Below are 71,492 nucleotides of genomic sequence, written 5' to 3' on the forward strand. Positions count from 1 at the left end.
GAGCCGGCTGAAATTAAATCCTTTGAAGACAGAGGTCCTAGAGCTGGGTCGGGATGGTATAGGTTTGGGGGACCAACCCCCTTCTCTTGCAGGGGCTCAATTAGTGCCAGTGCCTTCCGTTAAGAGTTTGGGTGTAATCCTTGACACCTTCCTTTCCATGGAGATGCAGGTTGCAGCAACAGCCAAGGTGACATTTTTCCATCTTCGCCATATCAAGCAGTTGGGTCCCTTACCTTTCCCACCCTGACCTGGCCACAGTGATCCATGTGACAGTCACCTCCAGGCTTGACTACTGTAACTCACTCTATGTGGGGCTGCCCTTGAAACTGTTCCAGAAAATCCAGGGGGTGCAGAATGCTGCAGCGAGGCTCATCACGGGGTCCCTGTCATGGGAGCATATTCACCCAATGCTTTACCAGCTGTACTGGCTCCCAGTGGAGTACCAGGTCAGGTTTAAGGCGCTGGTTTTTACCTTTAAAGCCCTATGCAGCCTAGGACCCTCATGCTTACGGGACCGCCTCTCCTGGTATGTCCCACAGAGGACCATAAGGTTTGCAAATAATAACAGTCTAAGGGTCCCGGGCCCTAAAGACGCCAGATTATCCTCCACCAGGGTCAGGGCCTTTTCAGTGATGGCACCGACCTGGTGGAATACTCTGTCCCATGAGACTAGGGCCCTGCAGGACTTGATTTTCTTCCGCAGGGCCTGTAAGACAGAACTATTCCTCCTGGCCTTCAATTTAGCCTGATCCTCCATTCCTTTTTCCTTTCCCTTTCCCTTTTTCTATGAAGAAACCTTTCTGGGTCCCCACACTTAAATACTTGCCTGGTCTCCTTGCTGGCCTTAGAAGGACTAACTGGCTAGTTAGCCCTGGTGATGTGATATTTATATTGTATTTAATGTTGTTTTAAAGCTGTTTTTAAGTCATCTTAATCAGTGTTTTATATTTGTTATTAGGCGCCCTGAGCCCTGTCTCTGGAGCGGGGAGGGTAGGGTATTATTATTATTATTATTATTATTATTATTATTATTATTATTGAAATATACTCGGGTTACGGAAACGGCAGGTCCTCCTCTCGTGGTTCTCCCCGCAGCTTGCACAGTTCCCTCCTTCTCGTTGAGGCTGCTGTGGTGTGTGTGCTGCTTGAGTGCGCCACTCCTACTCGGTGTACTTCCTCCCTGTCAGATTCTGAATCGTCGGTGAAGTCTTCGTGGTGGACCCTCGGTTGGGATGGCGGGGCCAGTCGTGCCTCTTGCGTCGACCTCTCGGTGGCTTTGGTTGCCAGGGCTTCCTCCAGAGCAACCTGGAACATGAGGTATTTTTTGGCGTAGAGGCATCGTTGCAACATCTCGCCCCTCAGGCCACCGGCGAGGCGGTCACAAAGCATGTTCTCCAACTCTGAGAAGTTGCACAACCGGGCGGCTTGGCAGAGGGAGGTCACAAACCCTCGGGGCTTGCCACTTTGTGTAGTAGGCATTTCGGCAAGCTACCACCGAGGGCTGTGGTGAGAAGTGCCCCTTCAGCCGTTCCATTATTGTTTTGTAAGAGACGGTAGCGACATCTCTAGGTGCAAGGAGATTTCAAAAGTCTCCTCTCCACAGACGCCGAAGAATGTCCCCCTCTTCATGGCATCGTTGGTGACTTATTTTGCTTGCAGGAGGAAGTTGAAACCGGTGGCGTACCCTTCCCAGTCTCCCGATGCTGGTTTGAATGGTGAGAAGCTGCTGTTGGTTGCCATTCTGGGTTCCTTGGGTCCTAGAGCTGAAGCCTGGATGCACAGTGCAATGCAGCGATGCGGCAGGTGGCGGTGCTGCGGTGCAGTGTGTGGTGGCAGTTAGCTCAGCAGGATCCCACCTTCGTCGCCAGTGAAATATACTCGGAGTCGAGAGTGAATTTCATTCTCTTTATTCAGCTCGCAGTAATCAAGGAGAAGAAGAGAAGAATGGCTCTTTTCCCACAACCATCTGCTGATATACATTATTTACACAATGGGCCTTGCGTGATTGTCTACTTCAGGGCTACACCTGTGGGCCAATCAGGTTGTGGATTGACTTCTGCCAGCAGCCTGATTGGCTGCTCCTGCAGGCCAATCAGGTTGCGGATTCACTTCCACCTGGAGTTGGATTCGGTGGCTCCTGCGGACCAATCAGACTGCTGATTCTGGATCCTATTCTAGGATCTAGGATTCAGCTCAGTACATACAAATTATTATTAGCCACAACCCTTCTGTGCTTACAACATCTTGTCAGTCAAACCTTCCCAAAGCAAAATGGAGAGGGTTGGGTGGAATTGGCTCAACCTTGTCTCTCTCCTTTGTCTATGAAGGCAAATTGCCACCTTTCAAATGTAGAGGAGTATTCTAAATATTTATGCAAATGAAAAATTCCAATATCTCCCTCCTGTGGAGGAAGCATTTTTAAAAATATTTTTTTAAAGACTCTTGATGTGATTTCATGAAGGGAGATAATATATAATAGTCTTGCATTTGGGAGTGTGATGGGCATTCCAGGGGTGGAGGAAGGGAGCACTGGGCTGTGAATATAAAGATGGAACCGATATCTTACATTTTCTTTCATTTACTTAAAATTCCTCTTCTCCCGGTTGCCACAGCAGAGCTCAATTTTTTCACAAGCTGCACCTGAAATTATAATTGCATCACACCAAAAGTATCTCTATAGGTGCATGGGGAAGGGAGGCTGAAATAATAATAATAATAATAATAATAATAATAATAATAATAATAATAAGCCAGTCTCTTGACCGATCCACCACAACCAGCAATTTCAAAGTATAAGAGAAAGAAAAATCCATCCCCAGTACATTAATCTCTTCAAAACCTTCCTCCAATAGAAACATCTTTGATTGAATTTTACATTCCATTTATGCCCCTCCATTAGAAATCCACTCTGTGTGCATTTGTTTTTGTGTGTTTGTGTGTGTGCAGGGGACAAAGAAGAAGTGAGCAACAAACCCTGGTCCCCCAAACTGCTTTTATCTGCCTCAGGTGCCTCACGGGGGAGGTCTCATGTAAATGCCACCAGGAAGTTGGGAGTAGTTTCCAATGAAAAACCCTGAATATAAAATCTTCACTAGTTTCCCAGCCCAGAGTCTCCTCTTTCCTGCATCTTTAGGACATTAATTCCTCAAAATTATGGCGCTCTTGATGCTCTTGTTTTCCTTGGTGGCTTTTTCTAAAGGTAAGGGAAGTTCTACAATATTAATTTACTTCATTTGATGATTGGATGACGTCCAATAATTCATTGCCATCTTTTCTCTTTCCAAGGCGTCTTCTCAGATATTCAGCTTGTATCATCTGGGCCAGGAATAGTGAGACCAGGAGAGAATCTCAACCTGCTTTGTAAAGTCACAGGTTTCTCCATCTCTACTCAGCACTATTGGTGGCATTGGATCCGTCAATCTTCTGGGAAAGGTCTGGAATGGATTGCACATATATATCTCTATAATGGAGAGAGAATATATGCCCCTTCCCTGAAGAACCGAGCAACCATTTCTTCAGATGCCTCCAAGAACGAGTTCTCCCTCCAGCTGAACTCCCTGACAGCTGCAGACTCCACTGTGTATTTCTGTGCCCGAGAAGACACAGTGACACAAAGCCTATTGGCGCCATGTTCAAAAAGTAGAAGTTCTGCTTCTATAAACATATTTGCTGTGAAAGTTTTGACAGAGCAATTCTACACAGATGATGCAGAACAACATACAAACAGCATGCCTCTTCAATCTATAACTTAATGCAGAAATTATTATAATTATACTGATGAAAACCTACAGAAGTGAAACACAATGTAAATAGACCAATGTGGATCAGTACAACACTGTACAAAATGACTTTGCTGCAGCTTTTTTTTCCTACCACCTGAAATCAATATCCAGATTTGCAAATATATGATTATTTGTTTTTTTTATTTTTATAAAATTCTGAATTGGCCACTGTGTCTTTCTTGATCATCCCACCATCCCATGGCATGGGCTGAAACCACCTCTGCAGCACATAGGACCTGGGAAACCCGGGTTCAAATCCCTACTCGTCCATGAAGCTCACTAGATGACCTTGGGTCAGTCACAGCCTTTCAGCCTAACCTACCTTACTGGGGTGTTGTAGGGAAAATATGAGGAGGGGGATATTATGTATAGCAGCTTGAATTCAATGGAAAAACTGGGATAAAATGCTGGAAATAAATATAATGAATTCCATGGGAATGGTGTTTATGTGCATGCATAACACTTATTCCCTATCACCTACCTCTCCATTGTGATGAGCAAAAGAATCAGATATGGAAAACATATGGTTAGGCAGCTCTGTTCAGCAATGGTGTGTTCTGTGGTATGTTAAAAGCAGTAATTAACTGAAAGAATAATAATTTCAAAAATCAAGATCTAATACTTGAAATGTGTTTTAGGTGCAACTACATGTTCGATGCTGTTTTGCTCTTCCCCATGTCACTAGATGGTATACCCACAAATCTATGCCAAATGTCATTTTGCAAATTAAACATCTTGCCAGAAACCAAGACTCCTGGAATTATATTCCACTTCTTCCTGTTCCCCACAAGGGGGCAGTGATGTTGTCAAGAACAGAAAATGCCAATGGAGGGAGGGGTGGTCCAGGCAGACAATATTCAACTCTCCTCTATTGATACCTTTATTTAGCTTGTTTATTGCCAAGAATAAAAAAAGGACTGCTTGCCAATGCTTGATTACGCTTAACTGATGCAAGTGAAGTTCCTTATTCATGTAGGCATTTGTATTTGCCAAGTCACACATTAGATTCATATTAATTTGCCAAGTCCCACAAGAATTGCCCTGCACTGAGAAAAGCAGATGTTTTCACCTGCCCACTATTCTGTCCCTTAAAAGGATATATAATGTGAAGGTCCCTGTGTTTCTCTTTTATAGTGAGAAGTAAATATAAATTCCCCAGGGTAACAACAGGTCAAATTGTGCATTAATAAATAAGCATACTATTCATTACAAAGACATGTAGCCATAAGCCACCAAAGTGCTGTGCTGGGTTTTTTTTAGGTTAGGGGGCATGCAAATTTTCAGAAACTGCTTCCTCCGTAAGTCTGTTAGGCGCTAACCCTGCCCCAGTTACAAAACCCTGAATTCCTGGGATCACTTTTTGCTAAACCATCTCAAATAATTCAAGAGGGGAAATGATAGTTTTGCTTCAACTTATCTTCCTTTCAACAGCATTTGGAGGTAAATCCATCTTTTCAGTTAAAGAAAACTGTTTCATTTTGAGGCCTTATCCATGGTCTCACTGATAAACGCCCCCACTCCCGGCAAACTGCTCTTTAGTGCTCCATTGGAGCAAACAGCCATCTGTGGTTCCTCCAAATTGAAATTTCTTCTTATCTATCATTAAAGAGGGGGTTTTCCCTTGGAAAGGAGTGAAACCGCTCAGACTTGTGTTGTCTAGACACAACACTAGTAGAAGTGTGGACAAGCATCTTAAAATGCCTTATTTCCAGGTGCCCAATCGGAAGTTCAGATGGTTGAGTCTGGAGGGGACATCAAAAGACCTGGGGATTCCCTCCGCCTCTCCTTTCAAACGTCTGGGTTCAGCTTCAGGAGCTACAACATGTAATGGGTGAGACAGGCTACTGGAAAGGGCCTGGAATGGGTAGCATGGATAGCTACAGATTCAGTGACAAGTTACTTGGATGCGGTGAAAGGGCACTTCACCATCTCCAGCGACAATTCAAACAAATGCAAATGAACTTGAAGCTGAGGACATGGCAGTGTATTACGGTGTTAGCGACACAGTGGTGGGAAGTGAATCTGAAGTCAAGCAAGAACCCTTTCTTGCTTACAGATGAACTCTGAGTAGGTTCAGTTGCAAGAAAGAAAATGAAATTATTTAGATAATTATGGCAATAGTTGGATCCCTCTATTTCCATTCTCACAAAGAAAGCTCCGTACATGTGAATGAAATATACCTTTAAGACACATACTTCAAACCCATCCCCCCCATTACTTATCTATCTGATGGTTTCCATCTTTGAAATCATGGAGCCTGTGTGTATGAGGGGATTCATAAGCCCATCAAGGTTAAGAGCTGTGCAAATTGTGAAATGGCAAAGAAGCAGATTTTTGCCAGGTCACCATATGCTTCCAGTCGGACATTGCAAAATGTCTCCGTTGGTGCTTTTATCCTCCTGGTTATGTAAATTTCAGAGAGAGCTTCCTCTTTAAAGCAGTCAAACACTCTCCTTACTGCTGCATATTAGGGACCACATTTTAGTCAACTCTCTCAAAGCACCAGGAAGGAAAAATGATAGCTTTGCTTCAGCTTGTTTTCTTTTCAGCAACTTTTGGAGGTAAATTTCTCATACCAGTTATCAAAGGTTGGTACATTCTGGGTGTTGTTAACATACAGCAACTTCTTAAAATGCCTTTCTTTCTAGGTGTCCAATCAGAAGTCCAGCTGGTGGAGTCTGGAGGAGATGTGAAAAGGCCTGGAGAGTCCCTTCACCTCTCCTGCCAAGTCTCTGGGTTCAACTTTGGGGATTATGGCATGGACTGGGTGAGACAGGGTCCTGGGAAGGGCTTGGAATGGGTGGCCTACATAAACTACAATTCAGGTACAATTCACTACTTGGATAAAGTGAAGGGAAGATTCACCATCTCCAGGGACAATTCCAACAGCCTCCTCTATCTGCAAATGAACAGCCTTAAACCCGAGGACACGGCTGTGTATTACTGTGCAAGAGACACAGTGAGAGGAAGTGAATCTGAAACCAGACAAAAACCCTCCTTTAATCAAAACAGAAGAGTTGCCTTCCCTCCAACATTCCACATGAAAGCAGGGACATTCTATTAGCTGCCAGAGAACAAAGAAACCTGTTAAGACAGTTTAGACCAATAGTCTGTCACCTCCGTTTCCCAGGTCCCCATTCACACAGAGACAGCCTGGTAGTCATGCAGCTGCACACCTGGGGCTCTCCTTAGGCAAACTATAATCAATTATTAGTGTAATTATTATGAATTTGTCAGTTCCTTTATCTCGCACACAGCAATCCAATGAGACTTACAACCAAAGAGACAAAGTACCCCTCATAGATACTTTAAAACCAAGAGGAAAGAGAAATACATTTAAAACACCTCGTCCCCTTCTAGGAGACCACAAATAGTTAAAGGGCAAAGGACTGGTTATAGAGGAAAGTTTTTGCCTGTTTCCTACAGATGTATAATGATGGTTCTAGGCGAGTCTCACTGAGGAGAGCATTCCACAAACAGGGAGCCATTGCAGAAAAGGCTCCTTCTCATTTTGCCATCCTCCAGACATCGTGTGGAGGAATAACATGAAAAAACGGCCTCAAATGATGATCTCATGGTCCTGATCAGATCTACAAATATTTATTTTTTTAATGTAAGTCAGTTCTCTTCTTCATTTACACCAAGGGCCATCAAACATTCTGCAATGGGCACTACACACAAGCACCACAACAAGCTACACACCATAGCTCTTCTATTGACTACTGTGAATAACTTCTTTGAAATTTCCATTGGGGAGAGAGGATACTGTGAGAAGTGTGCTCTCCCTTTCTGGTGGACACCATTGAGGGCTGGCATTCCCCTGAGTGCCACAATCTGACTTGGGATTCCCAGGCAGCACAGGAAGGCTCTCGGCCAAACTTGCTGCCTGAGTAATTTTCCTGTCCACTTGCCTAATCAGCGAATCAGGAGCAAGCGTGGGCGGCCAAGTTAAAGCTTGTTCCTCTGATAGATAATACAGGCCCGTGGCTCGTTCTGCGGCCACTTTTTGTTGTATCCCCACCCACCTACTTTCCATATTGCTATTGCATGTGGTTCTGTTCCACCTTGCTGTGTCATAGCCGATCACCGTATTGGGGGCCAGGTTGAAATTTCCCAACTCAGCCCAGTGGTTTTCCCCATCCTCATTGCAAATGTCACAACTTTGACAGTTTAGGGATTGCATAGGCGAAATCTTGTTCTGAGGGCAGGTTGTAGCCTCTGCCTTTGAAATGGAGTATCCCATTAAAGGGATCTAGGGGAGATGCTTCTGTCCAGACGCCCAGGCATGGGTGAGGGGCCACAGCACTCCCCTAGGTGCAATCCAGTGGGGAGTTACCCCTTGAGGTAGGTCAGGGACCCCCTCCTTCCTTGCTGTCCCCAAAACACAAGTTCTTTTTGCAGGAAGGGATGGGGTATATAAAATACCTATGCCAAACTTTTGTTGTCAATAAAGTTGTGGCCTGATTTCACCCAAGTATTGGTTGTTGTGTTTCTTATTCTTGGTATTGGGGAGGACCAAAAAGGATGCCTTGACATGCAAATAGGCAATGTTTATGAACATGCATATATAAGAATTCATGAGCTCCATGTTAGTGACACCTCCCCACCCCATGTAAACACAGCTTTGATATTTCTCATTTGCATAATGCGAATACAGGATTCCCCATGCTTTGCGAAGAGCAAGGACAAGGAACTATGAGAAGGTTTTGTCATGTGCTCTACTGTTCTAAATTAAGACAGGATTCTTATACATATGCTTCTCTTGTATCTTTTTAGTTAAAGCGTTTAGGAGAGAGCGTTCCACAGCCATTTCATTTCTTTGCTGAGCTGTAATCTACAGTGTTATATCATATTTAGCCTAATTTTTCTTCCACTTCATTTGACCATACCATTGCAGCCCAATTCCTCTCTACGGTTATGCAAAGAAATTGTTCCCCACCTTCGAGAGTGCAAACGCTGGGCATGCTGAAAGTGATGGAGTTTCTGAAAACCCGTGTTGCTTTTTTATCCTGAGAGTTCTACATAAAACCATCCCTGTAAAGACCTGTACAAACTGTGCAGCAGCAAAGAATGAGATTTCTGATAAAGTGCAGACATGACTCTAGTCCAGGCATCCCCAAACTTCAGCCCTCCAGATGTTTGGGACTACAATTCCCATCATCCCTGACCACTGGTCCTCTTAGCTAGGGATCATGGGAGTTGTAGGCCAAAAAATCTGGAGGGCCGCAGTTTGGGGATGCCTGCTCTAGTCCTTCACTGCCCAAAGTCTCTCTTGGTGCTTTTATACTGATGTGTATGTAAATCTTCAGAGAGAGCTTCCTCTTTAAAGCAGCCAGACAGCCTCCCTCCCTCAGCATATCTGGGACCACTTCTTGCTTAACTCTCACAAAGAATCAGACAAGGAAAATGCTAGTTTTCCTTCAACTGGTTTTCTTTTCAGCAGCTTTGGGAGGTAAATTCATTCTTCCAGTTGAAGAAAGCTGGTACATTCTGGGTGTTAATAACATGGATCCGGTCTCTCAATATGCCTTTCTTTCCAGGTGTCCAATCTGAGGTCCAGCTGGTGGAGTCTGGGGGAGATGTGAAAAGGCCTGGGGAGTCCCTCCGCCTCTCCTGCCAAGCCTCTGGCTTCAACTTTGGGAGTGCTTACATGATCTGGGTGAGACAGGCTCCTGGGAAAGGCCTGGAATGGGTGGCCTACATATATCCTCAATCTAATCACATTTACTACTTGGATAAAGTGAAGGGAAGATTCACTGTCTCCAGGGACAATTCCAACAGCCTCCTCTATCTGCAAATGAACAGCCTTAAACCTGAGGACACGGCTGTGTATTACTGTGCAAGAGACACAGTGAGAGGAAGTGAATCTGAAGCCAAGCAAAAACCCACCTTTGCCCACAGATGCTCTCTGAGTTGATTCAGCTGGAAGAGACTCATCTATTGCTGAGTGTGGAAACGCTGTGTCTGGAGGCGTTTGTAAGGACAGGGAAGCTATAATTTATGGCCTCCTTCAATGAAGTTTTGGAAGCAAGAAGGGAGAGAAGCACAGTTCATTGGACTTGATATATGTATAATAGTTGTGATCCTGCACGTAAAGAGTCGTTTTCAAAGTCTTGTGTGTGGAGTCTACTTCATTACTAGGGAACCACTAGGGTTAAACCGCTGCATCGCTCTGCATGGGTCCGAAGAAAAAAAAGCTAAAGGGGAGCAGTCACAGTGTGAAGAACAGAAACGCCATCGGCAATGACTCGAAAGGCAATGAGTTTCCTCACGGCTGTCTAATGGCAAATGCTGTTGAGGAGAAAAAGCTAATGGGGAGCACAAAATTAATTGAATGAATCACCAAATGAAGGTCAAATCTTGTTTGGGGAATAGCTACAATACAAATAATTTGGAGTCCTTGGAGAGTTGAGAAAATCAAATGAAAAGATTCCAAGAGCTCTGGCCAGGTAAAGGAATAATTTTTAGAAAGTTTTAAGTTGAGAATAATAAGACAAATGCCAGTAGCAATCCAGTTTTTAGAAATGCAGGACAAGGCCCAGTTTCGGTTTATTCTTCATCAGCTCTAGTTTCATAGTTTCAAGGTCAAAGCGTACCATTCATGTTTTTCTAAGAGTTGATACTTTCTAAAAATTATTCCTTTACCTGGCCAGAGCTCTTGGAATCTTTTCATTTGATTTTGGGAATAGCTACAGGCTTGACACTACTGCTCTCTGCCCTACTTCACTGGAAGGAAAACCCATTAATCTCTACCAAATGTAGAGATGCACATTAAGCTTCTTGTCACAAAAGCAGACCTCCCCCCTCTCTTGTTTCTCACAAGGGGGCAGTCATGGTGCAAAGATGAGAAAATGCCCCATCTGTCATGACTGAAATAAATGCTGCTCGAAGTGCAGTTGGTGATTTCATCTGTGAAGGCAATAACTTTCTCAGATGTTTCCTGGCCAAACAACTTTCTATGAGGCCCCTGAGACTTTGACTCCCTGAGGAACTTTCAAGCAATTATTTTTCTGCTCTCAGCCCAGGGGCAACAGTTTATGGGGAAGGAATCCATGGCACAATCTTATTCTCTACAAATATGGATGCCCTGTAGATTGAGGGCATGTGTAAACAAAATATTTGTAGTACAGCAGACCTTCCAACTGTCCCACTTTGAGCAGAAAATCCCAGATCTAAAGAAACCGTCCTGGCTTCTGTTTAAATGTCCCACTTCCTCAGCCACTGCCACAGTGAGGCCAAAGTCTCCTCCACAGCCGCTGTGACAAGTCATGACTGCTGACGAACTTAACATTTTAACTATTTATTTGTGCTTTTACATGGTATTTTAATTTTGTGAAATGTCCCGAGATTTTATACTGAAGAGTGATATATAACTGTAATAAAATAATATTAATATTAATAATCATCATCATTATCTCTCCCCCAACTTCACAATGGCTACCCCTAGGATGAAAGGTGTGGGTCTCCCAAAACATTTGGATGAGTTTCCCCACCCCTGTCCAATGGCAAATGCTGGTGAGGAGGACTCCTTCTTAATTCACCCAGACGACCTCAGCGCTCCTGCGACATCCTTAGCAACAGCCCTTATGTGCTTACGACGTCTTATCAGTCAAACCTTCCCAAAGCAAAAGGGAGAGGGGTGGGTGGAATTGGCTCAACTTTCTTTCCTTTGCCTATGAAGGTAAATTGCCACCTTTCTAATGGAGAGAACTATTCTAACTATTTATGCAAAGGAAACTCTCCAATATCTCCCTCCTTGCAGAGGAAGATTTTTTTTTAAAAAAAAGACTCCTGTTGTGATTTCATGAGGGGAGAAAAATTTATAATGGTGTTCCATTTGGGAGTGTGGTGGGAATTCAAGGGGTGGGAGGAAGGGTGGACTGGGCTGTGAATATAAAGACGGAACCGATATCTTACATTTTCTTTTATTTAATTAAAATTCCTCTTCTCAAGGTTGCCACCGCAGAGCTCCATCCCAGTCCAATTTTTTCTCAAGCTGCACCTGAAATTATAATTGTATCATACCAGCAGCATCTCTCTAGGTGCATGGGGAAGTGAGGCTGAAATAATAATAATAATAATAATAATAATAATAATAATAAGCCAGCAGTTTTAAAGTATAAGAGAAAGAAAAATCCATCCCCAGTACATTAATCTCTTCCAAACCTTCCTCCAATATAAATGCCTTTGATTGAATTTTACATTCCATTTATGCCCCTCCATTAGAACTCCACTCTGTGTGCATTTTTCTTTTTGTGTTTGTGTGTGTGCAGGGGACAAAGAGGAAGCGAGCAACAAACCCTGGTCCCCCAAATGGCTTTTATCTACCTCAGGTGCCTCACTGGGGAGGTCTCATGTAAATGCCACCAGGAAGTTGGGAGTGGTTTCCAATGAAAAGCCCTGAATATAAAATCTTCACTCGTTTCCCAGCCCAGAGTCTCCTCTTTCCTGCATCTTTAGGACATTAATTCCTCAATATTATGGCGCTCTTGCTGCTCTTGTTTTCCTTTTTGGCTTTATCTAAAGGTAAGGGAAGTTCTACAATAATAATTTACTTCATGGGCCATTAGATGACGTCCAATCATTCATTGCCATATTTTCTATTTCCAAGGGGTCTTCTCAGACATTCAGCTTGTATCATCTGGACCAGGAATAGCGAGACCAGGAGAGAATCTCAACCTGCTTTGTAAAGTCACAGGTTTCTCCATCTCTACTCAGTACTATGTGTGGCACTGGATCCGTCAAGCTCCTGGGAAAGGTCTGGAATGGATTGCATGGATACATCCCTATGATGGAGTCACAATATATGCCCCTTCTCTGAAGAACCGAGCAAGCATTTCTTCAGATGCCTCAAAGAATGAGTTCTCCCTCCAGCTGAACTCCCTGACAGCTGCAGACTCCGCTGTGTATTTCTGTGCCCGAGAAGACACAGTGAGACAAAGCCTATTGGGCCCTGTTCAAAAAGTAGAAGTCCTGCTTCTATAAACACATACACTGTGAAAGTTTTGACAGAGCAATTCTACATTCCACAGATGATGCAGAACAACATCCAAACTGCCTGCCTCTTCAATCTGTAACTTAATGCAGAAATGATTATACTGGTGGAAAAACCTACAGAAGTGACACTAAATGGACCTAAACCAATGTGGATCAGTACAACACTGTACAAAATGACTTTGCTGCATCATAGTTGGAAAACATATGATTGGGAAGGCCTGTTCAACAATGGTGTGTTCTGTGGTATGTTAACTGGTGAATTAACTGAAATACTGTAATTAAAACTTTAAAACATCAAGATCTGATACTTGAAATGTGTTTTTGGTGCAAGTACATGTTCAGTGCTATTTTCTCTTCCCAATGTCATTAAAGCACAGCCACAAACCTTTGTCAAATGTCATTTTGCTAATTAATCATCTAGTCCAGGCATTCCCAAACTGCAGCCCTCCAGATGTTTGGCCTACAACTCCCACGATCCCTAGCTAACAGGACGAAGATGGGAATTGTAGCCCAAAACATCTGGAGGGCCGAAGTTTGGGGGTGCCTGATCTAGTCAGAAACCAAGATCCACATTCCACCTCTTCCTGTTCCCCACAAGGGGGCAGTCATGGTGTGAAGAACAGAAAATGCCATCAGCAGTGACTGTAATGCCAATGAGTTTCCCCATCCCTGTGCAAAGTCAAATGCTGGCGTGGACTCCTTCTTAATTCACCCAGGCAACCTCCGTGGTCCTGCTACTTCCTTAGCCACACCCCTTCTGTGCTTACAACTTCTGGTCAGTCAAACCTCACCAAGCCAAAGGGGGAGGGGTGGGTGGAATTGGCTCAACTTTGTCTCTTTTTTATTTTTGCTTAATGGTTAATCTAAACTTTCCCTTCTCCTGCTTCACTTGAACGTACCATTCCGGCACAATTCCTCCCCGCAAGAATGTCAAGAAATTGTTCACTAGGAGTAGATGGCATGCTCAATTGGTCCCTGTTTTCAAATGTTTGTGTATTCATTTTATCCTTAGAAAGATATATATTTTCACCCTTATTCAGAAGCACTGAAGTTGTACGTTAATGAGGAAGCAGACTTTTATATAGACTAGATATGCCTACAGTCAGAGACCGCCTGAAGTCTCTGTTGCTGCTTTTCTCCTGCTGGGTATGCAAATTTTCAGAGAGAGACACCTATTTAAGACAGTCAGACGCCCTCCTGGCACTATGGACATTGAATACCTGAGCCCACTTTTCGCTCAGCTCTCTAGCATTAGATAAGGAAGATGATAGTTTTGCTACAACTTGTTTTATTTTCTGCAGCTTTTGGAGGTAAGTTCATCCGTTCTCAAATCAAGACTCTTGGGACACTCTGAGTGTTAATAACATGCAGCAGTTATGCTAAAATGCCTTTCTTTTTAGGTGCCCAATCTGGAGTTCTGCTGGTTGAGTCTGGAGGGGATGTCAAGAGGCCTGGGGAGTCCCTCCACCTTTCCTGTCAAGCCTCTGGGTTCACCTTCAGCAGCTACTACATGTCATGGGTGAAGCAGGCTCCTGGAAAGGGTCTGGAATGGGTGGGAGACATAAATACAGATGCATCTGCCAAACGCTACTCAGATCAAGTCAAGGGAAGGTTCACCATCTCCAGGGACAATTCCAATAGCCTCACCTATCTGCAAATGAACAACCTGAAGCCTGGCGACACGGCTGTGTATTACTGTGCTAGAGACACAGTGAGAGGAAGTGAATCTGAAGCCAGGCAAAAACCTCCCTTTGCTCACAGATGTTCTCTGCAAGCTGCAAGAGACTGGAGAAAAGTGTTCAGATAACTGGAACAAAAAGTCTGACCACTACATTTCCAGCTTTCCCATTCACACAGCGAAAGCTACACTACCATAGACCGACATATTTGAGGTATTTTTTTCTGTGCGAGCTAAAACGATCACACCAAGGTCAGGAGCAATTTCGCTTTCCATGGTGCTGCTCTTCCTCCACCATGGACCCGAGAAGGGAAGGGTGTTCCATATAGGAAACACTAAACTTTCATCTCTCTCTGCCTGTTGGCAAGCTTCCAAATCCCCGTTTTTCACATACATTTCTATAGAACACTCATTACAGCACCCAACTCTGCAGACAAATTGCATGTACGGGAAATAATCCTCAGCCATGTAAGGAATAGTACTGCACTTTTCTTCCCACCATTCCCTTGTTTCAGGTAGGCGAAACCAAAGGTAAGCTCTGAGTCAGCTCATGTCTCACAAGAGGACAGGCATGGTCTGAAGAACACAAGATGACACCACCCTTGACTGATACAAAATGGTTCTCCAAATACCATTGGTTGAGATCAAGCCGGCTCCTGCGCTGTACTACTTTCCCTGCATTTTATGAACGGTCCAAATATACCTATATACTAGACAAGATTATATGGAATTGTAGTTCCCTGCAAATTTATTGATATATCTTCTCTCTCCAACATCCTGTTCCACTGTCCTGCAATCATACTGAGACATAGAAAAAGAGGAAACTGATTCTGAACAAATGTTTTATGGTTCAGATGTTGCTGAGGAAATGCACTCAAAAGTGTGGGATAATAATCAGTTAATGGTGAGATGCACTGTGTAACTAAGGGACGCGGGTGGCACTGTGGGTTAAACCACAGAGCTTAGGGCTTGCCGATCAGAAGGTCAAATCCCCGCAACGGGGTGAGCTACCGTTGCTTGGTCCCTGCTCCTGCCAACCTAGCAGTTGGAAAGCATGTCAAAGTGCAAGTAGATAAATAGGTACCGCTATACCGGGAAGGTAAACGGCATTTCCGTGTGCTGCCCTGGTTCGCCAAAAGTGGCTTTGTCATGCTGGCCACATGACCTGGAAGCTGTACGCCGGCTCCCTCACCCAATAACGCGAGATGAGTGCCGCAACCCCAGAGTCTGTCACGACTGGACCTAATGGTCAGGGGTCCCTTTACCTTTATTGTATAACTTGATGTATAAGCTTCCTCTCATATGTCATACCCTTTCAATTCCCCAGAGTTGCCATGTGTTATTAATACCTCCCCCTTCATAAGCTGATTTATTCATGCAAATTATTAAGCACTCCCACTTCCTACTTACATCCTTAAAACATTTCACCTCACAGAGACTTCCTGGCACGACACACAAAGTCCCTCAGAGATCCATCCCATATTGCCACTATGCCATCCTTCTGGCAAATAATCATAGCATTGGTTCTCTCCTCCCCATGTGTGTGGAGTTTTATATTTTGATTCTTGCTCATTTTAGCTTCAGGTTCGATTTGATAATTGCCTTACCAATTTCTGCTTTTTCTCCCCTCAACCAGGTGTGCTCTCACAGGTGGTTCTGACCCAGTTGTTGGATCCTGTTTTGAAAAAACCTGGGGAATCCCATAGACTGAGCTGTGCCACCACTGGTTTTGATATTAACAGCTACTATATGGCCTGGATCAGACAGAAACCTGGCAAAGGATTGGAATGGCTCCTTAGGTATTATGATAGTCGTTCTGGGAGCAGTGATTATTCCCCTGTAATCCAAGGGCGATTTACAGCCTCTAAGGGTGGCTACAATTTCTATCTGCAAATGAACAGCCTGAAAACAGAAGACACAGCCGTTTATTACTGTGCAAGAGACACAGTGAGAGACATCCCAGGAGACCCAAGACAAAAACCCTTCACTGCATTAACTTTAGCACAGATTTCCTGGAGGGGACAGAAGAGAACCACAAACCAGAAACCAGGGCTAGTTAGTGAAGCCAAGGGAGCCACATAGTTGCCTAAGGTAGAGGCAAATTATAGCAGTAGGGATCCAAGGGAGGGAGGCCCCACTGGTGGCAATAGGTTTCGAACGCAGAACCCTGAGGTACCCTGGAGACAAGTCCAATTTGGACACTGGGGGTTTACTCCCGTTTGTATAGAAGCACAGGGAGAGCCTCTGTTGTTAAAGCAGTGAGGGGTGGGAAACGGGGACTCTCTCACAGCGATCATCTCACGTTATTGGCTGTGTACAGCTTCCAGGTCATGTGGCCAGAATGACAAAGCCATTTCTGGCGAACCAGAGCAGCACACAGCAACGCTGTTTACCTTCCCGCTGTAGCGGTACCTATGTATCTACTTGCAATTTGACGTGCTTTCGAACTGCTAGGTTGGCAGGAGTTGGGACCGAGCAACGAGAGCTCACCCCGTTGCAGGGATTTGAACCACCAACCTTCTGATCAGCAAGTCCTAGGCTCTGTGGTTTAACCCACAGCACCACCCGTGTCCCATTCTTGATTTAAAGGTAAAGGTAAAGGGACCCCTGACCATTAGGTCCAGTCGTGACCGACTCTGGGGTTGCGCGCTCATCCCGCATTATTGGCCGAGGGAGCCAGCGTATAGCTTCCAGGTCATGTGGCCAGCATGACAAAGCCGCTTCTCGCAAACCAGAGCAGCACATGGAAACGTCGTTTACCTTCCCGCTGTAGCAGTTCCTATTTATCTACTTGCATTTTGACGTGCTTTCGAACTGCTAGGTTGGCAGGAGCTGGGACCAAGCAACGGGAGCTCACCCCATCACAGGGATTCGAACCGCCGACCTTCTGATCAGCAAGTCCTAGGCTCAATGGTTTAACCACAGTGCCACCTGGGTCCCTGACTGTTAATCCTGGACCTGCTACTGTTCAAACAACAATAAGGGCACTAAGTTGATACAGGATGATTGAGGTCTTCTGCGCACGCACACGCGGCGAAAATACTTCTGGGTTTGCGCAGTTTGTAACCTGAATTGTTCACAACCCGAGGTGGTCGTAACCCGAGGTACGACTGTATATAGTGAGAGGGTGGGGAGGGGTATTACTCAGAAGGGTGGTGGGAATGGGTGATTGGCTGATAGGTGTGGTAAACCTGTTGAATTGCAACTTATTACCAAACTTAAAAACCATGGAGAGACCTGGTCTGAATAGAGACATTGGGTTCATATCTCATTCCAGTCTATTTTCAGTTGCTTTCCAGTCTATTTCTGAAATTCTTTTGTAATAAGACAGCTACTTTGAGATCTTGTATAGAATGTCCTGGGAGTTTGAAGTGTTCTCCTACTGGTTTCTCTGTCTTGTGATTCCTGGTGTCAGATTTATGTCCATTTATCCTTTGGCGTAGGGTTTGGCCTGTTTCTTTCAGGGTGTATTTTTTATATTTGCCAAAATGTATCTTGATATACCTACTGGATGAGACATAGGCATAACTGGTGGTTGAAGACTTTCTTTCCTCTTCTCTTCTCCTGCCCGCCTCAGCGATATATTACAGCTCCTATAGCCTACATATAGAAGGGGTGTTTAAAATTAGAGTTGTCATAGTGTCCTCTTCAAAATACACCATACCTACGTATGGCCAAAATCATTTACACATGTTTGTAGAAGACATACTAATCAACAAATCATGCTTGCTAATACATGTATTGAAAATATCATGAATAAAATAGACAGTAAATAAGAACCAGGAACCAGAATCGAGGATAAACAGGAACTATAGCAATTTAATAATAATAATAATAATAATAATAATAATAATAATAATCAGAGTGTAGCGATGAACAACTGAGAGCTATCTGTGAAACCTATTTGACAGGAATCCAGGCCGCAGCCAATGCAAATTAAGAAATTACTGCTGCTACTATTATTTTAATTATTCAATGTATACACTACCCTTTATCCAAAGATCCCATCCATTGCGCAAAAGTCAGCTGCTGAAAATACATAATGTTTATTTTCTTGGGTGCTTTATGAGGCAAGCCCTTCACCTATTCATAAAAAATATAAAAAAATAATAAAAATCAATACTTTAGGAATCCTTGTACCTTACCAACACAGTCATAGATTAGACAAAAACAACAAGGCAGATTCTTTAGAACTTTCTCCTAATTAGTTGTTCTCTCTTGTTCTGTTGGGGCCTAAACACAATGATGTAGCATTTAGGGGCGAAGATGCAGCCCAGTAACCCAGCACTGGAGGCTAAGATGGAGAAGATCTCCACAGCCACCATGTGTTTCCCTCTTGTGCTCAGGTAGGTTGGAACAAAGGACAACCACACACTGCAAAAGACCAACATGCTGAATGTAATGAACTTGGCTTCATTAAAACTATCTGGTAACTTGCGGGCTAGGAATGCCACAGTGAAGCTGGAAATGGCCAAGAAGCCCGTGTAACCCAAGACACAGTAAAACATGGCGACTGACCCTTCATTACATTGCACAATGATTTCTCCTGTTACTGAATGCATGTCTAAATCAGGGAACGGGGGAGAGGTTGCCAACCACAAGGTACAAATACTTGCTTGAATAAGTGAGGAGGAAAGGACAACAGAATGTCCCTGTCTTTTCCCCATCCACTTCCTCATGCTGGATCCTGGCTTTGTGGCCATGAAAGCTATCACTACAGTGATGGTTTTGGCCAATACACAAGAAACAGCCACTGAGAAGATGATGCCAAACACTGTTTGTCTGAGAAGGCAGGTCACTTTTCCAGGTTTGCCGAGGAAAAACAATGAAGAGACGAAGCAGAGCAGGAGGGAGATGAGGAGGGTATAGGTGAGGCCTCAGTTGTTGGCTTTGACAATGGGTGTATCCCTGTGCTTAATGAAAATTGCTAGCACCAAGACTGCAATAATGGAAAGAGAAACAGCAGCAAAGGCTAAAGTGATTCCTAAAGGTTCTTCATAAGAAAGAAAGCTTATAACTTTAGGCATACATTCATCTTTGTCCTTAGTTGGAAATTTCTCTTCTGGGCATGTGAAACAGTCAGTCATATCTAAAAGAAAGTAAATTTATCATTCAGTATTAATTATCTGTTACATATGGACAGTTCTCCACTCTACCTCTCATACATCAGTTATAACTCATATAACTTTTGGTTGAAGGTTCCAGCCATATCTAAAAATTGGAAATTTCTCATTTCAGTATCTTTTACCTATGTAGGGCAAGAATTAATAAGAATAATAAAATGTTCCAACGCTACTCTCTGGACTCAATCCTGAAGATAAGAACGGCGCCACTGTAATAAAGTGCCCATAATTCCCACTCCCCAGAGAGCTGATGCAGGAGGATACCGTGGTTGATGGTCTCAAAAGCAGATGAAAGATCAAGAAACAAGAGTAAGGTCACATTCCCCTTCCCTGCTCTCAGCAGAGGTGATCCATCAGGGCAAACTGTTAGGATTCATTCCCCGTCTGCAGTCATAGGGTTATTGTGTATCATATGACTGTATGTGTTTTCATTCCCACAGAGTGGAAGTGACGTAGACAGGATGTTTACGTGGGACTGTTGTTCCTTTGTTCTTTCTCTTTACTGGCTGTGATGCCAGAGAGAGGGAGCCATGATGTAGAGCTCCCAGTTTGTGTATATGTAAATAAAGCAGTTTAGCCTTATTTACTGACTTCTGTGTTGTTCATCACGTTTGTGAGAGCAATCGCATATCTGGCCTGTGGGACCAGTCTGACAACTGGCCCCCAGACGGCCGAATTACTGACACAAACAAGGCTCAGTTCCATTACCAAGCCTGAACCCAGAATGGAATGGCTATAGATAAGCTGTGTCCACCAACAATGCATGCAACTGCAGCAGCATAGCCCTCCACTACATTCCCTAGAAAGGGGGTATTTGAAAATGGTCAATAGTTGTTCTAATCCAAAATGCCCAAAGCTGGCTTCTTTTGGAGTGATTTGAATGCTGCAGGGAGAAGCCCCTCATGCTGTGAAGCATTAACCACAATCTGCACCCATCCCATCAGCTAGATTTAGTAAGGCAGGAGGGACCTGGGTCTAGAGGGCTCATAAAGATGGGTGCATTGCCACCAGAACCTTGTCCACATCAGCTGATTGCATAACATGAAACTGGTCTCACAAAAACATTCCCAGTTGTGTCACTGAGTATATCAACCAGGGCAGCAACAAGTGCACAATGAAGATCACTTTGAAGTCAAGTGACTTTATCCTCAAAATGCATAGCTAGTTGGTCACAATGGGTCTTCAAATGCCCCAGAGGTCCCTCTCCTTTACTGGGAGTCAGTAATCTCTAGATCCTCCAATATAACTTCACTGTTTGGCCATAGTGTGTTTCCCTCCTGGTCTGTTAGACCAAAGACCATTTTTGACAGACCCATGGTTGTCATAGAGGACATGAAGTCTCAAGACGGCTTGACAGCAGTCTCCACATGGATGTTGAAGTCAACCAATATTATCATTTTAGGGTCCTCCAACAATACCACTGGACAGCAGAGGAGGGGTGCGGTAAACAAATGAGCACACCTCTGGATGAGCCTCTCAAGTTAAACATGTTCTGTCATGGATTGATTCATGTTCTGTTATGTAACATGGAACCAAGGGTTTGTTGGCTTTGGAAAGAATAGGGAGATACATTCCCTTCTACCTTCTGCATAAACTGATGTTGATGTAGCTAATCGATTGATATATAAATTTCCTCTTGTGAATAAAAATCTGATTTAACTTTTTCAGTTTGCCTTCTGTAGTGGAAACATTGGGGTACTACATGACCTACCCATCTTATTGGAAATCTTCCCTTCTGGACATGGAATACAATCATAGCAGCAAAATTTATTTTCCCCCCCCTTCATTTTCTTCTGGTTGCCAGGATAGCAGTAGTCGTTACACAAAGAAATGGGCATCACCTATCCATAACCATGAAAGGCATTAGAAAGGGGAATTCAGTTAGATAGACAGAGATATACACCTGTTGTTTATCTTGGCTGATACCTCAGATCTTTTAAGCACCTAGCAGTACTTAACTGGGCAGGCAAGTGAACACCAATAGTTGAGCCAGCAGAGAACTCACAAAGACTGAGCCACAAAGGTATTTGAATATGATGAGTTAGTCACTATTGTTTCAATTTCCTTATGTGCGTACAGAAGAGATGGCAAAGACGATGAGCTAATATGAAACCCATACTATTATATATATGTTTGTGTAGTTCATATATATCTAGTTCTCTCTCTCTCTCTCTCTCTCTCTCTCTCTCTCTCTCTCTCTCTCTCTCTCTCTCTCCCTCCCTCCCTCCCTCCCTCCCTCCCTCCCTCTCTCTCTCTCTTCCTCTTCCTCTCTCTCTCTCTCTCTCTCTCTCTCTCTCTCTCTCTCTCTCTCTCTCACACACACACACACACACACACACACAGAGAGAGAGAGAGAGAGAGAGAGAGTGGTACTTTGCTTTACGAACTTAATCCATTCCGGAAGTCTGTTCTTAAACCAAAATTAGTGTTAAACCAAGGCGTGCTTTCCCTAATGAGGCCTCCTGCTACCGGTGCTCTTCCACTGTTGGGAGTCCATTCTTAGACCAAGGTAAAGTTCTCAAACCAAGATACAATTTCTGGTTTTGCGGAGTTTGTAAACCAAATCATTCTTAAACCAGATTGTTCTTAAACGAAGGTACCACTATATCTGTGTGTGACACAAACACACACACACACGAATGAACTATAAAGGGTATAAACCCTTATGATAGTTGCTACATTGTATTTGGATGTGAATATACTATTACCAATCACAGCTATACTAAAATCTAAGCTTTCCCCACCTAAGTAGACTAATCACCAGAGAAAAACAAATCAAAAGAAAAGAAAGAAAGAAAGTGAAAATGAACCAAGAAATCCCTTCTCCAAGTAATGTTTGTGCTGGTGTAAAGTTATCTCTGTGACTAGAGCTATTTCAAAAATTTCAGACATAGTTGTCACATCAATCTTTGTCCAAAAACATAAAGTGTTCTATCAGCATTATTATTCTCATGACATGATTGGCCAGAATACTGCCTGGAAAAGCAGCAAGGCAATCCTAGGCTATAAGGGGACATTGACTGCAACTCCTTCCAGCTCATCCGCACCACATCCCATACCTGGTTGAAACCATTGTGCCAAACAATTATATCTTCATGAATTATGAGTTCTTCTCCTTCCAGAACATCTGGGTCAATCCAACCAATTTTCACTCTCTGGGAAGAGTTGTTTGGAAATATGACCATATTTATGATGTCAAAGCCGCCTCCCATTTCCCATTTGTCATTAAAGGAAATGGTTTCCCCAGCTGAGTTGTTAAATGAAATCTTGTGAAGAAAGTGATGGAGCTAAGAGAGAAGGAATAAATAAAAGAATTCGGCATGTAAATAAATTGGAGAGTTCGTCTTATGTCAGATAGTGACTTCTAAAGTTGTTGGACTACAATTCTCATCAAGCATTCATCATGACTAAATGTCAGGGATTATGGGAATTCATCCTGCTTTGCATATTCAAACTCCAGTGACTTAAACAACAACAACAGCCTATCAAATACATTCAACCAATACCGTGTCCAACTCCATATCATCAGTAGTTAATGCAGGAGAAAGCTGAATATAGCTTCACCTTGTACGAATTTGGTTACTGAAATAAAAATACTTCTTTGTAGGGACATTACCTGCCAAGGCTGAACATCTTGAAGTTCAATACTGAAACCTTTCCCACTGGCTCTCTGTTTGGACCAGGAAGAGCCCATAACATACAAAGCATATGCTACAGCATAAACACCATTATAGATACTATAGCTGTGTCCTGCCATGAGCAGTTCAAAGTGTGGCCCAGAAAGACTCTCCAGCCTCTCCTCCCCAGTACATATTTCATCAACATCCATTGTGGCATTGGGGTTAGGAAGTACACAGTCAAAGGCTTGCTCCCAAAAGTCCTTCAGAAAACCGTCTGTTTGGGGCCCATAAGGTTTTATGGTCTGAATAAATTCCCTAAAGCCTGCAATCTCTTTGGAGTGGATTGTAAAGGAAATGGCACCTTGGAACATCTGAAGCCCCCAGCCTTTTTGAATGCCAGTTAGTATGAAATCTATCTGGGTTGTCGTAATCCACACCTTTCTGAGTGATGTGTTCTCCTTGTTTCCAGTGTCTCGTATAAATATGATAGTCCTCAGCCATGATATAGTCAATGATTCTCCATATATGATAAAGGTAGTCACTTTGTTATTTGTGTATTGTACATAAACTTTTGTGGCTATATTACCAAGTTCCTCCAAGCTATCCCAGTGGCTTATTTGTGGTATTCTTTCTGTGAATGCTGAACAGATCGCATACTGGGAAAATAATGGCTCCAGCGTCTGCAAGAAATGTTCGCCACTGCTATTATCAACTGAAAGAAGCCCAACCCATGTCCATTTGAAATGTTTGAGTAACCGGATAATCCCCATATACTGCTGGGTTTCATTTGGGACGAGGCGAAAAAAGGATGGCCCTTGAGTGATATGATTCTCTTGTGGGGCAAATGAGCCATATGTGAGCTGAAAGAAAATGGACAGATACTGCACGGAAAAGTTAGGATTGACTATGTTCCTGATTATACAGCTTTTATATCTTGAAACAGTCTGGAAACCTAGAGTTACAGATAACACTTGAAGTAGAATTTCTCAAGGATATAGAATCTGTTGTTTACAGATTTATTTATTTATTTGATTTATAGGTTGCTTTGTTACGAAGGTAACTCAAAATGTGTTCCATTATATAAACAAACACGTTCATTAAAACCACCATAATAGAAAAAACAAAGATAAATATAAATATAAAAGGCAACATTGGTGGTGGTGGTAGTGGGGGGGGGGTTCAAAAAAGAAGAAGAAAGGAGGATTAAAACATCCCACCCACTCACAAAAGCCAAACATAATTAAGAGCCAAAGGCCTTGCATGAATAAATGTTAGATAATAATTGAAGAATGAATGCAATGCAATGGGTTTGTTTGGAAGGATCCCCCCCCCTTTTGGGTCAACCCCTACTTTTGTCAACTCTCTCCTTTTGAACTACAAAATAAAGCTTAGCATAAGAAGGAAGAGCCTAAATCACTCTCTCACACAACCTCAAATATACAGAGAAAATTCCTACCTGCGGAACCTTATAAGGTAAAGGGTAAAGGGACCCCTAACCATTAGGTCCAGTCGTGTCCGACTCTGGGGTTGCGCGCTCATCTCGCATTATTGGCCGAGGGAGCCGGCGTATAGCTTCCAGGTCATGTGGCCAGCATGACAAAGCCGCTTCTGGCAAACCAGAGCAGCACATGGAAACGCCGTTTACCTTCCCGCTGTAGCGGTTCCTATTTATCTACTTGCATTTTGACGTGCTTTCGAACTGCTAGGTTGGCAGGAGCTGGGACCAAGCAACGGTAGCTCACCCCGTCACAGGGATTCGAACCGCCGACCTTCTGATCAGCAAGCCCTAGGCTCAGTGGTTTAACCACAGCGCCACCTGGGTCCTGCGGAACCTTATAGGAACCTATAATATCTGCCATAAGGTTAGAGGTATCAGAGCCAAGTCCGCCAATGATAGCCATGAGGTTTTTCTGTCTGTCACACTGGTAGTTGAGGACAAATCTATGTGATTTGAAGAGCACATCCAAAGTGGTACGATAAGTCATCCTTGCATCATAGTAGCTATCATAGATATGGAATCCAAGTGTGACATTGGGTAGGAACTTAGGGTTCTTGTTGATTTCGTTCACAGCAAATGCCAAGATAAGGATGTGCTGGTAGAATTTTGTCACCATTCTGCATATAGAGGTAGATTATGTTAATCCTTTTGTATATTGAGGATGATTACTGCTGTCAAATCACAATATTATTAATCTCTAACTATTGTAAAATATTGAATTTTGTGTTTGTTTTGCCAAATGCAAGATGGTTCTTTTAAAATTAGATTCAGAATAAATACAAACACAAGTGGGTGAGAAGATTACAGAATGTATTCCCCACAGCAAGCAATATATACATTACCATGCAAGCACTTCAATCTGCCACTGAGAAGCCCTGAAGTGAGCCCCAGGTAGCCTTCGATGTACAGCTCTGCGGTCAACAGCCTGTGCACAAACTTCTGACTGGAATGCCCCAAAACTAGATGTTTTATAGATAATGTGCCCTGTTATAGCAAGTACAGGCTACATCAAAGACAAGAAGGCAAGCCATAAATCAAAGACTTTTACCGACTAGTGTCATTTGCCAACAGACCTCACGTCAAAAGACTTTCTACAAGGGATTGAGAAAGTAATAAAACATAGCCAGATCCTTGAAGAGATAACCAGAGACAGGAAGAGCTGACTATGTCAGATCACTAATCTCAAAATCACAATAATCTTCCACATTATCCATACACTGTGAGAGTGACATGGATTGTAACAAAAACTTTTTGGTTCCATCAGGAAGGCAGCTGCAAGAACTGCGGGGAGGGGACATTGTCCAACTTTCTGTAGCTTCGTCTTTGATTATATTTGGTTATATTTTGTATTAGACTGACTTATATGGGTTGGCAACACCTTCACTTTTTGGGGAGGGGTTGGGCATTCGGTCACTCTTAGAGATTTGTACGTGTGTGACCAGCTTCAGAACATGCAGAACAGAAGAAGCAATTCCTTACTCTGGGACATCAAACAGGTTCTGAGAAGGATGCTCCTCGAAGGACAATTCATGAGGATGGTAAACGATCTGAGAAACAATTCCACCAATGAAAAGAGCTCCTGGCTGCAACCACTTGTGTGGAACAGTGTGGGGGTCATATGCAGCACACTCCAGAGTATCTACTTGGAACACCATAGCTGTCAGCAAAGGTAGGAGCATCAGAAGGCAAAGCATCCGATCAGCGAAGCTTCCCTCTAGATTGGGGCTCTGCTCTGTTCATCAGCAGACACTGCTAATTCTCGCAATACCTCTCTTAAGAGAAAGAAATCAGTCATGCCTTTGAGATACAAACACATGCCCTGACTACTAGTAGATATTTTCAAAAGCCTTTGGGACTTGGGGCAGGTGAACGGATAATAAGGGTTTCCATGATCCCAGTGGTCCATAATTGGTGCTTTAGCATTTGGCTCCTGAGTGACATTCCTCCCCTCATCCACCCCATAGTCAATATGTTGGTTCCTTTTCCAGGTCTGCTAATAAGAAGTATCCACTATTCCTTGTGGCTCAAAGAGGAGCAGGTGGCATGGAGATCCCCGTAGGAATTGAACATCAGGAAGGAACAGTGTTCGACAGTGATATAGCAAAAAAGCTTGAGCTGTTATTCTTCAAGTGTAGGACTGTGGAGCTGGCTCCAGCGAGGCATGAGAGAGCCCTTTTTGGTGCTGTGCTAGGCTCCCAGAGAAGCGGAAGCTCCTTTTGCCTCTTGTAGATACTCAACAGTTAAGGCAAAAAGTAATAAGAGCCTTTAAAATGCTTACAACTAACACGACGGATCCCCACTCAGCGGGGAGTTAAACAGGACTGTGTTTTAGCTCGCCTCCTGTTTAACTATTATATAAACGGCATGGTACTTAAAGTAAAAGGCCCACAGTTTCACTCACCTAAATTGGCAGATAGGCAAAAATCTATTCTTTTATATGCGGATGACACTTTGATTTTATCAAGGACCCCAATTGGGCTACGGAGGGCACTACGGTCATTAGCGGAATTCTGCAAAGAAGCCCACCTCACTATAAATTATCAAAAGACAAAAAATAATGTCTTTCGCTAAATGCCCCAAGAGTTATACATGGTACATAGATCTGGTTACAGGTAGGTAGCCGTGTTGGTCTGGGTCGAAGTAAAATAAAAAAATACCTTCAGTAGCACCTTAAAGACCAACTAAGTTTTTATTTTGGTATGAGCTTTCGTGTGCAGGCACACTTCTTCAGATATTCAGATATTCACTTCTTCAGATATTCTTCAGATATCTGAAGAAGTGTGCATGCACACGAAAGCTCATACCAAAATAAAAACTTAGTTGGTCTTTAAGGTGCTACTGAAGGAATTTTTTTATGGTACATAGATGCCATTCTAAGTTTTCTGAGATCAAAGGGTGGTCAATACATTCCAGCGGCTCTAAAATTGTTTGAGGCTAAAGTGATGGCTCAGCTGCTCTTTGGGGCTAACCTTAACATTCCGCCACCTAATCTGAATATAGCTGAAAGATTCCAGTCAAAATTCCTCAGAGCAGCTTTACAAATGCCTCCGTGTGTGTCAAACGCTGCGATATGGTTAGAAACAGGCATTATCTGCGTGGAGGCCAGAGTATGGATGCAGGCTTGCAACCTGTGGATGAAACTCAACCTGAACCCACAGGGCTTAACCTGTTATCAAAAGGCCACCTGTTATCAAAAGATAAGTATCATTCCCTTTGGAGTAAGGCCATAGTAAATAAGATGCTAAGTATATAGGCCTTCATCCAGCCAGCCTGATGTCACATGACCCTGACTCAGCAAAGATCATTGTTAAACAGAGGATAACAGATATAGAAAGGCAGAAAGATCTGAGTAAAGTACCTCACTTTCTTATTCAGGAAGAAAGGAGATACATATCTCGCCCAGCTATGTACTTATCCCATCTGGAAATACCCTCTCTTTGAAGAGCTTTCACTTTAGCCCGAAATCGCATAATGCCCTCAGCAGTTCTTCAAGGGAAGTTCAAATGGATCTCAATGTGCGAGAGATGCTGCCCGTGTGGATGTGGGGAAGTGGAAACTATTGGCCACATACTCCTGCGATGTAGCTACTATGAGGAGGTGCAAGGCGAGCTCATCCACACAACGCTGGCTGAGCTTCGTCGACGCTCAGGCAGTTTCTATATAGAGTGGCTTCTTTCAGATACTAACTCTAATGTGACAGCAAAGGTAGCCAAGTTCTGTGCTAGAGCCATAAAAATCCGAGCCGTCGTAGTTAGTAGTGCCCAAAAATTTCAGGAAAGAGCCAAAGATGACCCATTGCTACCATTAGTTGCACCCTCCCAAGTAGTAATACCTTCTTTATCTATTAATTTTTATAATGGTTAAAGTGGTTCATATTTATTGATTATATTTTAGATTGTATTGTGGATTGTTTTATGTATACATGTGTATGCTGGTCGAGAACCGTAACAATAAACTAAACTAAACTAAACTTACACATCCCGATGCTTGGTCAGAATGGGGCACAGAGCCTTTCTCTGTTGCCATGCTTCTCTGCTCTTCAGCTGTTCAGGCGGGAAGCTCAGCCCAGGGACTTCCTGTGTTGTCCCCACCTGAAAAGTGCTGGAGCTGCCCTCCACACAAGCCAGCTGGGGAAAAAAAGCCCTGGTCCCTTCTATATTTTTGATGAATTGACTCTGACAGTGTGGCTTTCAATTTTGGGGTATCATGTACCCAGGGCCGGTGCTAGGGTTTTTTGCACCCTAGGCGAGATCAGCTTCCCCCCCCCCCCAGCCAATCATATTTCAAACACAGATGTATTTCACATCCAACCTGTTCCTTGTAACCATGATCTCTGCTACATGTTCCAAAGCAGTGGCAGTCCTGCTACCACAGAATAATACCGTAGTGCAGGGTGGGGAGGGAGGGGGAAGAGAGAAGGAAGGAAGGAAGGAAGGAAGGAAGGAAGGAAGGAAGGAAGGAAGGAAGGAAGGAAGGAAGGAAGGAAGGAAGGGGAAAGGGAAAGGGAAAGGGAAAGGAAAGGAAAGGATGAAAGAGAGAGGGGGAGGGAGAGGGAAGAGACAGAGAAGGGAGGGAGGAGGGGTGAGAGGGAGAGAGAGAGAGGGAGAGGGAGGGAGAGAAAGGGAGGGAGGGAGGGAGGGAGGGAAGGAAGGAAGGAAGGAAGCAAGGTGTGTGTGTGTGAGAGAGAGAGAGGGGGGGGAGGAAGCCTGCTCTTGCGAGAGGCGGTGGTGGGATGAGGAGCACTTTCGGGGCGCTGATCCTCTCGCCACCTCTCGCAGGGACGGTCGTGTCTCCCTTCTCCCCGGCTCACTTCAAAGCCGGCTGCTAATTATTAGATCTAATTATTAGATCTGGTGTAATTTATGGCATCTTACTTTGCACAGGTTTGATTTATGACAGTTTCTTGTGTACATATTTGCTCCCTTCCACTTAGTATTTGTGAGGTGAGGTTATTACATAGGGAGGCCAGTCCTATGCACAGGAAGGTAGCATAAAATTATTCTAAGCTGGGTTGAAGAATGTCCGATTTTTCTTTAAGCAGTATGACAGGTAAAAAAGGTAAAGGGACCCTGACCATTAGGTCCAGTCATGACCGATTCTGGGGTTGCGGCGCTCATCTCGTATTATTGGCCGAGGGAGCCGCCATACAGCTTTTGGGTCATGTGGCCAGCATGACAAAGCCGCTTCTGGCGAACCAGAGAAGCACACGGAAACGCCGTTTACCTTCCCGCTGTAGCGGTACCTATTTATCTACTTGTACTTTGACGTACTTTCGAACTGCTAGGTGGGCAGGAGCTGGGACCGAGCAACGAGAGCTCATGCCGCACCACCCACATCCCTAGTATGACAGGTATTTGGTGTAATTCTCCAAAAGGGGGCATTCTGGGGGTATGGCAAGGGCAGAACCAGGGTGGGGAGACCTTCACTGTAGCCTAAGCCAGTTTTCCAAAGGCTTGTATCCCCTCTGCCAGGCCAATGCAGAACATCAACAAGCTTTGGATTTTGTGAAACTTTAAGCTGCCTTAATTTACACTGTCTTGCTTTATGTCAGCTTCTTGGGTGTAGGAGTGGTTCCTATGAGTGCAATTCTATTGCAATTGACCTGGGAGTATGCTCCATTGAAAGCAATAGGATTTGCTTCTGAATAGACATGGTTAGAGTCAAGTGAAGTGAATTGGTAGGTCCAGGGATTGTGTACTCATGGGGGTGGTAGATGGTTGAAGGAGCGCCCTGGGTGCGAGACAGGGAAATGTCAGTCTCCCAGGGTGAGAGATTGGGAGGGGAAAAAAGCAGAATTCTAGGTGAAAGCTGGGAGGGGCTTCTGCATTCTGTGGGATGTGGGGGCTGATAATTGTGTTTAGGAGAAAACTCCCTACCCTGTATTTTGCTGTAGTTTTAAATCTCATTATCTTGTGGGAAATTTTAATAAAATATTATAATAAAAAATAAGATGTGCAAAGAACTAAGATTTGCTATGGGGGGGGGGAGTCACTTCGAAGGCACATAATGAAGAATAATTATCTCTCGGGAAATATTGAAATCACTATAATTTGTTCATCTGCCCAAAGCTCGAACAGTTTTTCCAAAAGACAATAAATTTTTTCTAACCAAGCAAGTTAGAAGTGGTAATAAATAACTCCCCGTGCCATAGACCACTGGGAAAAAGGGCAAGAGACAGCTAGGGTCTGCCTCAACTTGAAATTATGATGTTGACAATGTCTGCTATAGCTCAAAGCATTTGTTTCCCAGGGATACTGAAGGCTGAGGGAGGTACCAACCGATGTGGTTTGCTTGAGTCAAGCTGTTACTGAAAATAAGCAGAGGAGAGTCTGTTTTAAGGGCAAGGCTTTGCTGACCGGATGCTTCTGTGTATGTTCCTGCTTCTGACGCCTCACAGCGTGTACAAAGTGGATAGCATGGGGTGCCCCACAAATGAACCCGTCCCTGTTCCCCATGAGTGGCACCAGCCAGGAGGCCTCATCATTGGTGGAATTGCTTCTCAGATCATATACCATTCTCTGGAAACTGACTTCAAAGAACCGCCTTCTCAGACACGGTTTCAAGTTCCAGAGTAGGGAATTGCAATTTTCTCCCACTCCTCTACACATTTTGTCATTGGCAAAATCACAAAGAAATGTTTAAGTGGGGGACACACCACACACACATACAATTACAACAAAATTCCTCATGTTGATAAGTTTTGGGGGAAAGCAAAACAATTTAAATGAAGACTTGGAGGAATCTGCGCAAGCAACTAAAAAAATATATCTGTGAATAGTTTTGTTTTTCTTTGTTTCTTATTTTTCATAAATAATTTTTTAAAAACAACAGTGATGAATGTGGTCAGGTATATTTCGAGGGTGTCAAATTCATTTTAAATACCGTGTTTCTCATATTATAAGACACGTCTTATATTTATTTTTTCCTCAAAAAACACACTATGGCTTATTTTCAGGGGGTGTCTTATTTTTTTCCTCCTCCTCCTGCCGCGGCCGGCATTGCTGCTGCGCCTATCACTATGTCTTATTTTTGGGGTATGGCTTATATTCCTTGAATGCTTAAAAATCCTGCTATGGCTTATTTTATGGGTATGTCTTAAAATATGAGAAACAGGGTACCTGATAATAGCGAGGAAATTAAGCCCAGTCCCATTTTATCGATCAGCACACAATGTTCTTGAGGCTGGAGGTGATTCCTCTCCTCGTAGGACAATTCATTTAGGTTGCAATTCCTTTTTTCTTTTTCTTTTTGGTTTTTTATTTATACTTTTCAAATTTATACATGCTATTAGTTTTACAATCAATTTAACCTTTCAAACTTTGACTTCCTTCCCCCTCTTCCTGCGGTTCCTTACTTTTTTTAAAAAATATCTTCTGCATATCCAGGTTTATTTAACTTGCACATTTAATTATCTACTGTAAATATATACTCTTATAAAACTGCAAGTTATTACAACTATTCTGCTAATGTTTTTATCTGTTTACAATAATTTGCAAATATTCAATAAACCATTTACATTCATATATATATCTTCTGGTAAGTTTCACCATTTCTGCATATTCCATAAGTTTTTCCTTTGCTGGGACTTCTTCTTCTTTCCCCTTTTGGACAAGTTGTAATAACTTGCTGCTGTAGTAGCCTACATAAATAAATTTCTATACCAGGCATGTCTAACTCCCAAGAAACTGTGATCCCAGCAGTATACATATAGCTGGCAGTATTCTACCCATTGCCATTGGAAGGAGGAGGCGTATGGGGGGGGGGGAATCGCCCAGAGTTGTTGAGCTTTTTGGGGGGAGGATTGCACAGGGGTTTTTTTAGCTCTCCCCCCCCCGATATCTTTTTGTACATGATAAGGATCCAGTGATCTACCAGGATCAGCCAGGGATATACCTGTAGATCGTGATCTACTGGTTGGACGCCAATGTTCTATACAATGTAGGCAGTTCTGTCCCTATAATTCCCAATAGAAATGGGGCATTTAGGTTGTAATTCCTGTGAAACTCAACACCTAGATTTCCACATTTTTATTTATTTATTCTGACCGTTGGGAGAACAAAGTACTATGCAGAGCAGCAGAAATAAAAGGATATCCTTATTGTAATTGAAGTAAGAAACACACAGAAATTTCTGGTATGGTGATATACGGTAACAACTTCAGGCATTGTAATAAACGCCCTCTCTTTGCAGAATGATAACGAAATTTTACCAACACATCCTTTCCTTGGCATTTGCTGTGGATGAGATCAACAAGAACCCCATGCTCTTGCCCAATGTTACACTTGGCTTCCACATCTATGACAGCTACTATGATGCAATGGCAACTTATCGCAGCACCTTAGATCTCCTCTTCAAGTCACATAAATTCGTTCCCAATTACATATGTGACACGCGGGAAAATGTCATAGCCGTCATTGGTGGTCTTGGCTCTGATATTTCTTCCTTAATGGCAGACATTTTAGGTTTCTATAAGATTCCACAGGTAGGAATTCTCTCTCTCTCTCTCTCTCTCTGTCTCTCTCTCTCTCTCACATGTGTGTTTTAAAGCTCTGTTTGGTGACTGTATAACAAGATGAATTGAAGTGATTTATGGGACATCACCCCTTCAAAACACAACAAACCAAGTTTCTTCAGGGCTGTCCCTCTGCACTATATTCGATATTTCAGCACTATATTCCTTTTTTAATTCTAGGTTTCTCTAGATTTAAGCCATAAAGATAGCCAAGAACAGAGATTCCCTGTTGCAAAAAAAGAGCTGGAAACATAGGCCCCGTTATTTCCTGTAAATAAGCTAACAAGTGAACACTGCTAGCAGCAGCAGTAATATTTTTGTTGCTAGTCTCTGCAGCATACTGAGCAACACATTTGGGAGTCTTTATGGCAGCACAGGATGAGAACACCTCCCCCCCCCAAATGTAGATATGCACTCAGTAAAGTGGGATGGAAGAAATATGAGAAGTACAAATTCAAGAATAGAGAGAGGGAATGAAGAGGATGAAGGTGTTGCAATTAGACTTGAAAGCAGGGCTGTCTTAAGCATATCTGGCGCTATGGCGCCGTGGCACGAAGATCCCTCCAGCCCCCCCCCCCGTTTCCCAGTGCGGCTGTCTGGCGGCCCGGCACCCTGGCGCATTGCAGCACCCAGCCTTGCCTTAGGGCCGGCCCTGCTTGAAAGCAAAAGAATATTATTTGAGGCAAGTAATGAGAAGTGTCTTGGGCTTTCTGAAGGACTCGTGAGGAATCTTCTCTAAAAGAGAGTTGAATTTTGGCTCTGAAGGTACCCAATCTTCCACGATATGCTGCCCACCACTTAAAGGAAATAATCTGTAACAGTTCAAGACACAGTGGGGTTTTTTAAAAAAAACAAATAAATCTGCTCTGCTTCAACAAAAACATCCAGAGCACTTCAGAACTCTGCAGGCCTGTAAAAGCTAGACCACAACTATCCAGCCAGTGTTACAAAATATACAAGCCAGAAAACATATCAATCAGCTCACCTCTTAAACTTTTTTAAGGTAAGGGGGAGACAGCCCCCTGCTTCTACTACTCCATAGGGAGAATCCCATTTCCTCCAATAGCACTGTGATCTTTTTTTTTTAATGTGGCATGCTAATCCAATGTGCAGGGTCTCCTGTATATGGATGGAAATTTCATGCAATTTGGCTAAAAGCAGGGAGAGGGATTTATAACTGACAATAACCGTTTTCAATTCCACATTACAGTGGAGGGGGGGGGCACACACAGACCTTCCCTTCAAGCACAGTGGATTGGGGCAGATCAACATGGAGAGAGCACTGAAAAACTCAGAAACATTGTTCTTCCTTCCTTCTTTCTTTCTTTCTTTCTTTCTTTCTTTCTTTCTTTCTTTCTTTCTTTCTTTCTGCCAGTGTGGTGTAGTGGTTAAGAGCGGGTTCGTGTCTCCTCTGGTAGTGATAAAGCAGGGTATCAAATCCAAATTCTTCTTCTTCTTCTTCTTCTTCTTCTTTGCACAGTTACAGATACTAGGTGATTTTGGAGCACACTCAACACACTTGTAGTAAATTGTAGTAAACTTGTAGTAACACTCTCCTTTTGTCATGTGGTGAGCAATTTCATGGTTCAGAAAGAGGGAATAATAGGAATGACAATTAATAAACCCCAGAAATTGGATCATACCCTGAAAATGCCAGCAGAAGCACTGTTCCCTTTAACTTCCAGCAGAACCACAAATTGCTTCAATAAATCTTTGTTGCGTGAACAGAAAAATGCGCAAAAAGCCATTCCTCCTAACTTTTCTCCAGAAACAACTACAGGTGTGCACATGTAAATTAGTTCTAGTTTTATTGCTGCTTTTATATTTGGTTTTAACGTGTGTGTGTTTCATAGCTGCCAAGTTATCCCTTTTTTTCAGGGATTTTCCATTATGCTGAATAGGCTTCCTCGCAAGAAAGGGAAAACTTGGCAGCTATGGTGTGTTTTGCTGTTGCTGTTGCTCTTTTTTAACCTGTAAATCATTTTGAAACACTTCAGTGTAAAAACTGGTGAATAAATGTCCTTGATGATGATGGTGATATTTGATAATAATTTTCTTTTAGCTTACATATGGCTCATTTCCCCACAAGGATATGCTTATCAGTCAGTTTCCCTCCCTTTATTGCATGGTTCCAAATGAAAGACTTCAATATATGGGGATAATTCAGTTACTTCAGTATTTTGGATGGACCTGGGTAGGACTTCTTCCGGTGGATAACAACAGTGGGGAACTTTTCTTACAGACCCTGGAGCCCTTGCTTTCCCAGCATGAAATCTGTTCAGCCTTCACACAAAGAATCCCACAAATATCTCATTTTGATGACTTAGATAAACTTGTTCCTATAGTCTCAAATCTTCATCGACGTTTCGCAGATAATAAAGTGACTGCACTTCTTATTTATGGAGAATCATTAACGATTTCATGGCTCAAAACTATTATTCTTTTTAAAGTTTATGGGAAAACAGAAAATGCATCATTTAGCAAGGTGTGGATCACAACAACCCAGATTGATTTCATATTAACAGGCCTTCAGAGGGGGTGGGGACTTCAGCAGTTTCATGGTGCCATTTCCTTTGCAATTCACTCAAAAGAGCTTTCGGGATTCCAAGAATTTCTTCAGCATATAAGACCCTACGGGAGGCAGAAAGATGCTTTTCTCAATGACTTTTGGGAGCAAGCATTTAACTGTCAACTTCAAAATCCCAGTGACGCAATGGAGGTTCGTGGGGCGTGCACTGGGGAGGAAAAGATGGAGAATCTTCCTGCACCCTACTATGAGGTGCCCATGACTGGCCAAAGCTATAGTATCTACAATGGGGTTTATGCCGTGGCTCATGCATTGCATGCAATGGTCTCTTCTCAATCCTGCCAAAGAGGCATTTCAAGGGTCAGCCAACTGGTTCTTCAAGATCTGCAGCCTTGGCAGGTAATGTCTCCCACATTAGATTTCTTTTTATCACTGAGCAGATCAGTATGAATTGAGATACTTCCAATTTCTACTTGGTTAAAAATGAATGAGATGGGATTGTATATATTATGCATTGAACTGATTTATGGACTTACACCCCCCACACACACACACACCAACAACTGTAGCCTGAAAATACAATGCATAATATATCCCCCTGTTACCTCACTCTTGCCCATTCAGAGTGGGGCTGGTGAGAAATGTAAGCAACAATCTGGAGGACAACAAATTTGCTATGTAAAACATGTTGTTGTTTAGTCATTTAGTCGTGTCCGACTCTTCATGACCCCATGGACCATAGCACGCCAGGCACTCCTGTCTTCCACTGCCTCCCACAGTTTGGTCAAACTCATGTTGGTGGCTTCGAGAACACTATCCAAACATCTCGTCCTCTGTTGTCCCTTTCTCCTTGTGCCCTCCATCTTTCCCAACATCAGGGTCTTTTCCAGGGAGTCTTCTCTTCTCATGAGGTGGCCAAAGTATTGGAGCCTCAGCTTCACGATCTGTCCTTCCAGTGAGCACTCAGGGCTGATTTCCTTCAGAATGGATAGGTTTGATCTTCTTGCAGTCCATAGGACTCTCAAGAGTCTCCTCCAGCACCATAATTCAAAAGCATCAATTCCATAATATTCAGTAAAAATGAATTCTCTCATTTGTTTTAATCCCCATTTGTTTCCCTCCTTTCAAGTGCCTTCATTTCTTTCTCTCTTTCAATTAGCTCCATCCTTTTCTTCAAGGCAATTCCTTTAACAATTCAGCTGGTGAAACTGTGTCCTTTAATGATAAGCAGGAATCAGAGGGTGGATTTGACATCATGAATATTATAACATTTCCAAATCAGTCCTACCAGAAAGTGAAAGTTGGTAGGATGGATCCCAATGCACCTGAAGGAAGAGAATTAATCATTAATGAATATAAAATTGTGTGGTACGAAGATTTAAACAAGGTATGGATTCTGCTATGGCCAGATTAAGGACAAACTATCTCAGTGGGCACAGCAGCATTCTAAGTGAGGGTTGCCACCTTCCTTGTTTAGCTGGGATTTTCATGTATTCTAGGTATTGTAGTTGGTGCCCGTCTGCACCACTGTTGCCCCTGATGCTAAGATTTCTCTAGCCCTTGTGCCACCCAGGAGACAGTCCAAAAGGTCTTAAAACACTGGCAGTCCATATAGCTTCTCCACAGAGAACTGAAATGAATCTATCCACCAATCTACTCTAGTTTTCCAATTGTAATTCCTTTCATGTCTATGGATAGACGCACCCCCTTTCTGTGTGCAATGACCACTGCCAGCCTGGTAGTCAGAAGAAAAGGAGGGAAACAGAAAAGTTCTGCTGCTACGATTGCATTCCTTGTGCAGAAGGGAAGATTTCAAACAAGAAAGGTAATACCCTTTCTCTCTTTTTTTCCCAACTGTGCAAATATATATTCCTATGATTTGCATATTATCACCTGGGTAGTAGTTATTGAGGGGAGACATGAATAATTATTTTTTGGCAATAGGTAAAATGAATGAATGAGACTCATTCATGCATTCCTATAAGAATCAACGAATCGGAGAGTTAATGGATAACAAATATTGTATACAAATCCATTCTTTCATTTGCGTGTGGAGACCCTCTATTCCAGGCCTAGAAATAAATTCAGACATGACTTGTATTTTTGGTTTGGTTTTTGGCAGAATTTAGGCCACAACTTTATTGATTACAAATCAAATGAGTGGTTGCATAGGCTCTGGTTTGACTAGCTACCTAGGGTAGCACCGACTCAGGGCGCACCTGGAGTCAGCAGCCAGATACACACCTGGGACGGGGTTACCCGAATGGCACACGCCAGCCGGGCCCTGATTCCCCCACATGTGCCCAGAACACGGGATTAGGGCAACCCTGCTGGGGGAATACCAACCATCGGTCCATGGATTCCCTTAAGAGGAATACCCGAATATATAAGGGATCATACCCACTATCAGCATGAACCAGAGCCTATCTGCCAACCTTACAACTTGTGACAAATTGCTACACGGCAGGCAAAACCCAAATGGCAACAGCAATCAGCCAAGTAGGGAAAATTCCTGCCATGCCCCTGCAACAATGGCAGACATCACACAACGGCATAGCAAGGTCAAGCGAAAGCCCTAAACTCAGGCAGCGGTGGGCGGGTGTTCCGATGCATTTCAACCGGAGAAGGAGGATCTCTATGGTGAGTGCAGTGCTTAAATACTGGTCCACCTGACTCTTTGATTGGCAAGCCCTCAGCTCAATTGCTCACCGTCAGATGGACCACCAATAGGGTATTGTGGCTGCTCCAAATGTCCTGCCCCAACACCTAGACCTGGTCTGCTGGGACCCACCACAACACGTGCCCTCTCTTGCCGGGAAGACCCGATTTCTAGTTTCCAATAAACACAAACACATGCAGCAGACCATTGCCTTGCTATGCCACTTAAAATAATAGAAACCCTTAGATGAGGCACACAATATAAAATTGCCTCCTAAGTAGACATCCAATATGCCTAATATGTGTCCAGTCTAATGCCCAGTGTCAGGGTTGCAGAAAGACTTCAAATGTTACTGTAGTAGCTAGCTTAATAAGACAAAAGTTAAAAACAAGATATTTGCAGCTGGATCTCCATTTGAAATGAATGGGAAAGTTAGCCACATGAGAGATAAACTTCCGATGGTCAATTCCCTTCATCGTTACAGATACTGTAACAGGTACATTCCATGTGAAGGCATGAATGTTATAAGCAAATCATTTAATACCTAATCTTGCTATCTTGTACCCCTACTTGCAGTAGCATAAAAATATTCCTTCATGACTATAGAGCATGAGAAGGTGAAATCTACTGGAAAAAATACAGCAGAACTAAAACAGGTCATAAAAATATAGATCATGGTGATAGTAATCTTAATTGAATATTTTAAAAGAAATAATAATTATTTCATTATTTCATAATTAATTGCAAAAATATGTATGTACCACCCTCTTGCATTCCCACAGCGTGGTGTACAGCAACATAAAAACATTTTTTTAAAAAACCAGTTATTAAGGTGATTGCTTATTCTAAATTGTCCTGCTTAATGAGACCAGTCACACTGAATGCCCAACATCTGGTTGAGGCCCGCCAAGCCTCTATAACATATTCTTCTTCTTCTCTTTGGCGACGACTCATAGCCGAGTAAGATTGTCTTCCATAAACACGGTATTAACAATGGGTCTGTAAGTGACTGTGGAGGCCAATTCTGAATCCGAACGTCCTTCCACAGTGGGGACATTGGTTTCCAGGTGGGAGTCGACCATGGTGTGGATTTGCCAAGCGTGCCTTCCTCTTAGCACGTTTCTCCCTTGTGTCCTGAGATCGAGTTTCTTCAAAGCCCATGACACCTATGGTAAAGGTTGTTCTCCAATTGGAGTGCTCACAGGCCAGTGTTTCCCAGTTGTCAGTGTTTATACTACATTTTTTTAGATTTGCCTTGAGACAGTCTTTAAACCTCTTTTGTTGACCACCAGCATTATGCTTTCCATTTTTAAGTTTGGAATAGAGTAGTTGCTTTGGAAGACGATCATCAGGCATTCGCACAACATGACCAGTCCAACGAAGCTGATGTTGAAGAATCATTGCTTCAACACTGGTGATCTTTGCTTCTTCCAGTACAATTATATTAGTTCACCTGTCTTCCCAAGTGATGTAACATAGTTACCCCTATAACATACTGGGGAAATGAAGAGTGGAAATATTACATATGCATATTACATTATTCTTGTATTGCAGGGGCGGGGTGTTGAGCTAGATTTCACCTTCCAACTCTACAATTCTGTGATCCAATGAAACAATATAATCTCAATATGGGAGGCGGAGAAGAGAACAGTGTGTAGTTTAACATGTGACTTGGCATTGAAAGGTGATTTCTTTCTCTTCTTCAGATGTGGCCGACTGCTTCCAGTGCCCAGAAGATGAATTTCCAAACAAGGACAAAAATGAATGCATAACTAAAGTTATAAGTTTTCTGTCTTTTGATGAACCCTTAGGGATCATTTTGACCTCAGTTGCTCTCTTTTTTTGCCTGATCACAGCCCTGGTGTTAGGAATTTTTATTAGGCACAAAGACACGCCCATTGTCAAGGCCAATAACCGGGACCTCACTTATGTGCTCCTGGTCTCCCTCCTGCTCTGCTTCCACTCTTCTTTACTGTTCCTCGGCCAACCAGGAAAGGTATCCTGCCTCCTCCGACAACCCACTTTTGGCACCATCTTCTCGGTGGCTGTTTCATGTGTGCTGGCAAAAACCATCATTGTAGTTCTAGCTTTCATGGCCACCAAACCTGGGTCCAGCATGAGGAAATGGGTGGGCAAAGAACTATCCAATTTCATTGTCCTTTGTTTTGCTCTTATTCAAGCATGTATTTGTATTGTGTGGTTAGCAACCTCTCCCCCATTCCCTGATTTCGATCTTCACTCAGCAAGTGACAAAATCATTCTGCAATGTAATGAAGGGTCAGTCACCATGTTTTACTGTGTCCTTGGTTACATGGGCCTCTTGGCCATTGCCAGCTTCACTGTGGCATTCCTAGCCCGCAAGTTACCAGATAGTTTTAATGAAGCCAAGTTCATTACATTCAGCATGTTGGCCTTTTGCAGTGTGTGGGTGTCCTTTGTTCCAACTTACCTGAGCACAAAAGGGAAAAACATGGTGGCTGTGGAGATCTTCTCTATCTTGGCCTCCAGTGCTGGGTTGCTGGGTTGCATCTTCTCCCCTAAATGCTACATTATTATGCTGAAGCCTGAATTGAACACCAGGGAGCAAATAGTAAGGAGAAAGATGTAAAGAATCTGTCTGACTTTTCTGTTGATATATTGCTGCCTCTGCAATATAAAGGTTCCATCAGCAAACGGACTAATGCAGCATAAATTACATAGGAGACAAGTCCTAGGGGTTGAGGTCCCTTCAATCCCCCCATTAAATATTTGAGGGGGCCAGGGCCCCTCAAAGGTAATGGGCATTGCCATTCTAATGGTGTGTGCATGTCAGTTCTTGTGATTGATTATGTGGGATGGTGGTAATCTCTCCCCGAATATTTTATTCAAGTTGGCACCCCTTGTTAATTAGATCTTCAGCATTGTATCTGTTTCACAGTTTAAATATTTATCCATATCACATCCTTCCAGTGCTTATGAAGCTCTCAGCTTGGCTGAGAAGAATTAAAATGAAGCATAAAGTACAATAAAATTCCAAACTACATGAATTTTTATTTTTATTATTTGTGAAATTTGTATACTGCCCTTCATCCACAGATCGCAGGGTGGTTCACAACCTAACAATGCAAGATAAAAAAACTCACAAAATACAAACCAATAACACACCATCTCACCCTCCCAAAAACACACACATTAAAAGAGTATCAGATGTTAATCAGCCAAATGCCTAATTGAAGAGAAACATTTGTGTCTGGCATGTAAGGTGCATAATGCAAGTGTCAGCAAAATGTTCCTGGGGAGAGCATTCAGCAAGCGAAGAGCCACTGCATAAAAGCACCGTTCTTGTGTTGCCACTCTCCAGACCTCATGAGGAGGAGGCACATGAAGAAGGGCCTCAGATGATGAACACAAGGTCCAGGATGGTTTGTATGTGGAGAGATGATCCGCGAAGTTTTGCAGTCCTGAGCCAAATTCGGCACCAGCTGAAGTTTCTAAACCGTCTTCAGTGGCAGCTCTACGTATAACATCTTGCAGTAATTTAACCTAGTGGATACCAGAGCAGAGACAACAGTAGTTCGGCTGTCCCTGTCCAGATAGGGGCACAGCTCGGCCACCAGTTGAAGTTGGTAGGCACTCTGATGGAATGCCACCTGAGACTAAAGCAACAGCAAAGGATCCAGAAGTACGATACCCTCAAGCTGTTCACCTGCTCCTTCAGAGGGAATGTAACCCTGCCAAGAGCAGGCAACCTCCCATCCATCTAATCTTGGGAAGTGCCCACTAGCAGTCCCCCCTTCTTATCTGGATTGAGCTTCAGGTTGTAGGCTCTCATCCAGTCCATTACCGAGGCAAGACAGCAGTCCAGCACATCCACTGCTATACCTGCAGATACAGTGATGCCTCGCAAGACAAATGCCTCGCGCAACGAAAAACTCGCAAGACAAAAGCGTTTTGCTTTTTTTGGGGGGGGTGACTCAGAAGATGAATTTTTCTATGGCTGTGCTTCACAAGACGATTTTTCTTTTTGCATTTTATGTTTGTTTATTAAATTTAAATGCATTCCTATGGGAAACCGCGCTTTGCAAGACTAAATTTTCACAATACGAAACGACTCACAGAACGAATTAATTTCATCTTGCGAGGCATCACTGTATAAAGGAGAAATAGAGTTTGCCGAAGTCCATCCTGTGATTTCAGTGGTTGACATTCTTTAGGGTTATCAGTAGAGTATTTTATAAAATGATGCCATATTTCAACAAAATTGTCCATGATATTTGTATTATGAAATGCATGTAATCTCTGTTATTTTTTTCCTGATAGACCATACATGCTGTTTCCAATCAGAGATACACATATTCCCCTACCCTTTCCAATTCTGTGCCACTAATAGGTGTGCTGTACAGGGAATAAATGGTATGCCCCTTCTCTGAAAAGCCGAGCAACCATTTCTTCAGACGCTTCCAAAACCAACACTGCTGTGTATGTCTGTGCCCAAGAACCACACTGTGAGACAAGGCCAATTGGGGAGGAAATTCAATCCGAACACAAATCTCTGGCTTGACTCAGTGCCACCTCCAACACACAGGAATTTATACCCATTTTGCAAAGAGAGAAAGCAGATGCCTTTAACATTCTGGCCTATTCAGCATGAATGTGGGAAACCTTATATGGCCTGCAATCAGTTTGGTACTTTAATACTGCCCTCCTCTACATCCACTGGTGGAGGAAAGGGGGGCAGGGGAGTGCACCGCCCCCTGCACCATGGGGGAGGGGGTACCATCACGACCGCCCCTCCAGACATGTGCCACATCCCCCCTGCACCGGGCGCCATGCCCTTGCAGGCGGCGCACCACCGCCCCCAGGACGCAAACCACATCCCGCCTGCTTTCCACCCCTGGTGTTGTTGCATGCAGCTTCACCACTGTCTACATCAGCAGATTAATGCAAAGGCAATCCTTTTTTTCCACTTCCTCTCAAAACTCTCAAAACCTTTCGCCACACATAGCCTTCCCACTATGCCAGTATTCATTGCACTGGCTGCTTCCTCCTCTGGTATGTTGGGATTTATATTCTATTGTGCCACTAGAATTGTATCCCAGATGATAGCCAGTGGCTTCTGTTTCTATTTAAATTATTTCTTCTTTCCCCACTTCCAGTTCCAGATGTACATTCCCAGATAGTTCTGACCCAGTCATCGGAACCACTATTGAAGAAAAAAAAAAAACACCTGGAGAATCCCATAAACGAACCTGTAGCACCTCCGGGTTTGATATTTACAGCAACACTATGTGGTGGGTCTGATGGAAAACTGGTGAAGGTCTGGAATTTATTATTTGGCATAATAAAGTTGGGAGTGAATATTATGTTTCTGCAGTCTGAGGGAGATTCACAGCCTCAAAAAGCAGCCCCAAACTTCTTTCTCCAGGTAAACAAACTGGAAGAAGGAAAGCCATGTGTGTGTTACTGTGCAAGAGACACAGTGAGAGAGATCCGAATAGACCTCAGGAAAAAAAACTCACCACTGAATGAACTTTAGCAGAGACCTACCAGAGGGGGCAGAAGAGAATCACAAATGAGACAAGCAGATACAACAAGGAAGGATATTATAGAAGAGCTATTAATAACAGCTGCTATTCTTGGGCCCATTCCAACATGATGTGTGGCTACACGGTCATTCTGATCATAATGAATTCTCTGGCAGACTCGTTTTAGGGGAAATGAATACAGAAATGCCAATTGTATTCTTGTGCAGATTACTATCATCATCATCACCACCACCACCGAAAAGAGGACAGAATGATCTTCTGACAGTGAGACATACTGGAAATATAGTGATTTGTCTATTCTGAATTCCAGGAGCCCAGATGCAGGCTTAGGTGATGGAGTTTGAATGAATGAATGAATGAATGAATTTATTAATACGGTCGCAGACCAGCATCAGGAGTTTGAAGAAAGTATTAGGAAATTTCAGAAGGGATTTCATGTTCCTGTGAAAGATCTGGCTGTGTTCAACATTACCGAGTGAAACACAGGCTGGATAGAAGAGTCTTATCCTTCAATTCCTTCAGAGTGGAAGTTGGACCGAGATCCTGGAAAGTGATATTATAAAGCCTGTTTTATGTGAAACCCTGGAACTTAATTGGCTGGACTTTTCTTTTTGAAGTAAAGACACAATTCACATTTAAAAATGTAGCTTAGAAAATGGTTCAGAATGTAAGGCAGATACCCAAATCACAATTTCTTGAAAGTTATGCTCAGTGCTTATTTTCTGGGGGGAGGGGTGTAAGAAGATGCATACCCCTAATCATTTTGTGAATCTTTGTACTTTTGTCCATTTATTGTATTTATTTTCCCCGATTTGAAGTAGAAAATGGTTATTTTCTTGAGTCCAAATGAGAGTACCCCTAAACATTTTTTTTAGAAAAAAAGCACTGGTTATGCTTCTCATAATCTATAATTAACAGTAAACATCTTAGCTTATATATTGAAAACACACTTTGAAGGTAAAGCAGCCAACCCTCACCTCAGCGCAGTTTCCCACACTCTCTTTATATACCATAGCTTACCATTGCAAGGACACATGCAAATCACTCAAGAAGGTTGGAGGAGGTCTTGGGGAACCCTCTGCCCCCTCAATATAAACCCCTCACTTTCTTCCAGGTCCAAATCCTCTTTTTCCTGACTCACTGGGGCAGTTCTTTGTTAATGCCATGAAGTTCCTGCTGTTCTTGTTTTCTTTGGTGGCCTTTCAAAAATGTAAGTGTATATTCTATAGGAAGTTCAAAAAATATAGGTTTATTTCATGCGGTGATTAGATGATGTTCATTAGATGGTGCTCAATTCATTATTGTTCTCTCTTTTCAAGGGGTCCATTCCGATGTTCAGCTTGTATCTTCTGGGCCCAGAACAGTGAGACCTGGAGAGAACCTCCGTCTGCTCTGTAAAGTTACTGGTGTCTCCATCACTGATTCAAGTTATGCTTGGAACTGGGTCCGTCAGCCTGCTGGGAAAGGTGTAGAGTGGGTTGCAGGAATATACCCCTATGATGGGAGAAAATGGTTTGCTGCTTCTCTTCAGAGCCGTGTGACCATTTCTTCAGACAACTCCAAGAACGAGTTCTCCCTCCAGCTGAACTCCCTGACAGCTGCAGACTCAGCCATGTATTTCTGTGCTCGAGATACACAGTGAGACACGGCAATTGGGGCTCTGAACAAAAAGAAGAAACTGATTCTGAAAGCAGAAAGTTGGCTGTATTCAATCACAATGCATAAATTACTTTGCAAACGCAATGCAAAAGAATTCAATGAGAAAAATAACGAAGTACTGAGGCATTTTTTAAGGTAAAGGTTCTCATGTTCTTTTCTGTATGTATGCAGCTAATCATTAACCACAATGGTGGGCTCAATTCCCATGGCAATCTATTCCAGCTCTATGGTTTTGTACATCCAACCAAATATCTTGTTTTTGCTTCCTCAGCAAGGAGGAAAATGCATGAGATCTTCCATGCTGGAACCAATATTTTCTGTGAAATTCTTTACAGTGCTACTTGCAGACCAGGCAAGGACCAGGACACACATATCCAGCCCCTCCCAACTGTGATGCTTGTGTAGATGTATTTGCAGTTTCTTAAGTGTGCAAGGAGTTCTGATGGGAAAACTACCATTCTCAATACCATGTCTCTTCTTAGATTTGAAGTAGAGTAGATGACCATAGCACTTAGCAAGATCTAGGGATTCCATGTAACATCAATCACAAAGCTCTTTTCAGGGCCGGCTCTAGGGGAAGGCTGGGTGTCACAGGGCGCCGAGGCGCCGGGGCGCCAGGGGGGCACCGCGCGCTGCGCCCACCCACCAGCAAGAAATGGGGCGGGGCGGGGGCACTGGAGTGATCTCCACACCATGGTGCCAGGGCGCCCGATGTGCTTAAATGGCCCTGGCTCTTTTCCAGAACTCAGTTCATCCCATGTTACCACATAAAGCCAGGTCTGGTAAAGCCAGGTCTCAGAAACTCCTGCTGTTACTGCTTCTCCTCAAAGGAGGGCAGGAGAGTATAAAGAGAATACATTTGTCCATTGGCCAGGAGGGAAATGAAACTGACATCTGACAGTATTAGCTTTTGGTTTTAAATGTAAAGCTGACTAATTCTACAACTGTTTACCCCCAAACCAGTGTTGTGTAATCTCTCAGGAGTTTCACTCCCCAAGAAATTGCCCTACGATTTATTATTGAAACCTGACGCAGCCAGACTCCTCACTTTCCAGCCTGAGGAGTGAACAAAAAAATACTCAGCTTGCCTTGAATTAGGTGTACATGATCTTTTATTAATTACACAGCCAGCCTGTGTTCAGTGGAGAAACCCTGTTGGGAACCAAGCAGAACCTGCACATGGAACCTGAGCATAGCTGTCAAGTTTTCCTTTTTTTAAAGGGAAAGTCCCTTCCGCCATAACAGGAGGGGAGGTTGTGTGCACCACAAGCCCTCTTCACGTGCTGGGGTGATGGCTGCCATCCCCCCAGCCATTGGGTGGGTCCCGGGTGCAGTGCTCCCTTGGCGTGTCCAATCCAGACATCCCAAGGGGGCGTGGCTCGCTGATTTAAGCGAGCCCGGGGCTGGGGCTCTGCCTCTTGTTCCTGACCCCCAGCCGCTTCATTTTCCCCACCTACCCTCCCTTTAGGCAGGGCTCTCCTTTTGACATTGCTATGGACCTTGGTTAGTCGCTGTTGAGGGACCTGGTAGGAATTTTCCCACTTGGCGAATTGGCTCTGGCCTGGTGGTTTTCGCCCACCTCGTAGCAACTCGTCACAACTTTGGTTTTGGCGGTAGGCATTGGATTATATCTGAAAGGTTACAGGTGTGTGTGGGGGGAGGTTGCTGTCATCACGTCCCCAAAATGCTGAAGGGTACTCCCTTAAGGAGTCCGGGGGCGTGGCCATGTCTGAAGCTGTGGTAGATGAGGGCCTAAGGCACGCCCCCTGGCGGTGGCCCCAGGGTGAGTTCCTAGTTGATGTGCATCGCAGGGCTCACCCAACGGTGGCTAACCCTTCACAGACGGCCAGCAGAGCAGGCTGGAGTTGGATATAGTCGGTTAGATCCAATGCCTAAGCCAATACCTCTCTACATCCGTAATCAATAAAGTTGTGGCCTTTGATGCCCATTAACCTTATGCAATGTGTCCTGTGCCTTTATCTACTCCGGGAGGGATCGGGGTATCGCCACACAAATTCCCTTATGCTGAATAGGCTTCCTCGCGAGAAAAGGGAAAACTTGACAGCTATGAAGTAAAAGTCTCATCATTGTATATGGTCAAGTTACCATAGTGGAAGGAATGCGCATTGTGAGAGCCTGCAAGTCAGCAGAAAGAACTCAGAAATTAGGAATTGGACCAAGAATATACCCCCATGATGGGAGAAAATGGTTTGCTGCTTCTTTTCAGAGACGTGTAACTCGTGTAACAATTGGGACTGTGAACAAAAAGAAGAAATTCAGCGCGTGCGTACACAGAGAGAGAGAGAGAGAAAGAGAAAAAGAGAGAGAGAGAGAGAGAGAGAGAGAGAGAGAGAGAGAGAGAGTATACGTGTCAACCATAGGATAAAAAAATTCCTTCAGTAGCACCTTAAAGACCAACTAAGTTTTTATTTTGGTATGAGCTTTCGTGTGCATGCACACTTCTTCACTGTATCTTCACTGTATAAAAACTTAGTTGGTCTTTAAGGTGCTACTGAAGGAATTTTTTTATTTTGCTTCGACTCAGACCAACACGGCTACCTACCTGTAACTAGAACCATAGGATAAGGTTAACTATTGAGATTGGGTTGCTGAAGGCCTGTGCTGCTCTTTTATTCCAACAGGTATGCAAATGCATAGGCAGCTTCCTGTTCGAACCTGCCATATAAGTTCCCTGCCCCTGAGAAACCCACTCAAACAAACACTGTGTGTCCCTGCCTGGGTTACCCCCTTTCTTCTTAACCGCTCTTCTAGTTAAAGTAGGAACAATGACACCTTGGTTTCCAGGTGTTTTCCTTTTAGTAATATTTGAAGGTATTTGATCTACTTTCATATAGGAGAATTGTTATATTATAGTGGATAATGAACCCAGAGATTAATTTTAGGTCTTTCTTTCAGGTGTCCGGTCAGAAATCCAGCTCAAAGAATCAGGAGGGGGCATCAAAAGGCCTGGAGATTCCCTCCGCCTCTCCTGCCAAGCCTCTGGGTTCACCTTCAGCAGCTATCCCATGAACTGGGTGAGACAAGCTCCGGGAAAGGGCCTGGAATGGGTAGCCTATATAAGTACATATTCAAATCTCATTGACTACTCGGATTCTGTCAAAGGAAGATTCACCATTTCCAGGGATGATTCAAACAACCAGCTGTATTTGCAAATGAACAACATTAAACCTGAGGACACAGCCGTGTATTACTGTGCAAGAGACACAGTGAGAGACTTCCCATTAGACCTTAGACAAAAACCCTTCATTGCATTCCTTTAGTGAAGTATCCAGAGGTGGCACCGAAGCCCCCAAAACCAGAAACTCTCAAAACAGAGCAGATAATACAGACAAGACAGAATCACTGTTTGTGAGGGAGGTGGGCAGGTGTGGAGGATTCCCTGGTTCTGAATGGGGTAACTGTGCACCTGAAGGACCAGGTGCGCAGCCTGGGAGTCATTTTGGACTCACAGCTGTCCATGAAGGCGCAGGTCAATTCTGTGTCCAGGGCAGCTGTCTATCAGCTCCATCTGGTACGCAGCCTGAGACCCTACCTGCCTGCGGACTGTCTCGCCAGAGTGGTGCATGCTCTAGTTATCTCCCGCTTGGACTACTGCAATGCGCTCTACCTGGGGCTACCCTTGAAGGTGACTCGGAAACTACAACTAATCCAGAATGCGGCAGCTAGACTGGTGACTGGGAGCGGCCGCCAAGACCACATAACACTGGTCTTGAAAGATCTACATTGGCTCCCAGTACGTTTCCGAACACAATTCAAAGTGTCGGTGCTTACCTTTAAAGCCCTAAATGGCCTCGGTCCAGTATACCTGAAGGAGCGTCTCCACCTCCATCATTCTGCCTGGACACTGAGGTCCAGCAGCGAGGGCCTTCTGGCAGTTCCCTCGTTGCGAGAAGCCAAGTTGCAGGGAACTAGGCAGAGGGCCTTCTCGGTGGTGGCGCCTGCCCTGTGGAACGCCCTCCCAACAGATGTCAAAGAGGAAAACAACTACCAGATTTTTAGAAGACATCTGAAGGCAGCCCTGTTCAGGGAGGCTTTTAATGTTTAATAATAAATAAAAGCGATAAAATAAAAAATAAAAGCGATAAAATGATCTTCAGCCATCTCAACCCTTGCTTTTTCATGCAAAACCATTTGCAGTCGTTTTCAGTCATCAACAGCTATCAGTCAGTCAATCACCCACTTCCACCACCCTTCTGAGTGATACCCCCTCCCCACCCCTTCTCCACATAAGCGCCTGGGGACTCCTATTTCAGTGTATCTGAAGAAGTGTGCATGCACACGAAAGCTCATACCAAAATAAAAACTTAGTTGGTCTTTATGGTGCTACTGAAGGAATTTTTTTTATTTTGCTTCAACTCAGACCAACACGGCTACCTACCTGTAACTAGAACCATAGGATAAGGTTAACTTGACTCCCTCACCTCTTATTCCTGATGCAGATCTTTATTCCTTACTTGTTCCCAGTGCAGATCTTTATCTCCTCCGCCAGTTCTGGGCAAAACAGTTTAAGAGGGGTATTGGTAAGATAGAATGTGTGCACAGGAAGGGACCAAAAATGATAATGTGTGTCCGCTTCTAATCTTGTCACTTTCTAAAATATAATCATTGGTTGTGTTTTTCTTTTTTAAATCTATCAAAGAATAAAATAAAAATGGGATTAAGGGGCATTCTCATGACAGTGGAGGGTGGGTATGCTGTGTGGTGGGCACTGGGTGTTCTTCTGATAGGAAATGCACTGCATAGGGGAGAATAAAAAGGAGGTCAAGAAGGGTCAGTTGTGGGGGTGGGGAGTGATGGATGTCTTTATTTCCATCTGAGGAATATTGGAGGGTATGCAATCATATACTCTGGGCTTTCAGGAGCTTCACCCTCTCTCTCTACTAATGCGGTCCCAGCAGGCAGGATAAAGAGGAGGGATTTGGAGCAACCTCACTTTCTGCTGAGTCAATTTTGTGGGACAGAACCTTTGCAGACATGCCTGAACAAATGCCCAGAAGAGCAATGTACTAAAGAGCAAGTGCTGGTGAGGGGAAACCATCTCTCTGACCAGGAATTCTCAATGACAAATAAGGAAGACCTGTAAAAGCCTGCTCCATTCTACTTATAAAAGCAACTTTATATTCTATCAGTCATTGGAGGAGGGGCTCATGCAAATATGGGGGTGGACAGAATTCCTCTTCAGAAGGAAATTCACCACATTAAAGACCCTGGGCCTTCTCTTCCTTTCAAAAGATCGTATTTCTTTCCTCCATAGGCCATTCACTCACACCATACAAATTATGAAGTTCATTCTGTTCTTGTTTTCTTTTGCAGCTGTTCAAAGATGTAAGCATGCCTTCTGGGGAAGATTAAGACATCTCTGTGCACTTAATGTCTGAATTAGATGGTGTCTGATGCTCATTGCAATCTTCTCTCTTTCCCAAGGGGCCTTTTCGGACATTCAGCTTGCATCTTCTGGGCCAGGAACAGTGAGACCTGGAGAAAATCTGAGCTTGGTCTGTAAAGTGACAGGTTTCTCTATTTCTACTTCTGCTTCTTACGCTTGGGACTGGTTCCGCCAGCCTCTTGGGAAAGGTCCAGAATGGATTGCAGCAATAAATCACAACTCAGGTGGCAAATGGTATGCCCCTTCTCTGAAAAGCCGAGCAACCATTTCTTCAGATGCCTCCAAGAACTAGTTCTCTCTCCAGCTGAACTCCCTGACTGTTGCCGACTCTGCTTTTTATTTTTGTGCCCGAGGAACACAGTGAGACAAGGCCGATTGGGGATGTGTACAAAAAGAGGAAACTGATTTTGAACACACATTTCTGACTCTACTCCGTATACAGAAAGATGTTATATTGCGAAGAGAGGAAGCTGATCTCTTGAACATTTAGTTCCATTCAGCCTAACCTCCTGATTAATCCATCTTAAGTGCAACTTGGATGAAATATGTGAAGATAGACATATCACAGGAATTCTCAAACATTATATATGTTTGGACATTCATTTGGGCTTATGATGTTGAGGATTAACCATAGAACACATGTTTTGCATGCAGAATGTACCCTCCTCATTCCGCAGGATCTCCAGTGAAAGGGGGAAGCAATTTCCTGTTACTGCAGCTTTCTTTCCATGAACATACTTGACAGTCTACTGTCCTGATTAAATTTTGTTTCCTGTTTTCTTTTTGTTTGTCCCTCTGTCTAGTGAATGCCCCCGTTTTAACATTTGTTTCAATTTAATACCTGGTACCAAGGTGATCCCTCAGAACTGATCCAGCAGAGCTTTCCATCCTCATTCTCCATGTCCAGTAAAATTTTCATTTAAGAAGAGATGTAAAGGAAGCTCCTGTTGAGACTCAGGGGAACCATTGTCTAATCACAACGCAGTGGGTCTACTCTGAGTATTTCTAACATTATATGCATAGTTTATTGCATACTTATATCTTTATGTAAGGGGAATCAATTGCCTATCACTGCAGCCGGCCCTCCTCGTCTCTTCCCCCAGGTCAGGATTGATCTGGGAGTGGAGGCTGCAGCCAGGCATGAAGAAACTGCCTCAGCAGCTCCCTCACGCACTGCAGTGCAGCCAAGGAGAGGAGAGGGGAAGCTACTCTCTACTCTCTGCCTCTCTACCCCTGTGTCAGTGAATGATATTAGTATGCCCCATAACATGTGTGCATGGCATGCTTTTAATTAGGTGGTCCCACCCCCTCAATTGCGGGGGCAAAGCAGCATGCTTGGTCACAAATACATATTCTGTGCAATATTGAATATTTGTTATTTGTTTGACAGAACAAAATACAAGCCTTCATTACGGATCATTCCCTCCCTGAGCAGCTCACAGGGAAATTCCCTTTCCACTTGGGGTCTCTTTATCCCTAAGAGAAACTACTTAGGGGAGGGGGAAGCATTTTTTCTTGACTCTGTGAGCCTTCCATCCATAACAATGATGGTGAATAAATGAACAACAACAAAAAGCATGTATGGCGAGAAAGGTTCATATGGCCAATGCTTCCATGTTTGACATCCGCTTCAAACCATCCTTGTAGACAGGCAATAAATCCACTGTCCTTGGCATACTGGCAGAAGCACTGCTGAGATGTTTGAAGGTCATACCTGCAGATCATACCATGGTGGCTCTTACACAAGCAACAAGATTGAGATGCCTCTCTGAACTCCTGGGGTGGTTCCAGTGGAGCTGCTGATGGCCCACCTTGCTTCATGCCATGCATGGAAGGAAAGGCTGAGCTGAGCTATGCAAGCATGGATGAAGCCCGGCCCTCCCCCTCAAGCTAGCATGCAGATTCCAAGAGGAGATGGAGAAGAAGGCTCCTCTGTCCCCTTCCCTCTCCTCCCCTGGTGAATAATTGGTTTCTCTTCTCTGCATGGCCAATGATCAGGGATGACATGACACTGCAGAGAAAGTGTGTGGTGGTGGTTTGAATGATGGACTAGGGTCTAGGAGACCAGAGCTCAAATCCACCATGAAGGTCCTTGGGGTGTAAAGCAGCACTGGGGCAGCTTTCCTGCCACTTCCATTAGGTGCCACCTAAGGCAGATCCCTCACACCAAGTCATTGGTGGGCTGGATCTATGGACAAGAAAACCTAGGCAGAGGTGAGATTATGTTCCTGAGAGGGATCTCATGTTCCTGAGAAAGTTGTGACTGGGTTCAACTTTACCAGCTGAAACACAGGCTGGATAGAGGAACCTTATCCTTCAATTCATTCAGAGTGGACCTTGGACAGAGATCCTTTTAAATGATCTCATAAAGCCCCCTTTTGGGTGAAACCTTGATATTGAATTGGCTGGACCACTCTTTTGAAGAAAGGACACAGTTCACTTTTTAAAAAAGTACTTTAGAAAATGGTTCAAAAAGCAAGGCAGATATCCAGATCATTTTTTTTCTTGAAAATTATAATCTATAATACTGACTTTATAGTAAACATCCCAGCTTACATATTGAAAACACACTTTGAAGGTGAAGCAGGCCAACCCTGAACCTCAGCCCAGTATCTCACAGTCTCTTTATATATCATAGCTTACCATTGCAAGGACACATGCAAATCACCCAGGAAGGTTGGAGGTGGTCTTGAGGATCCCTCTGCCCCCTCAATATAAACTCCTGACTTTCTTCCAGGTCCAAGCCCTCCTCTTTTCTTTCTCAAAAGGACACTTCTTTGTTAACACCATGAAGTTCCTGCTATTCTTGTTTGCTTTGGTGGCCTTTCAAAAATATAAGTGTATATTCTATGGGAAATATAAGTTTATTTCATTTAGTGATTAGATGATGTTCATTAGATGATGCTCAATTCAATTCATTATATTTCTCTCTGTTCAAGGGGTCCTTTCCGATGTTCAGCTTGTATCTTCTGGGCCCAGTACAGTGAGACCTGGAGAGAACCTCCATCTGCTCTGTAAAGTTACTGGTGTCTCCATCACTGATTCAAGTTCTGTTTGGAACTGGGTCCGTCAGCCTGCTGGCAAAGGTCTAGAGTGGGTTGCAAGAATATACCCCAGTGATGGGAGCAAATGGTTTTCTGCCTCTCTTCAGAGCCGTGTGACCATTTCTTCAGACAACTCCAAGAACGAGTTCTCCCTCCAGCTGAACTCCCTGACAGCTGCAGACTCAGCCATGTATTTCTGTGCTCGAGAAAACACACTGAGACGCGGCAATTGGGGCTCTGAACAAAAAGAAGAAAGTGATTCTGAATGCGGAAAGTTGGCTGTATTCAATCACAATGCATAAATTACTTTGCAAACGCAATGCAAAAGAATTCAATGAGAAAAATAACGAAGTACTGAGGCTTTTTTTAGGTAAAGGTTCTCATGTTCTTTTCTGTATGTATGCAGCTAATCATCAACCACAATGGTGGGCTCAATTCCCATGACAATCTATTCCAGCTCTGTGGTTCTGTGCATCCAACCAAATGTCTTGTTTTTGCCTCCTCAGCACGGAGGAAAATGCATGAGAAGCTTCCATACAGGAACCTGTATTTTCTGTGAAAATTCTTTACTTGCAGACCAAGTAAGGACCAGGTCAATGATTGTAAAGATGTATCTCCAACTGCAGTTTCTTAAGAGTGCAAGGAGTTGCGATGGGAAAACTACCATTCCCAATATCATGAAGTGGGGTAGATGACTTTAGCACTTAGATTCTGAAGGCAGAAAGTTGGTTCTATTCAAGCACAATAAATAAATAAGTTTGCAAACCCATTGGAAAATAAGAATTCAATGAGAATAATAAAGAGGTACTGGAAAAATTAAGCAAAAGCATTCCCTGGGAAAAGGTTCTCATGTCCCCCCTATGTATGTATGAAGCTAAACATCAACTGGGGTGATGGATTAGATTCTGTAAAGTTATGGGAAAAGTAATATCCTTTTCTGGTGTCAATGCTGTGAGCCCCACCATATCAAACTCAGGTTGTATATATATTTAAATAAACCATATATCATAAAAACAACATAGTCGCTGTAGTGCCTCATTTCCCAAAGGAAATACGGACCCTGCGTGAGTGCCTGGAACCCTTGAAATATTCCACCGCTCCGAGATTGGGCTGCTGTGTAACAGTATGTTGGTTTGTGTCGTCTTCCGCAAAGACAATTGTTTTCTCCCCTGCTTCATTTGTACTGGTCCCCTGAGAATTTGACTCCTCAAGAGATTTCCCCAAAATCTTGAAACCACTTTTCAACATGCAAATTAAGCAGAGAAGTGCCAGATGCTTAGCAGCATCATTTGAAATCCTAATAACATCTCTGAATGACTTTACAAACAACCATTCAAAGTGCGAAAACAACCCAGGGATGTCTTTGTTTCAATCTGGTTAATAAGGAATGAAGAGATGACAAAGCACACATCTGGAATATCTCCCGACAACACTGTAAGGAAGAGGCTACTGCCCTACCCCTAGAATATTTCAGGTCTAAAAACTTACTGCATCATCTTATAAAAAAGAGAGGGGAGATCCGAACATACCAACAAACAATGGGAACAGCTCCACTAAGCCATAACCTTAATGAAAAAGATTCTGGTCCTTAGTTTCTGTGGCATTTAGCATCAATGATCTCTCCTCTCCACCTATTTTGCCTGGTGATTGGTGCCCCTGCTTTGCAAGTGCCTTGCATGAAGATCTTTCCAGCGGGACAGCTTGTCATCATTCTATGCAAATTGATGCCCCCAAGTGGTCTCCAGTTTCTTCAGATGAAAGGAAAATGTTAATAGGCCAGTGCTGGCCCAGATGGCATAAGTCCCAATGTTCTTAAACTAGAGCCTGATTGCTGGGCTCCCTTGCTGACCAACCTATTCACAAAGGTAGATACGTCTGGACTTATGCCAGAGGCATGGACAAGTGCAATCACCGTTCCAATGTACAAAAAGGGAAAGAGATCCAACTACAGACCAATCAGCCTCCTCTCCATAGTGGGGAAGCTATATGCTTAACAGCTTCTGGGAAAGCTTACTCAGTGGATGTCCCAATTTGCATTACAAGGCCCTGAGCAGGTGGGCTTTTGCCCAGGCAAAACCACCTTGGATCATTGTGTCATACTTTCACACCTAGTGAATAAATACTCTGGTGTTACTAATCAAAAACTTTATACAACGTTTCTGGACCTAAAAGGATCCTTTGACCTAATCCTGAGGGAGCTGCTCTGGAACAAACTGTCCATACTGAACATCAATGAAAGGTTACTCTTTCTCATCCAAAAGCTACAGGTGAGAGGCGTCCAATCAGGCAGGCTAAGCCCCAAAATCTTTGCCAACAAAGGGGCAAAACAGGATTGCGTCTTCGCCCTGAATAGATGTGAGATCAGTGAAAACCAGTTGGAATAGGTTAAAGACGTTAAATACCTAAGCATCCACTTCCAATACAACGCTTCCTGGAAATACCATTGTAAGCTCGCACTTAATGGAGCAGATGCTCCACCTCTGGCTATCACCCGTTTCCTCTTTAACAGAGGGAATCTGTTTGTCCCAGCTGCGCTAAAGGTTTGTTTGCAATATTTTTTTGTCCTCATGAAAAATTTTCAGCATCTTGGTGCAAATTTTCTCCAATACATACATTTATGTATGCAATCTAACCTATATACAAAGTCCCCCCCTAAAATAATTTGTTTCTACTGTATATGTTTTTTACCATTATGATACAAGCTATCCATAGATAAATGCATTTCTGGATATATCAGGGGATGGGGGGCTTAAGGCCATATCACTTCTTGAGTTGGTGGTCCTAGTCAGGCCGGATCATATTGGTTGAAACCCAGTGTCTTTGCCAAACCTCTTACAGTTGCATTCAATAAGGTTGTCGCCTAATTTGAACAATACAATGTAGTCCTGAGTGGTCTTTTGGTCAGCGGTGACCTGCAGGGCTATGGGGACACAGCACATCTACATGCAATTTGCTATCCTTCTTCTCTGTGGCCCTTTAGCTGGGAAACAATCATGAATTAAGAGTTCAGAGGATAAGAGGTTATTATATGAAGGACATGCAAATCAGCTGAACCACTTCACTGCCTTAAAAGCTACCCTTTCCAATTCAGTCCTGAAACCTCTAGCCAGCCAAAGCTGAGCCAGTCAAGAAGGTGATCCAAACAAACATGATTCTTTGGTTAAACCTCCTTCTCTTCTTGAGAGCTCTCCCAGGTAATATTTCTCTCAATGGAAACCCTGAGGACTTGCACACTTTTCTACACAGGTTTCCCCTGACTCTCTTCCTTCCATTTTTTAGGCTGTCACTCAGAGGTTCAGTTGGTGGAGACTGGAGGAGGCGCTGTAGCTCCTGGAGGCTCCCTCCGCCTCTCCTGCAAGGCTTCAGGATTTACCTTTGCTGATTATGCAATCCACTGGATTCGTCAGGCTCCCGGGCAAGGACTAGAGTGGGTGGCTGAAATAAGTTATCCTTTAGGAAGCAAACAATTCTATAATTCCAAGGTTCAAGGACGCTTCACCATCTCCAGAGACAATTCTCAAACCTCAGCCTATTTGCAAATGAGCAGCTTGAAGCCTGAGGACTCTGCCGTGTATTACTGTGCAAGAGACACAGTGATAACTTCTGCTTTCCTGCTTGTACAAAAAGCCCTGCTTTGCAGCATTTGCAGCTGGAATGCAGGTGCTGGAGGAGGATGTGTTGTCAACAAGACAGGAAGGAAAGCAAGCAGGGATCCTGTGAGGCAGCTCCCATGTGAAATGCACAATACATCACAGTGCCACTCCAAGGCTGCATTCAAACCGCCTTTCATTTCATTCTCCCAATGTTTCCTTACCTCATGAAGATCTCTCTTTGAAATGACACAAACACTCCTTCTGTAAATCTAGTGTAATTCTGTGGAATCTTAGTGCTCATTTCCGTGATAACAAAATTCTGTTTGTAAAGTTATGTTAGTAAAGCTTTGAAGCCACATTTTTGGTCGAGACAATTTTTATGCCAAATGGTGTCAGTTTTTATTCATTCTATTATTCCCAGATGCATGTAACATTATTTCCCCATCTTTTAGAAAGACTGAAAAAAGAAAGGAAGGAAGATGGCTATCCATTTCCCCCAGCCCCATTTGGCTCTTTTATCCTAAGAGAGCCCTTATTCAGGAAACAAACAATGGTATAATTCCAAGGTTCAAGGACGCTTTATCATCTCCAGAGACAATTCTCAAACCTCAGCCTATTTGCAAATGAGCAGCTTGAAGCCTGAGGACTCTGCCGTGTATTACTGTGCAAGAGACACAGTGACAACTTCTGCTTTCCTGCTTGTACAAAAACCCCAGAAGCCCCTTCGGAGCAGATGCTGGAAATAACCTGGCAAAGGATTGGAATGGCTCATTTGGTATTATGATCCCACTTCTGGGTAAAGTTTTTATTCTTCTGCAATGCAAGGGCGATTATGGGCCTCTAAAGGAGACTCCAACTTCCATCTGCAAATGAACAGCCTGAGAGCAGAAGACACAGCCTTGTACTACTGTGTGAGAGACACGGGGCTTGTCCACACTTCTGTTTGTCCAGCACTTAGAAAGGATGGGTCTAAGTGGTTTTCTGCATGTCCCGTGCTTTCTAAGCATAGGACTAAGGGGTTTCTGGTTTGCCGCACCGTTTTCCCAAAGGAAGTCCATTCTTTGCCACAAATATCATTCCACAGAAGAAAATCCCATTGATGTTTGCTCCTATTCAACAGTAAACAGCAGGTTTTCCAGGGGGAAAGTGGTGAAACAAGTGGAAGTGTGGAAGAGGCAACAGTATGAGAGATCCCATCAGACCTCAGGGGAAAAAACCTGTTCACTGCATTCACTTTAGTAAAGAGATGCCAGAGGGGGCAGCAGAGAACCACGAAACAGAAACCCACAAAGCAGACATAACCAAGGAATACATTATGCAATAACTATTATATAACTATTATATTAACATTTTTATATTGTATCATAGTGTGGTATACTTCACAGCCAAGGACAGAAAGTCTCTACAGAGGGTGGTGAACACAGCACATGATATCATGTACTCTCCCCTGTGCCTGCCAGATGAAATTGCAAGGGATTGTTGCCTTAGGAGAGTGAGAAAAATGCTCAGGGGAAACTCACACCTCGGCCAGCACCTCTTTAATCTTCTACCCTCAGGAAGGATATATAGAAGTAAAATCAGTCATACCAACAGGCTAAAATTAGCTTCTATCCTTGGGCTGTTAGGCTGTTGAAAGGAGAATAACATAGCACAGGTGGTGTGTTGTGTGATAAGCACACACAGTGCAATGAGATTGAGTGTGTTTTTTGGAGGGAGGCTTGGTTAGGTTTGGTTAATTTCATTGTACACAGGTTGTACATTGACAATAAAGGTATTATTATTATATTAACAATACACAGTGCTTTTTTCTGGGGGAGGGACGCACACCCCTAAACATTTTGTGAATCTAAGTTTGGCCTCATTGAGGGGCAGAATTTCAATATAAGTAAGAAAATGAAAGTACCACTAAACATTATTTTTAGGAAAAAAAGCACTGACAATACTGAACAATAGTTCTAATGTAAGGTGGTCTTAATGGCAATAAAGGAATCAGTTTGTAAAAACAATTTGAAATGATAATTCAATCACCAAAATGAAAAACAACTGATAAAAATTCAGTCAAGGAATCTCCCAGATGTTCTCCAGCAGAAGCTTATTCAATGTCCAGCACCGAGGGCCTTCTGGTGGTTCCCTCGTTGCGAGAAGCCAAGTTACAAGGAACCAGGCAGAGGGCCTTCTTGGTAGTGGCACCTGCCCTGTGGAACGCCCTCCCACCAGATGTCAAAGAGAAAAACAGCTACCAGACTTTTAGAAGGCATCTGAAGGCAGCCCTGTTTAGCGAAGCTGTTAATGTTTAATAGATTATTGTATTTTAATATTCTGTTGGAAGGTGCCAAGAGTGGCTGGGGAAACCCAGCCGGATGGGCAGGGTACAAATAATATATTATTATTATTATTATTATTATTATTATTATTATTATTATTATTATTTAGTAACATGAACCAAACTACCCTCTGTGTTGTTGTTGTTTTGGGGGGGAGGTTGAGTTGGCTGGAGCTGATGGGAATTATAGTCCACAATGAACAGTGGGGACCCGGTTGAGGGTTGTTGTTCTTAGTCTCTTCGAATATTATGTCCCAAGAATGGATATTAAACTATCTTTAGTAAGTGTCTACTCCACCATTTGGTTAAAAGCACCAGGAGCAGAGATTCTGTAAGCAGTTTAATTCATAGCTAGATTCCGCTCAATTTTACTTAAATACCTTGAACCAACTTCCCCACTCTGTTCCTCACCATGCAAAATAAAGCAGCAATTCTTTAACAGCCCAAAGTCACACATATGACTATTGAAATTGGGTTGCTGAAGGCCTGTGCTGCTCTTTTATTCCAACAGGTATGCAAATTCATAGGCAGCTTCCTGTTCGAACCTGCCATATACATTCCCTGCCCCTGTGATACCCACTCAAACAGCCACTGTGTGTCCCTGCCTGGGTTAGCCCCCTTCTTCTTAACTGCTCTCCTAGTAAAAGAAGGAAAATGACACCTTGGTTTCCAGGTGTTTTCCTTTTAGTAATATTTGAAGGTATTTGTTCTACTTTCATATAGGATAATTGTTATATTATAGTGGATAATGAACCCAGAGTTTAATTGTAGGTCTTTCTTTTTAGGTGTCCAGTCAGAAATCCAGCTCAAAGAATCAGGAGGGGGCATCAAAAGGCCTGGAGCTTCCCTCCGCCTCTCTTGCCAAACCTCTGGGTTCACCTTCAGCAGCTATGCAATGAGCTGGGTGAGACAGCCTCCGGGAAAGGGCCTGGAATGGGTGGCCTTTATACATACATCTTCAAATCCCATTTACTACCTGGATTCCATCAAAGGAAGATTCACCATTTCCAGGGATGATTCAAACAGCCAGCTGCATCTGCAAATGAAAAACCTTAAACCTGAGGACACAGCCGTGTATTACTGTGCAAGACACACAGTGAGAGGTTTGCCATTAGACCTTAGACAAAAACCCTTCATTGCATTCCTTTAGTGAAGTATCCAGAGGGGGCACCAAAGCCCCACAAACCAGAAACTCTCAAAGCAGAGCAGATAAGACAAAACAAAACAAAACAAAAAACAAAAACAAAAAACAAAAAACAAAAAACAAAAAACAAAAAACAAAAAACAAAAAACAAAAAACAAAAAACAAAAAACAAAAAACAAAAAACAAAAAACAAAAAACAAAAAACAAAAAACAAAACTATGGAACAATAGCTGTACTACAGGGAACATCTGTTCTTCTTTGGCCCATCTCTAGTCTGTTGGGAGTTGTCCCATGATCATCTTGTGTGTGTAGACTTTTTAAGCACCCCCGGAAAGAACTTAAGACAAGACTCAAATTTTTGGTTTGGTTTTTGGCAAAATTTAGGCCACAGCTTTATTGATTACAATCAAGTGAGTGGTTGCATAGGCTCTGGTTCCACTAACTCCTGGCACCCTTGCAGGTAGCGCTGACCCAGGGCTCCAACCATAGGTCAGCCTCAGGTGAACACCTGGGACAGTGGCAAGCAGGAGCCCTGCTAGTCCTCCACCCAGATGTCCCCTGGACCAAAGGCATAAGAATATAGGGGTGGTGGGGGCAGTGCGCACCAAGCGACGCGATCCCAGGGGCGCCATTGCTGCTGCCTGCCCCTGCGCGTGGCGCGCCCCACCCCAAAACGTGTGCCACATCACTGCACACGTTGCGCCCCCTGCCCCAAGAATGTGAGCCACGTCACTGGGGACAGCGTGCCTGTTCTACGCCCCCGGTGGCGGAGCATGAAGCTCCAGCGCTGCCCTGGACTCAGGCTCCGAGCACAACCCCTCACATGGAAGACCAACCATGAGTCCATGGATTCCTTTAGCGGAATATCCAATGCATAGGGGTGGCTAGACGTCCTGCCACCCCTATCATCTGAACCAGAACCTATCCGCAACTTTACAAGTTGTGACGATTTGCTACACGGCAGGTGAAACCCAAATGGCACCAGCCAATCACCCAAGGTGGGAAAATTCCTGCCGTGCCCCTGTCCCAACGACAGACAACACACGATGGCATAGCAAGGTCAAGCACAGGCCCTAAATATAGGGAGAGGTGGGCAGGTGCTCCGATGCACTGAGCCCAAAAGAGGAAGCTCAGGGACACGTAAAGGGACCCCTGACCGTTAGGTCCAGTTGTGGACAACTCTGAGGTTGTGACGCTCATATCCCTTTATTGGCCGAGAGAGCCGGCGTTTGTGCACAGACAGTTTTTCCCGGTCATGTGGCCAGCATGACTAAGCCATTTCTGGCAAACCAGAGCAGCGCACGGAAACGCCGTTCACCTTCCCACTGGAGTGGTACCTATTTATTTACTTGCACTATGACGTGCTTTCGAACTGCTAGGTGGGCAGGAGCAGGGACCAAACAATGGGAGCTCACCCCGTTGCGGGGATTCGAACCGTCGAGCTTCTCATTGGCAAGCCCTAGGCTCAGTGGTTTAGACCACAGTGCCACACACCTGCATGAGCTTAAATAGAGGTCCCTCAATCTTTTTAACTGGCATCCCATTGGTCAGGTTGCACCCAGGATTGAAGGACCTCCAATAGGGTGTTGTGGCCATCCAAACATTCCCACCCACAACACAGGGTCTGGTTGCAAGGTCACACCGCAACAGGTGCCCTCTTGTTAGGAAGGACCTGATTTCCATCTCAGTAGGCCCATTCAAATCACATTCATCCTGCCCAATCCTTTCCTTCTCACACAGGGCTTCATTATTCCCTCAAACATTCTGTTCTTTCAAAAATTCTGATTACAGTGGAAGATATTCAGGAGCAGCTTCTGCCACCAGCATGTTGTGTTTCTCCAGGACTGGGAATAAAGCTTTCCATTAGGTGCCACCCAAGGCAGATTCCTCACACCAAGTCATTGGTGGGCTGGCTCTGTGGACAATAAAACCTAGGTAGAGGTGAGATTATGTTCCTGAGAGGGATTTCATGTTTTTGAGAAAGTTGTGACTGGGTTCAACTTTACCAGCTGAAACACAGGCTGGATAGAGGAACCTTATCCTTCAATTCATTCAGAGTGGACCTTGGACTGAGATCCTTTTAAATGATCTCATAAAGCCCCCTTTTGGGTGAAACCTTGATATTGAATTGGCTGGACCACTCTTTTGAAGTAAGGATACAGTTCACTTTTTTTTAAAAAAAAAAAAGTACTTTAGAAAATGGTTCAGAAAGCAAGGCAGATATCCAGTTCATTATTGCTTGAAAATTATGTTCTTCATAATGTATAATACTGATTTTACAGTAAACATCCCAGCTTTCATATTGAAAACACACTTTGAAGGCAAAGCAGGCGAACCTTGACCTCAGCCCAGTTTCCCACACTCTCTTTATATATCATAGCTTGACTTACCATTGGAAGAACACATGCAAATCACTCAAGAAAGCTGGAGGTGGTCTTGAGGAAACCTCTGCCCCCTCAATATAAACTCCTGACTTTCTTCCAGGTCCAAGCCCTCCTCTTTTCTTCCTCAATAGGACACTTCTTTGTTAACACCATGAAGTTCCTGCTATTCTTGTTTGCTTTGGTGGCCTTTCAAAAATGTAAGTGTATATTCTATGGGAAGTTCAAAAATATAGGTTTATTTCATGCAGTGATTAGATGATGTTCATTAGATGATGCTCAATTCATTATATTTCTCTCTGTTCAAGGGGTCCTTTCCGATGTTCAGCTTGAATCTTCTGGGCCCAGTACAGTGAGACCTGGAGAGAACCTCCGTTTGCTCTGTAAAGTTACTGGTGTCTCCATCACTGATTCAAGTTCTGTTTGGAACTGGGTCCGTCAGCCTGCTGGCAAAGGTCTAGAGTGGGTTGCAAGAATATTCCCCCATCGTGGGTTGCAAGAATATACCCCCATGATGGGAGAAAATGGTTTGCTGCTTCTCTTCAGAGCCGTGTGACCATTTCTTCAGACAACTCCAAGAACGAGTTCTCCCTCCAGCTGAACTCCCTGACAGCTGCAGACTCAGTCATGTATTTCTGTGCTCGAGATAACACAGTGAGACACGGCAATTGGGCTCTGAACAAAAAGAAGAAAGTGATTCTGAATGCAGAAAGTTGGCTGTATTAAATCACAATGCATAAATTACTTTGCAAACGCAATGAAAAAGAATTCAATGAGAAAAATAAAGAGGTACTGAGGCATTTTCTAAGTAAAGATTATCATGTTTTTGAATGTATGTGTACAGCTCATCATCAACCACAATGGTGGACTCAATTCCTGTGACAATCTATTCCAGTTCTGTGGTTCTGTGCATCCAAACAAATATCATGGTTTTGCTTCCTCAGCATGGATGAAAATGCATGAGAAGCTTCCATACTGGAACCTATAATTTCTGTGAAAATTCTTTACAGTGGCACTTGCAGACCAAGTAAGGACCAGGTCAATGATTGTATAGATTTATCTCCAACTGCAGTTTCTTAAGAGTGCAAGGAGTTGTGATGGGAAAACTACCATTCCCAATATCATGAAGTGGGGTAGATGACTTTAGCGCTTAGATTCTGAAGGCCGAAAGTTGGTTCTATTCAATCACAATAAATAAATAAGTTTGCAAACCCAATGGAAAATAAGAATTCAATCAGAATAAGAAAGAGATACTGGAAAAATTAAGCAAAAGCATTCCCTGGGAAAAGGTTCTCATGTCCCCCCTATGTATGTATGAAGCTAAACATCAACTGGGGTGATGGATTAGATCAGGCATCCCCAAACTTCGGCCCTCCAGATGTTTTGGACTACAATTCCCATCTTCAATGACCACTGGTCCTGTTAGCTAGGGATCATGGGAGTTGTAGGCCAAAACATCTGGAGGGCCGCAGTTTGGGGGTGCCTGGATTAGATTCTGTACAGTTATGGGAAAAGTAATATCCTCCTCAGGTGCCAATGCTGTGAGCCCCTCCATCACAAACTCAGGTTGTATATATGTTTAAATGAACCATATATGATAAAAACAACATAGTCGCTGTAGTGCCTCAATTCCCAAATGAAATACGGACCCTGCGTGAGTGCCTGGAACCCTTGAAATCTTCCACTGCTCCAAGATTGGGCTGCTGTGTAACAGTATGTTGGTTTGTGTCGTCTTCCGCAAAGACAATTGTTTTCTCCTCTGCTTCATTTGTACTGGTCCCCTGAGAATTTGTCTCCTCAAGAGATTTCCCCACAATCTGGAAAACACTTTTGAACAGGGGCGTAGCCAGGTTCAAAACTAGGGGGGGGGGCAAGCCATGGTCGTTCAGGGGTGGGGCCAGGGGGTTGGACTAGATGACCCTTGTGGTCCCTTCCAACTACAATTCTATGATTCTATTGATATATTACCATAGCATATGCATCATTCTGCTTTCTTGAATTGTCCTACTCCTAGACATAGCAGCCAACTCCTAGAGGCCTAGGTGCCTCTCCCCCCCCCCAATTACTGGTAAATACCGTATTTGAAAGAGTCATCCCCCCATGTTGATGGGCTTTCTATGTGGGGCTTATCTGCCCCCCCCCCAGATTTTATTAAGGATGGAAGAGGGAGGGAAGGAAGGAAGAAATAGAGAGAGGGATAACTCATATTTGTGGGTGCCTCTGGGTGACACTGTGATGCTGGAACTCTGCATGTACAGGAGCCTTGTAAGCAGCTTTCTCTCTGCTTGATTTACAGCAGGCACGTCCAACAGGTAGATTGTGATCTACCAGTAGATCACTGGATGTCTGTGGTAGATCACTGGTAGGTCACTGGCACCCCTAAAAAAAGCTCACCCAAACTTTTCCTCCTCCCTAAAAACAGTTGAACTATGACCTGAAGCCCTAAACAAAAATGGGCCTCCCTCCCTCCTAAAAGAAGCTCAAAAAGTTTGACCTAAACCCAAAAAAACAGGGCTTCCCTTCCTTAAAAAAACTCAACAGCTTTGACCTGAACCCCCCAAAAGGGGGTAGATCACCCCCAGTTTTAAACTCTGTGAGTAGATCAGAGTCTCTTGGGAGGTGGCCACCCCTGATTTACAGTAGATGCAGGAGGAGGGGCAGACTGGAACACCAATGCTTTTTATAAACATCACTGTGTCTGTCAAAGCTACAGCCTCCCCCCTTTCTTATTCACTTCCTTTTAGCCTTGCAGAGCCACCTTAGTCAAATTGAATCCTCTGAGTCTGCACCCTCATTAAATCGCCAATTGAACTCTTAATGCTCCTGAATGCTCATTAACAACTCCCACTTAAGAACAATAGGGTGAAATGGTCAGCTATCGAATCTTGCCTGGGGATATATGCTCCATTGTCTTAACTGCTTAACTACTGGTAGCCACTTTGCTTTATTTATTTGATGTGTTTTTGTTACAGCTGTGTGTCCCCCCCCAGCAAGCGGAGACTTAGCTGCTCTTGCTAAAGCAAAGCCCTTTCCACTTCAGTTTTTGGAGGGGAAAAGTGCTGGTTATGGTCTGTAAAATACAGGGGGGGTGCTTCTAGGGGGGGGCAACTGCCCCCTCCTGCCCCCCCTTGCCTACGCCCATGCTTTTGAACATGCAAATTAAGCAAAGAAGTGCCAGATGCTTAGCAGCATCATTTGAAATCCTAATAACATCTCTGAATGACTTTACAAAACAACAATTCAAAGTGTGAAAACAATCCAGGGCCCTCTTTGTTTCAATGTGGTTAATAAGGAATGAAGAGATTTCAAAGCACACATCCGGAATATATCCTGACAACACTGTAAGGAAGAGGCTACTGCCCTACCCCTAGAATATTTCAGGTCTAAAAACTTACTGCGTCATCTTATAAAAAAGAGAGAGGAGATCCGAACATACCAACAAACAATGGGAACAGCTGCACTAAGCCATAACCTTAATGGGGGAAAAATCTGGTCCTTAGTTTGTGTAGCATTTAACATCAATGACCTCTCCTCTCCACCTATTTCGCCTAGTGATTGGTACCCCTGCTTTTCACGTGCCTTGATGAAAATCTTTCCAGTGGGACACCTTGTCATCATTCTATGCAAATTGATGCCCCCGAGTGGCCTCCAGTTTCATCAGATGAAATGAAAATGTTAATAGGCCAGTGTAAGCAAGTGAAAGCTGCTGGCCCAGATGACATAAGTGCCAATGTTCTTAAACTAGAGCCTGATTGCTGGGCTCTCTTGCTGGCCAACCTATTCACAAAGGTAGATACGTCTGGACTTATGCCAGAGGCATGAACAAGTGCAATCACCGTTCCAATATACAAAAAGGGAAAGCACACATTACCATCCAACTACAGACCAATCAGCCTCCTCTCCATAGTGGGGAAGCTATATGCTAAACAACTTCTGGGAAAGCTGTTTATGTCCCAATTTGTATTACAAGGCCCTGAGCAGGTGGGCTTTTGCCCAGGCAAAACCGCCTTGGATCATTGTGTCATACTATCACACCTAGTGAATAAATACTCTAGTGTTACTAATCAAAAACTTTATACAGCGTTTCTGGACCTAAAAGGATCCTTTGACTTAATCCTGAGGGAGCTGCTCTGGAACAAACTGTCCATACTGAACATCAATGAAAGGTTACTCTTTCTCATCCAAAAACTACACACCTCCACGTCCTGCCAGGTGAGAAGCTTCCAGTCAGGGAGGCTCACCCCCAAAATCATTGCCAACAAAGGGGCAAAACAGGATTGCGTCTTCGCCCTGAATAGATGTGAGATCAGTGAAAACCAGTTGGAATAGGTTAAAAATGTTGAATACCTAGGCATCCACTTCCAATACAACGCATCCTGGAAATACCATTGTAAGCTCGCACTTAATGGAGCAGATGCTCTAGCTCTGGCTACCACCCGTTTCTTCTTTAACAGAGGGAATCTGTTTGTCCCAGCTGCACTAAAGCTTTGTCTGCAATATTTTTCTGTCCTCATGAAAAATTTTCAGCATCTTGGTGCAGATTTTCTCCAATACATACATTTATGTATGCAATCTAACCTATATACAAAGTTTTCCCCCCTTAAAATAATTTGTTTCTATATGTTTTTTACCATTATGATACAAGCTATCCATAGATAAATGCATTTCTGGATATATCAGGGGATGGGGGGCTTAGGGCCATAGCACTTCTTGAGTTGGTGGTCCTAGTGAGGTGACACTTATTTGATGTATGTGATAGGGTTTCCTCAACATTGGTTTGACCCCTGGGTCAATCATCCAGCAGTCAGGCCGGATCATATTGGTTGAAACCCAATGTCTTTGCCAAACCTCTTACAGTTGCATTCAATAAGGTTGTCACCTGATTTGAACAATACAATGTAATCCTGAGAGGTCTTTTGGTCAGCAGTGACCTGCAGGGCTATGGGGACACAGCACCTCTACATGCAAATTGCTCTCCTTCTTCTCTGTGGCCCTTTAGCTGGGAAACAATCATGAATTAAGAGTTCAGAGGATAGGAGGTTATTATATGAAGCACATGCAAATCAGCTGAACCACTTCACTTCCTTAAAAGCTGCTGTTTCCAATTCAGTCCCGCAACCTCCAGCCAGCTAAGACTGAGCCAGTCAAGAAGGTGATCCAAACAAACATGATACTTTGGTTAAACGTCCTTCTCTTCTTGAGAGCTCTCCCAGGTAATATTTCTCTCACTTTGAAACTCTGGGAACTTGCACACTTTTTCTACACAGGTTTCCCCTGACTCTCTTCCTTCCATTTTTTTTAGGCTGTCACTCAGAGGTTCAGTTGGTGGAGACTGGAGGAGGCGCTGTAGCTCCTGGAGGCTCCCTCCGCCTCTCCTGCAAGGCTTCAGGATTCAACTTTACTAGTTATAATATCCACTGGATTCGTCAGTCCCCAGGGAAAGGACTAGAGTGGGTGGCTGGAGTAAGTTCTCCTTCAGGAAGTAGCCAATGGTATAATTCCAAGGTCCAGGGACGCTTCACCATCTCCAGAGACAATTCTCAAACCTCAGCCTATTTGCAAATGAGCAGCTTGAAGCCTGAGGACTCTGCCGTGTATTACTGTGCAAGACGCACAGTGACAACTTCTGCTTTCCTGCTTGTACAAAAACCGCAGAAGCCCCTTCAGAGCAGATGCTGGAAATAACCTGGCAAAGGATTGGAATGGCTCATTTGGTATTATGATTCCACTTCTGGGGGCCCAGAGGGGGCAGCAGAGAACCACGAATCAGAAACCCACAAAGCAGACATAACCGTGTGTGTGTGTGTATATATAATTTATAATTTATTTATATAATTTATTAAGATTTTTCATCTTTGGATTACAAATCGTTATATCTTCCCATCAACTTTACATCATATAAACCAACAATTCCAAAGAAAAAAAGAAAAGAAAAAAGAAAAGAAAAAAGAAAATATATAGAAAAAAGTTTAAAAAGTAAAAAATAAACCATTCTAATATAAATGACATTATAATGACTTTAACTTCCCCGTTCCATCCTTCCCAAGTCTTATTATATCCCATCTTGGCAATTTTCATATTTCTTTATATAATTTCAAAAATATCAATTTAAATCTTATACTAATTTAAATAAGATCCCTTCAATCATATTACACACTTTAATCCCTAAAATATTCCTTTAGCCTCTTATTTTTCACTAAAAATGTCCTCTATTCTCCATTCTAACAGTTTTTATATAACAATTCTAACCTGATTCGATACTAGAACCACCCTCCTTCACCCGGGCAACACTTCTCTGGATGTCCCGACCAGCATCTTAAAACAGACCATTTCTAAACCGTTTTATCCCTCCCTTAATTGTAATGTCCTCTGACAATCAACCTACTCCGTCTCTCGACCACTCCAGCCCACTCCCTTCTTTCCAGCAGCCCTTCTGTCGCCCCCACGTTATTTGTCCTTCGCCTGGATCCTGCCACCCTTGAGGGCCATATTTAAATATCTGTAGGAAAATGAGAGTATCCCTAAACATTACGTATGTTTAGAAAATAGCACTGACAATACTGAATAATAGTTCTAATGTAATGTGTTTCTAAGGGCAATAAATGAATATGTTTGTAGAAACAATTTGAAATGATAATTCAATCACCAAAAAGGGGGGGGGGAGAGAGAAACTGATAAAAATTCAGCCAAGGCCCTTCCTTGTCATCTCCCAGACGTTCTCCGGCAGAAGCTTATTCAATGTAACATGAGCCAAACTTCCCTCTGTTTTGATAATGAACCCAGAGTTTAATTGTAGGTCTTTCTTTCAGGTGTCTGGTCAGAAATCCAGCTCAAAGAATCAGGAGGGGGCGTCAAAAGGCCTGGAGATTCCCTCTGCCTCTCCTGCCAAGCCTCTGGGTTCACCTTCAGGAGCTATGAAATGCACTGGGTGAGACAAGCTCCTGGAAAGGGCCTGCAATGGGTTGCCCTTATAGGTACCTCTTCAACTCCCATTTACTACTCAGATTCTGTCATAGGAAGATTCACCATTTCCAGGGATGATTCAAGCAGCCAGCTGTCTTTGCAAATGAACAACTTGAAACCAGAGGACACTGCTGTTTATTACTGTGCAAGGCACACAATGAGAGGAAGTAAATCTACGCTCAGACAAAAACCTTCCTTTACAAACTTATTAGGAAAGAAAGGTTCCTGGTTGCAGTGAATGAAGTGGTTAGTTCAAGCAAAAACCTTAATTGGAAATTGGCCCCATTGCTTATCTTTGGATTTGAACTGTGCTCTTGGAGTAGAGTGGACCAGGTGTGAGAGACACAGTGACTCTCTTCAGGTGTTCTTAAACACTATCCATGAAATGAGGCTGGAAGATGCTCCAGCCCTCCCCCCTGTTCTGCTATCTTTCCATGTTGAGTAGGAAGGTCTGAAGTAGGTTTGCAACTGCATTTGGCTGATATTGTAGCATTGCTGACCACAGGAAGGGCTATAAACATGTTCAGCCAAACCTGCTTAAATTCCCCTTTCCGAAGCATGCGGATGGTGGAGACCAAGGGCATGGGGGTGGGCATCACAGACATCCATACTCCCTCTACATACTTTAACCCCCCCAAAAAAAAACATTCATTTGAATGCTTGAATGGGGCTGAATTCCTTGCACATGTGGATCTGGAAGAGAGGCCAGCAACAGGGACTTTGTATCAGTGCATCCCCAGGAATATGCCAGTGCCTTGTACCAAAGGCGCAACCCCATTGCTAGAGCCATCCTCTGCAACATTCCTCAAATGAAAATAGGGACATTTCTCACTCCACGCCAATTCACACATTACAGGTGGCATGTTTTCCCAATCTCTGAGAAGGGCAGCAACAAACAGCAGAGATTCTGACCTACTCCAATATTCTGTCAGAAGGCAGGATATTTAAATTGCAAAGGCCCATTTTGCTCTTTTATTCTGAGAGGGATATGTCAATCTGTTGTGGTAGCAACTGCTAAACTTGTACATTAGGAAATAATGAACTCTTTTCAAAGCCC

The 71,492-nt window shown here is 43.5% G+C and overlaps 1 protein-coding gene, 2 pseudogenes and 5 gene segments (V, D, J or C); 7 read left to right on the plus strand and 1 right to left on the minus strand.

Moving 5' to 3' along the window:
• The first annotated feature begins 6,260 nt into the window (after positions 1 to 6,260).
• Positions 6,261 to 6,846, plus strand: LOC118095737 (immunoglobulin heavy variable 3-20-like). The segment is given in 2 exon segments: positions 6,261 to 6,343; positions 6,431 to 6,846. Coding segments are annotated over 2 exon segments (462 nt in total).
• A 2,307-nt stretch (positions 6,847 to 9,153) lies between these two features.
• On the plus strand, positions 9,154 to 9,699 carry LOC132593006 (Ig heavy chain V region 3-like). The segment is given in 2 exon segments: positions 9,154 to 9,234; positions 9,323 to 9,699. Coding segments are annotated over 2 exon segments (423 nt in total).
• A 2,529-nt stretch (positions 9,700 to 12,228) lies between these two features.
• Positions 12,229 to 12,767, plus strand: LOC118095738 (immunoglobulin heavy variable 4-61-like). The segment is given in 2 exon segments: positions 12,229 to 12,308; positions 12,394 to 12,767. Coding segments are annotated over 2 exon segments (420 nt in total).
• A 5,877-nt stretch (positions 12,768 to 18,644) lies between these two features.
• On the minus strand, positions 18,645 to 26,353 carry LOC118077517 (vomeronasal type-2 receptor 26-like; annotated as a pseudogene).
• A 6,536-nt stretch (positions 26,354 to 32,889) lies between these two features.
• Positions 32,890 to 41,004, plus strand: LOC118095739 (vomeronasal type-2 receptor 26-like). Its single transcript, XM_035136976.2, has 4 exons — positions 32,890 to 33,180; positions 36,897 to 37,124; positions 37,436 to 37,562; positions 40,103 to 41,004. Exons 1-4 carry the CDS (start codon positions 32,890 to 32,892, stop codon positions 41,002 to 41,004), a joined length of 1,548 nt encoding a protein of 515 aa, XP_034992867.2.
• Positions 41,005 to 42,018: 1,014 nt separating this feature from the next.
• On the plus strand, positions 42,019 to 45,563 carry LOC132593007 (immunoglobulin heavy variable 4-61-like). The segment is given in 3 exon segments: positions 42,019 to 42,100; positions 45,036 to 45,131; positions 45,241 to 45,563. Coding segments are annotated over 3 exon segments (501 nt in total).
• An 18,030-nt stretch (positions 45,564 to 63,593) lies between these two features.
• LOC118095740 (immunoglobulin heavy variable 4-61-like) lies at positions 63,594 to 64,198 on the plus strand (annotated as a pseudogene).
• A 4,409-nt stretch (positions 64,199 to 68,607) lies between these two features.
• LOC118095741 (Ig heavy chain V region 914-like) lies at positions 68,608 to 69,157 on the plus strand. The segment is given in 2 exon segments: positions 68,608 to 68,685; positions 68,775 to 69,157. Coding segments are annotated over 2 exon segments (429 nt in total).
• The last annotated feature ends 2,335 nt before the right edge of the window (positions 69,158 to 71,492 follow it).

Source organism: Zootoca vivipara, chromosome 13 (assembly GCF_963506605.1).
Source record: "Zootoca vivipara chromosome 13, rZooViv1.1, whole genome shotgun sequence".
Taxonomy (NCBI): Eukaryota; Metazoa; Chordata; class Lepidosauria; order Squamata; family Lacertidae; genus Zootoca; species Zootoca vivipara.

What these genes read in the sequence shown, in the direction of transcription:
- LOC118095739 (XM_035136976.2), top strand. Translation starts at nt 32,890, where the DNA reads ATGATAACGAAATTTTACCAACACATCCTTTCCTTGGCATTTGCTGTG. An exon ending in GGTACGAAGATTTAAACAAG is followed by an intron (nt 37,125 to 37,435) that starts GTATGGATTCTG and finishes GTCTATGGATAG; the next exon opens with ACGCACCCCCTTTCTGTGTG. An exon ending in GAAGATTTCAAACAAGAAAG is followed by an intron (nt 37,563 to 40,102) that starts GTAATACCCTTT and finishes TCTCTTCTTCAG; the next exon opens with ATGTGGCCGACTGCTTCCAG.